This window comes from Moschus berezovskii, chromosome 11 (genome assembly GCF_049115385.1).
Source record: "Moschus berezovskii isolate FMDL1 chromosome 11, NW_MosBer_1.0, whole genome shotgun sequence".
In the NCBI taxonomy this organism is placed as follows: Eukaryota; Metazoa; Chordata; class Mammalia; order Artiodactyla; family Moschidae; genus Moschus; species Moschus berezovskii.
The window spans coordinates 24518613-24590701 of NC_142470.1; positions in this window are offsets into that span (position 1 = coordinate 24518613).

Sequence of the window (72089 nt, forward strand, 5' to 3'; positions counted from 1 at the left end):
AGATGGTCCATGTGGAAAAAATGTGACGGAAACTTCTCATTGGATACATGGCAAAACTAGAGTCCAGAGAAGGGGCACCCTCTGTCCAGGGTCACCCACAAATCAGTACTCCATCTCTCCCCATCTGTGTGTGTGAGTCCTTGGGCATCTCTGAACAGTGATGAGGCACTTCCTTCAGGTAACAGACAAGAAATGTGTTCTGGAGGGATGACCTTGAGGAAGAATGGTGAAGGGATGGGAATTTTCAAATGTGGGTCATTGCTCAACCCACCGAAACCAGCGTCCCACACCCAGACTAAGGAAGCCAAACGCAGACCAAGCTCATCACCATGTGAAACACTGGACCCTACCCAGGAGGGACCAGGAACTTCATAGAGTATGCAATATATGTGGGATTTCTTCCCATCTCCCCTGGCTCTTAGCCCACCCACCCCAGTTTGTCCCTGTCGCTGTTTATCTTGAGTTAAAAATACCATCACACCCCAAACACTTGGTCCTTGGGCCACGTGTGTTATGTTTATTCCTGATAGAGAGAGCATCCTGCCCTTCTCTGAGCCTGTCTGTGCCATTACTAATAAGGAAGGGAACTCACACATATCATTGTCTTCTGTAAATAGTCATTCAATTAAAGATCATCCACTGAGAGAAGAAGGCTCATTTCCAGCCTCAGGCCGTGAGCTTTCAGTTTCAGGAAGATGCAGATGAAATAGAGCCATCACCAGCCCCTAGGACAGTCTCAACAGGGGTGGCTGTCCTCTACAATTGCTGCTGGGGAGAAATATGCCCTGGAATCCAACATACCATTCCTAAATTGACAATTTCATTTCCCTCCCAGCCCACCCCCCTGCCCCAAGGATCTGCTGAAACCACGAGTTCCATCCGAGAAGGCAGCAGGATAATAGGTGAGTTCCATCCATCAGTCACCGATAATAGTCACAGACACTCGCAACGCCTTTTGTCTGCTGGTTTCCCTGAGGATGCAGGCTGGGGACCTGGGGTATTTACACTGCCTTTGTGTGTGTGTGCTTTTAAAAATCAGCCCTCTTGTTTACTTTCCGGCCTTTACCCAGGCTGTTTACAACCTTTGGAGGGGCCCAGCAACTAAGTCAACATGCATGAAGACCCAACATCAAAATGTCATAATACGAATGAGCAGGATTCAGAAAGGCCAGGGACACTGGCTGCTCTTTGGGTCCTGTTTAGTCTGAGGGTAATGAAGAGCTCACAGATGACCTGATTTCATTAAACTAGGTCAGATTCCGCTGAAAAGCGGCTATGATTCTCACCCAGTTATCCAGCGAGCCCTCCCTCCCTCTACCACCACCCCCACCTCGGGGCTCGAATGCTTTCTGGGAATTAACGCTGAGTTTTGTCAATACAGTAGCTAAATCTCCATGGAATAATTGGACCTTTCCCTTTGGGTTCTGTTTGTGCAGTCGCGAGGCTGGGCCTGGCGGGGGAGGGGTATGGAGGTCTGGGGAGCTTTAATGTTGCCTTTTGGAGGACGTTCCCTGCGGGATCCTGGACGTATGATTCAGCTGTAGCAGATTGCTCTCGAGCCAAACATTCTGAATTCCAGCATCTTATCTGAGGGCTGTATTGACGGAAGCAGCTGAACCGACTCAAAGAGGAGTTACCATGCACACAAGGCTTTCAATGTGTGCAGTCTCCCCAGGAACAGCCTCAGAAATCTCGCTGTGGGGAGCAGGAAGGGGACTCGCCCGAGGGTGAAGGTGGGTAGCAGGGATGTCTGCAGCCCTGTCCTCCTCCTCTGGACTCCGGAGGGAAACAGTGTGTCAGTGGTGAGCACTCTGGGCTGGCAGAATTCAACTCATCCACAGAGAAGAAGGCATTCCTAGGGATTAGAACGGAGCAGAGATGGACAGGCTGTCAGATGCGATCGCTTGTTAGACTCTATTAAGCATCCACTCTGTTTCAGGCCTCTGGCACTTCATCTACTGTTTCTCTGCGCTCACAGCATCTCAGTGGAAGAGGAGAGAGAAGAAAGCAGAGTTTAGACATCGTATGAGACTTATTTGGGGAACCGAAGCAAATCCGTGGCAGAATCAGGATTTGAACCTGGATCATTTTGTGCTCATGTGCTTTCCACAGCTCTCACTGCCCCCTCCCCTACTCCCCCCACACTCCTTGCCCCGTGAGCATTGCTGGGATCCTCCAGAGGGGATTCCTGTATGGAGGGTGAATCATGCATCCACGGAGGCTGGGCTAGATGCTTCCTTCAGGAAACTTTCTCCAGGAGAATCATGAGACTTGAAAAGTTCAGATAACTTGTTCCCAAAGAATCTGAGGGGAAGATTATTGGAGATAATTTCAGAATTTCAGAGCACCCTCTTTCACCTCCTGCTTGCCCAAGTCTCATCAGTTTGGCTCCATCTCTTTCAGGAAGTTTTCCCTGCCATCTCAGTCCTGCAGAGTCTCTTGTCAGGAGCATCCACCATACGGACCTGGCAAGTTTCTCCCTGGAGGACTGAGCTTACTGGGGCAGGGCACTCGGCTTCCTTGGCCGTGGGTCTGGTCTCCCTGAGGACTGGCCTGGATCCTGGACATCCAAGTCTTACCCAGCAACAGGTAAAGCTGTGAATGCTCAGTTGGTTTCTGATGACAAACTGGGTATCACTTCTCACTTCCATAGAGCAGGAGGAAGAAATGTCTCCTGAACAGACCTTGGCATTTGGAGACACAGGATGGTTTAATCTCTGTTTCCGTGAACCCTTGATGGTGTCACTTTCCTAGACCTCCGTATTTTCTTCTTTATAAAGGAGGTGATAACATACATCTTACAGAGTTATGGTCAGATTCATATGAGATCATGCATGGAAACAGGCTCAGTGGACTGTAAAGTGCTGGGTAGTTGTGAACAGTTCCCCTAGGGCTACAGAAACCAATTTGAGCTAACTTAAGCAAAATGGGGAAATTATTTTAAAGAGAGGGCTCAGGGATTTCTCTGGTGGTCTAGCGGTTAAAACTTCATCATCCTATGTAGGGGATGTGGTTGGGGAACTGAGATTCCACATGCCTTGTGGCCAAAAAACCAAAACATACAACAGAAGCAATATTGTGGCAAATTCAATAACAACTTTAAAAATGGTCCACATCAAACAAATATCCAAAGCGAAAAAAAAAGAGAGAGAGAAAGGGCAGGGGGTGGTGGTGGGTGGCCTCAGAGGTAGCACTCTTGAGCCTCAGGAAGAACGGGAATCCAGGATGCAAGACCTTGTGAAATCTAGGCAGGCTTTTTGGTCCTTTATATTTGCTCTTCTCTGTGTATCTGCTTCTCTCTCTTTCTCGGTTTGCTAGTCTCCACAGCATAGAAGAAAGCGCCCCAAATCTGAATTTACATGTCACAAGCTCCAGTCACAGCAGGAGAGCCCACCTTTCTTTGTTTTTCTCTCTCAATTTCAAATTCCTGAGTTAGGATATTTGTGCATGCGTGTGTGTGTGTATGTGTGCAGTTGCTCAGTCATGTCAGACTCTTTGCGACCCTATGGACTGAAGCCCGCCAGGCTCCTCTGTCCGTGGGATTTCCCTGGCAAGAATACTGAAGTGGGTTTCCATTCCCATCTCCAGGGCATCTTCCCAACCCAGGGATCAATCCTGCATCTCTTGCATCTTCTGCATTGGCAACTGGATTTTTGATCACTGCCCACCTGGGAAACCCATGAGATGGAACAAGGACTGGCCCAATCTGGTCAGGTTATTAGTCCTATTACTATCTATGGCCCAAGGGGTAGAGTTACCTTGTATAGGGAAGATATGGGGGGGGGGGTGCTTTGCCCTATGGTTATGTAGCGGGAGTTCTAGAGAAGAGGTGAGGAAGTTGGTAGTTCTGGGCTGGATAGGGATCTCCTAAGTATCCATTGTACTTGTTCTGATTGTCTAAAGCTGCATAAAAAAATGCCCCATGACTCAGAGGTTTATAACAATCATTTATTATGCTCTCTGATTCTCTAGGTAAAGAATTCTAGCAGAGTACAGAGGGGATGACTTGTTTTTGCTCTGCTATGTCTGGGGCCTTGGCTGCCTGACTCAAAGATTGGGGCTGGAATCATCTTGAAGGTTTGCTTGGTCGTGTAATGGGCAGTTGATGCTGGCTGTTGGCTGAAGGAGGGTGCTCAGTTTGTCTTCACATGGGCGTCCCCTTGTGGACTCTCCTTGTGGACTGCTTGGGCTCCCTCACAGCATGGTAGCTGGGTTGCAAGGGTGAGCATTCGAGTCAGGCTGAAGTTTCATCATCTTTTTGACTCGGTCTTGAGTCACACAGCACCACCACTTGCACACTTTGTATTTCATAACATTAGTTAGAAATGAGTCACTGAGCCCAATTTGTGGTCAAAGAGAAGGGAAATTAAACTCAACATTTTGCCAGGAGTAGAGGTAAGACTCTAGAAAAAACACATGGGGGCAGAAATACTGCTGTGTTCTTTTGGGGGCAAGAAATGTAATCTGCACCACATTCATAATCATTACCACCACGTTCTAACACAACTTTACAATGAATAAGCTGGGAGACCACCTGATGGCTTGTAGAATTAAACCAGAGGTCTCCCAGACCAATCTGGTTCATGGTGCTTCTAGGCCAAAAGAAATGCCTAACAGGCCACCTCATGCGAAGAGCTGACTCACTGGAAAAGACTCTGGTGCTAGGAGGGATTGGGGGTGGGAGGAGACGGGGACGACAGAGAATGAGATGGCTGGATGGCATCACCGACTCAATAGACATGAGTCTGAGTGAACTCCGGGAGTTGGTGATGGACAGGGAGGCCTGGTGTGCTGTGATTCATGGGGTCGCAAAGAGATGGACATGACTGAGCGACTGGACTGAACTGAACAGTTCTGTTTATTAAGTGGTTATATCCAACAACTTAATAATTATTTATCTCCCCACAATTTAGTTGCCTTTTGAATAATCCCCATCAAGTGAAAGACAAGTTCTATTTTAATTTGATTCTTAGCTAATAACAAACGGGATGTGTGGGGTACCACACAACTTCTCAGGTCTTGGACTCTGATTAGACACCATCACCTTTGCTTCCTGTTCCGTGTTAATCTTCTCACTGTTTTTTATCACTGAAGTGAAGAAGTGAAGTGAAAGTTGCTAAGATGTGTCAGACTCTTCGAGACCCCATGGACTGTACAGTCCATGGAATTCTCTAGGCAAGAATACTGGAGTGGGTAGCCTTTCCCTTCTCCCGGGGATCTTCCCAACCCAGAGATCGAACCCAGGTCTCCTGCATTGCAGGCGGACTCTTTACCAGCTGAGCCACAAGGGGTTGTTATCACTGAATCCACCCCAAACCCAACTTTGCAAGGATCTGGTGTCTTTGAAAGGAAGGGAGAATGACATGCTGCTGAAATACTGAACAACCTCAGACTCATGTTTTGTGTGTTGACAAACAGATGTCAGGAACTGCTCCGAAATGGAAATGCTTTTCCATTCTCCTAAGAATTTGTTGTGGGCCGCTGGGTACTTTGGTCCATGGTTTGGGAATCATGATCTTCAACACTGTAGATCCAGAATTAGAGCCTGATTAATATGCCAAAGGTATAGTTTCTTAGCAGATATTCAGCTTCCTGCAAGGGCAATCAGATTTTAAATTTTTGGGATACACTGATTCTGGGTAATTCTCGTTTAGTTGATTTGTCCAAACTGATGAATTTTAGGGAACCACTTTGGCTTGCTTTCATACGTAACAGGTGAGAAATAGTCTCTTTCACTTCTCTTAGGGGTGGTGAGCTATTAGTTGCATATTGCTTTTAAGACATTGACAGTTGCCCTGGAAAATATCATATGAAGAGATTGAGGGGATGGCATAGAACAGGAAGTGGGTGTATATCTATGTGATGAGACTCACCCAAGTGAGGCTGTGCTGGTGAAGGCTCAGCATCACTTTGTTCCAAGCTCAAAGTAGTGTTCTTTCCACCATCCTGTAGGACTGTCCAGGATAAGGTGAAATCTTACATGAACTGCAAAAAATTAAGGTGAACCCACCCCATTTTTAAACCAAAAGAGTTTCTGAGGCTCCTCAGGCCAAATGAACCTAAGACATTAACATATTCTCCAAGGCCACTTCTTATCTAGTTCAGAACTTTCTATATGACCCCGGTAAGGTCATTTTATAGCTCTTCATTTCTCCTTAGCAATGAGGTGGTAAGAAGTCATTTTTCTCTAAACTTACTTAATTAATTTCAAACGAAAGAGAAAATATGCATGCATTTAAAGGGTTCACCTTCCTGATCTAGAAATACGGCCCAATTTCTCCTCTCTCTTTCTTTGCCTCTTCCTCTCTCTCAGCTTCTTATAATTCTCAGCCAAGACAATAGGAGTCATGTGATATGACCAAGAAATTGGGCCAGTTAAAAATAGAAGGCGCACTCCACCAAGTTCATTAGGAACTTGAAGTTTCATTGTTGATGGCTGTTAATTTATCTCTGCCTGCCACACGGATGGGGGAGCCGAGCCACAGACAATCGCCAATTCTGCGATCCAAAGCCCCCAGCCCCCTCCCCCATCCTCTGGTTCTATTTCCTCCTCTGGCTGAGCATCATCGCTGACACCTGCTTACCTGGGCTCTGATAATCTCCCCTCCAGGTCCCCAGAAACTCTCTCCTCTGGGAGCAGTTGTAGCTGTGAAGAAGCTGGGTTGACTCCTCTGTTCCCTCAACATCAGCTCTTCTAAATGGAAAATGAGGGTCCCCTGTCTCGTAGATCTAACATTTCACTTTTACCCTGGCACCTGCTGAATTCTAAACACATCTTGGCCAGCCTTGTCAAACAGATAAATATTACAGGTCACAGTGAGACCCACTGGTTCATTATGGAATCAAGTCCTCTCCGCATTTGTCCCTCAACAAATGCACGAGCCCCCATTGTCTGCCCAGCAACGTATCTGCCCCGGCCTCCAGGGTTCACAGCGGAGGGTCCGAGGAAGGCCTGGCCAGGCTCAATGCTCTCAGACCTAGCCCCTCTGAGGGTGGGAAATGTTCTTCATGATACAATTTGCAAGTTGTTTCATCAGATCTGCTATTTTCACCCCTGTTTTCTTGGATGAGCAGATTGAAGCGCTGACAGGGGAAGTTGTAAGGCTAAAGCTGGAACCATCTCTTTTTAGGTCGGATGATTGTCTATTGTCTGGGTGCCCTTTCCTGAAGCAGGAGCAGGGCGTGCATTCTAAACCAGGGCTCTCCTCGTTGGAGAGAGTGCTAGAGTTTGCGGTGTGGGTGGGTAAATTTAGGCCTGGCCATTTTTCCCAGTGGGCTTCCCAGTTGGCACAGTGGTAAAGAATCCACCTACCAAGGCAGGAGATGCAGATTCGACCCCTGGGTTGGGAAGATCCCCTGGAGAAGGAAATGGCAACCCACTCCAGTATTCTTGCCTGAAAAATCCCATGGACAGAGGAGCCTGGCAGGCTACAGTCCATGGGGTCACGAAGAGACAGGCACGACTGAGTACACATGTACACGTTGTTCCTGGTGCTGAAATAGAAGCAGTGGTGTTGAAGGGTGCTGTCTGTGTATCTGCGTCTCTCTGAGTTGGGGTTTATTGGGAAGCAGACATAGCGAGGACCGATGAAGTTTCAAACCCTGGCCTTCCTACCAATGAAGTCGACTTGTGGAGCTCAGCCTGGCTGTAGTCTGGCCTCCTCACACCCCCGCCCTGAGCTTACACCTCGGGACCCAGCTGATGATGAGGTGGGCCGCTGAGCTGGGACATTTTGCCCTGTATTGTCTCCTCCCATCAAACCCACAGGAGAGCTGGAGCTCCAGTTCTGGGTGTGGCAGGCCAGCTGGCCTCAGCGTTCAAGGTCACCCTCGGGAAGACGGCAGATCACACCAGCTGGGCTGGCTGGGCCCGAGAAGGGCTGAAAGGAAATTGTCCTCCTTCTTCAGGGAGGTGAGGGCCCCAGAGTCTTCCCTGCTCATCCCATCCTGTTGGAGAGGGTTCATGGCTTCCCTTTTTGGACAGCAAGGAGGGGCAGCCTCTTTAGCTTCAGTTTGCCTGAAGCTGTGGGGTTGAGTGTGATGTGGCTCTTGACCCTGGCCTGGGCCAGGGGCACACGGGGTGTCCTAACGACTGTGTTGAACCCAGCAGTGAGACTGAGGTGAGCTGTGCAAGCAGCCCCAACCACGAGTGACTCTGAGAAGATTCTCCGGATGACGTTGAGGCTTCAGATGGCTGGGCTTTGGGCCCTAAGCCAGATGAGGTGGTTGTCTGGGGGCAGCTGGCCGCACCTGCTTTCCAAGTGAGTTTCAAGCTTCAACTAACCATACGGCTGAGTGTCAAGGGGGACCCACCCACTTCCTCACCTCCCCTCACCAGAGTTCTTTGGACAACTTCTCTGAGGGCAGCTGGGAAACAGCATTGAGCAGGAAGGCTGGGAGGTAGGTACTATCATCCCTTACTTGTGAAATTTTGAGATACTGATGTCCACCACCACCTCCGTCCTCTGCCCGGAAGTTGAGTGAGAGCCCTCACTGCTAGAATGTCTGGGAAGGAGTGTTCTGATGAATTGCATGCTTTGCCCGCTGGAGTTGAGAACAGGATGTAGAGGGCTGTCGCTGAGGAGAGGTTCTTAGAGCTCTTCTCTGGTCTCCAGAGAGAAAAGAGACTTCTTGGACATTCTTGGTGTTTGTCAACATGTCCCAAATGAATCTGGTGAAATAGCATTTCTTCCTCTCTTTTCTTTTTAATATTTATTATTTGGCTGTACCGGTCTTATTTGTAGCACACGAGATCTAGTTCTCTGACCAGGGATCGAACCTAGGTCCATTGCATTGGGAGCACAGAGTCTTAGCCACTGGACTACCAGTGAAGTCCCCGAAATGACATTAGCTATATAGTGAGAAAAAGCACTTTCTGAGCCATGTTTTCTGCCCGTATAAGGTGGTACCCTCAGTGTGGTCCTAGCCAAGTTATGGAATCTGTGGCACTTAACTCTGTGGTGGGATGGTGCTTCACCTGTCAGATGGGGACCTTTGCTTGTGTATGTCACAGGATGGTCCCCAGGGGTGAGTGAGCGATGTCCATTGGGCAACCTAAGTGTCATGCTCTCACTCCTACTGGGCAGCAGAGTGTGGTAGTCAGGATGTGGGTTCTGGAGTAGGATTTCCTGGGTTCCGACCCCAGCTCTGCAATTGACTAACTGTGTGACCTTGAGCAAGTTATTTCACCTCTCTGGGCCTCAAATGTTCTGTCCATAAAATGAAGAAAATAATTGTGCCATTTTATTGGGTTGATGTGAAGATAAAATGAGGCATTTAAGTGCTCAGTAAGCACTGGCTGCTCTAATGAACATTGCTATTGACAAACCTGATTACTGCTGTTATCCCATTTTCTGGAATCTCAGGGCCCTCGGTGATGAGGAAGACAGAGTCTAGAGAAGGTTAAGGTGATTACCACAAGCTTACCATCACTGGGGATGTCTGCAGAGATGTATTTCAAGTGCTAAGTCATATCCCACTCTCTGTGACCCCATGGACTGGAGCATACCAGACTTCTCTGTCCTTCATTATCTCCCGGAGTTTGCTCAAACTCATGTCCATTGAGTTGGTGATGTTATCCAACCATCTCATCCTCTGTCACTCCCTTCTCCTCCCACCTTCAATCTTTCCCAGCATCAAGGACTTTTCCAGCAAGTCAGCTCTTCTCATCAGGTGGCCACAGTATTGGAGCTTCAGCATCAGTCCTTCCAGTGAATATTCAGGGTCGATTTCCTTTAGGATTGACTAATTTGATCTTGCTGTTCAACAGACCCTCAAGAGTCTTCTCCAGCACTACAATTCAAAAACATCAATTCTTTCGTGCTCAGCTTTCTTTATAGTCCAACTCTCACATCCTAATGTACATGACTACTGGAAAAAAAAGCATAGCTTATAGTCAATTTATACGTGTTAGTTTCTGGTGTATAGCAAAGCAATGTTGTGTTAGTTTCTGGTGTATAGAAGAATGGTTTAGACACACACACACATGCATATATATATATATAATTTTTCCATTATGATTGATTACAGAAGTTTTTCCCCATTTTTGAAAAGCAGATCGAATGTAGCAAACTTTATTTCCATCTTTACTTCATCTTTCACAAATGTTGAGAAAAGGCCCAATATCCCCCTTACCATTACCCCTAACTAAAAAGAGATCAAGACCCCCACCTTGAAAAGCTCTGGAGCCCCATAGCCTCTGCCCTACATGCATCATCGTGTCCATTTCCACAACACAGTCAAGTCAGGTGTGGGTTTCAGTTTACCTGGGATCAGGTTGAAGGCTGAGTGCCCACCAATTATCTCTATAAAGGAAGGGCTGGGATGAGAGAATGGAAGCAGCCATCATGTCAAGCTTGTGTGATTACAGGTGAAAGGGGAGTTCAGGAGGGAGAATTATGGGAAGGGGAGGACAAAGTGGAGCCTGAGGGATTATGTGACCTGTGAGTCCTGCCGGAGGCCGAGGGATCCTGCTGGCCCTGATCCAATGACGGCAGGGGCTGTGCCTGGGGGGTAGAAAGAGCGGGGTGTTGGATGTCACTGAGACCTGGGCTGAAGCAAGGTGGTAGCTCAATCGGCTTTGAACATATAGCTTTTTAAGTCTCAATTTCTTTACTGTTGAACTGAGGCTTATAGAAGGTACCTTTTAGAAGGTACCTCTGAAGGTAATGCAGATTTAACAATTCAATGAAAATAAGATGTTGATCTAGGGTTGGCTACATAGCACACAGCAAGTGGTTAGCAGATTTTTTTCTTTTTCAATTGGAGTATAGTTGATTTACAATGTTGTGTTACTTTCTGGTGAACAGCAAAGTGATTCAGTTATACATATACCTATTATGTATGTAATAACATAGGTTTTTACAAGATACTGAATTTAGTTTCCTGTGCTAGACAGTATGTCCTGTTGCTTATCTATTTCATATATAGTAGCTTATTTCCGTTAATCCCAAACTCCTAATTTATTCCTCCCCTGCCTTTCCTGTTTGGTAACTATAAGATTTTATTTTATGTCTGAATCTGTTTCTGTTTTGTAAATGAGTTCATTTGTATCATTTTAAAAAAATTCCACATATGAATGATATAATATGCTATTTTTCTGACTTACTTTGCTTAGTATAGTGATCTCTAGGTCCATCCATGTTGCTGCAAATGGCATTATTTAATTCCTTTTTAAGGTTGAATAATATTCCACTCCACACTATGTATATATATGCATACATATGTCAGATCTTATTTACCCATTCCTCTGTTGATGGACATTTTGGTTGCTCGGCTATTGTAATAGTGCTACTGTGGACACTGAGGTGCGTGTATCTTTTTGAATTACAGCTTTTGTCTTTTCTGAATATATGCCCAGGAATGGGATTGGTAGATCATATGGTAACCCTATTTTAGTTTTTTAAGGAAATTTCATCCTACTCTCCATAGTGGCTGCACCAATTTACAGCTACACTAATAGCAGGGGAGAATTAATAGATGTTAATATGCCAAACAACAGGTTTGAGCATCTGCTAAGCAACTTCCATGATGGACTGATGTGCTTGACTCTTGTTTAGTCATTAGTTCACTCAACAAACATTCATTTGAGAACAGTATATGTCATGCTCTGAGATCGTCCTGAGAATGCAGAGAACATGGCAAGTGTCCTCAGGGAGCTCACACACCATACGCTCTCTGCGACTTTGTCTATAAGGTTCAAATATTGGAAAAAGTGGGAAGGGCCAACAGTAAGGAAGTGGTTAAGAGGATGGTGGTTTGTCCACACAAAGGAGAGTTATTCATACAGTTATAGACAAGTGTTTGTGAAGTCACAAAGAAGCAGAAAATGAAGTCGTAAGTATAGCTGATTTTCAATACTGGCAGTTGATAGGTTCATCATAAAGTCATGGAGCACACTGAATTAGTGAACAGGAACCATGGCTCCTAAGAGAAATACATAGGTTCCTGGGAGCCTCTGGGTACAATGTTTTCATCACTGATCAATTCATAACCTTGTTCTATGTTGTGCTTCTGTTTAAAGATGTTTTATTCATATATAGTTGGTTCTTTAATATGGAACTCATGGCAATAGTGCTAGAGCCCATGCCCAAAGAGAGCTTTTCTAACACATACTTTTTTCTGTAAAGGATGTCACAGCCTTTTCACGTGTAGGAACACTAGGCAGTGCTACAGCTGGGGACCATTTTAAACAGTGAAATCATCGACACAGAGCTCAAAAATGTGAAAACCATGGCACAAAATAGACAGGGTTTGTCCAGGATGTCAGTTGAAACAAGAAGGCAGGGCGTCATCACATTCACCCTGGCCTGGGGAGGTGAATGTAGGCAACATAATGTTTCCACTACTTTGTGCAAGTAAAGTGCCATGAGCATTCCTTTTAGAGTTTCAAATATATTTCAGTGAGGGCATCCAGTATTGCAAATAAGAAATCCACAGGTAATGTATGTGTACGTGGAGATGATGGAGAAGAAAATAAAAACAGTGATAGTAGGATTACGATCAGTGATTTCCCATTTTAAAATTTTCATCCATGTCATCAAGGTTTTTTTCTTCTTCTTCATCTTATAATAATTACACCTCCAGGAAAACAATATGAGCTTGTATGTGGCCTTCTACACACCCCTTCCTTCCTAACTTACTCCCACGGCTTGATCAGTGGGCTCAGAGGTGGTGGGAGTGATGCTTAGGGCTCAGTGGTATCCTAACCTGGGCTCCTCCATGATTATCAAGGTTTCTGGAATGGCACGAACAGGAGCCAGGAAGACTTAAAACTCTTTCTCAGTGTGGAGGCAATCACATCCTGACTCGGGACCCCTCCCTGGAGCACACAGCAGCGACCAGTTTTTCTCTGGTTGTCATTGAGTTCATTCTGTGTGGCAGTTCCCCAGACCTCAGTCCCATCAGAAGTTCCAATATCAATTTTCCTGTGTTTTCATGACTGGGAAAAATGAATTCATTAAAATGGTGAAACCTTTTTTTTAAGAAAAAAATCTTCCCCAAATTTGAGTTCTTTGGAGGAAAGTTTCAAAAAAAAGGTGTGTCTGTAATGGAAGTATGTAGAATTTTTGCTTGAAATCATGTAAAAGGCATCCTTTAGTTTCCTTTGAAAAAGAATTTGGCAAGAAGCCAGCTCACCCATTGGTGGAGCCTCGGATGTATGTGCCTTTGGATGATTCTAGGGGGCTATTTGAAGATCCAGAAACTTCTTCATCCACTCTGGCAGAGGCTAGGACAGAATTATTCTAATTCCAGCCTATGGAGACAGGAAATTCCAAGCCACAAAGGTTGCTAACATTTTTACCTGATTTGCCTCTGGATTTGGAGTTATGTGAATGGCTTGTTTGTCTAACTCAGCTCTGCTCAAATCAATCTTTCATGGATTCCCCTCAAGTAAAGATCACCTTGGGTCGAAGGTCACAGGTCATCATGGTTCTCAAATGCCTACCGACTTTGTGAGAGTTCCAAAGTAGACAATTACCCAGAAATTAGTGAGGAACAAATGCAAGTATTTCAAAAGACTAATTGGGAAAAAATGAGTGCCACATGAGACATGATGTGTCAAAAATTGTCATCGTGGCTGTTCCAGTGAATTCCCAGTTATTCTCCAACCCGACTTATAATACCACAGAATGTGATCGAAAGCCCCTGCTGTTGACACAGAGTTCCTTTGTGTTGTATCTGCAGCGTAATGTCCTGACCGTTTCGATATTCATCTCTTCTGGTCCTGTACTGCGCTTGTACACGTGACACCGTCTTAAACATATGTGAGTCCAGACACAGACGTGCATGTCCTGACAAAAAGATTTCCCTCGAGCAATTAATTTGGAAAAAATCTTAGAAGGACTTTCCAAAGGTATAGTTTTGCAGCTCATTCCTGAATTCTTAGGGTGTAAAGCTATTAATTTTGGTTTCATAAAAGGTCAAGAGTGTTCACAGAAGCAAGCCAGGAATAAATAGGGGCATTCAAATTATATGGAGAGGAAGAAGCTGAAAGGTGAACTAGGAATTGTTGGAATGACAGATTAAAGCAGTGTGGGCAATGTGAAAGGATCAGGCTGGTTAAATGCATGCATTTTTAAAGGGTAAGTGGTCATGCATACAACAATGCACAGCCTTGGCCTTCTGGACAGCCAGGGGATCGCTTCTAGATGAAAAGAAATTATTATTATTATTTTTTTTACATGGGCAATGAGAGGACCACTGCTTCTTCCAAGTGTGACCTGCGAACGTTAACATCAAGATGCCTTACATTTGGCTTCAAGCCATGCTTTAAAATCAATTTTTGGCAAATTTTAACATTTCTATTGTGAATTTTGGGGGAAAAGATAAAAAAGAAGTCCATCTGTTGATATTTATTTTTCTTGTCCTTTGTTAACCAAAGCTTCTATGGAATGTGTATTCACACTCAGTCACTCAGTTACATCTGACTCTTTTGTAACCCCATGAATTGTCTCCGGCCAGGCTCCTCTGTCCATGGAATTTTCCACGCAAGAATACTGGGGTGGGTTGCCATTTCCTTCTCCAGGGGATCTTCCTGACACAGGGATCGAACCCACGTCTCCTGCCTCTCCTGCATTGACAGATGGATTCTTACCACTATGCAACCCGGGAAGCCCTCTATGGAACGTTCCAATTTAAATGAACAACTTCTATCCATCTTGGTGCAACTTCTGCATTTCAGTCCCTTCTACTAGAGAAAAGGACATTTTAGAAGGGGCAAAACTTGGAAATCCCTGTCCAGTGACCTGTCCCTTCTCAAGTCTGCAGAGTGAGATGTCAAAGAGTATAGGCCTGACTCCAGGATCCTAAATAGAGTCACTCTAACTGGCTATTTATCCCCTTTGTGTTGAAAATGAGAGGATAGCTTCTGGAGCAGCTACTGTATGCTAGACACTGAGCTTGATGCCTTGAATGGCTTGTCAGTTTCCTATCGTCTTTATAATCATGTTGCAAAGTGGACAGTATAAACTTCCCCATTTAAATGAAGCTGCATAGAGATGTTAAGTAACTTGCCTGAAATCACCCAGCTAAATGGCTGAGCAGCGATTCAAGCCAGATGTGTCTTTGTGGCTTCTACATGGTCACACTTCCCAGAAGCTCTGAAATCACCCTCTAGGAGAGATGGCGTCCCTGTAGCCCACCAGAGGGGGTGGGGGATTTCAGCTCATTTGGCCAGGATGGGGAGGAGGTGGGATGGAGGAGCCAGCCAGATGCCACAGCCATCTCAGGTCAGATGAAGCCTGATCCTTTCTCAGCTTGATTTGACCTAGAACTGGGAAACAGATGGGTCCAAGCTGCCTGAGGGTCTGAGGGAGACTGAACAGACAAATGGGGCCAGGCTGTGATCGCTCCTGTTCTGAAGGCCTGGGGCTGGGGGCTGTGTTGGGAACACCAAAGCTCTAGTGTGGACCTTTTGAGTTATAAAACCTTAGAAAAGAATTCAACTCTTGGGGCTAGAGGGCTCATCCTTTTGGAGGTCAGCAGACCCGGGGAGACCAGGGGAAAATCCGGGGAGATAAGACAGACATCAACAGATGCCTTATAAACAATGTGGCTTCTTGCTGGGATAGCTGGGAAGATAAACAAAGGCAAGGAAAGGTGCCTAATGGACTTAAAGCTCATTCAGCAGCAAAGATTCATCCCTTTGCAGTGCTGAGCAGTGGGGTTGTTTGGAAGAGATACTGGATGTTTGCTAGATGTTTGCTAGAAATGCCCTACAAAGGGATGAACATGGGGCCGGCCTCACAGAGTCTTAGAATACATGTGTTGAATGAATGGTGACTTGGGCATTGATTCATTCATTACTACACTAACAAGGGTACAAGTAGTCCTGGTTGGCCCAGGACTGGGCTGTTTCCTGGGATGTGGGACTTCCGGGGGCTGTCTTGGGCACATCAGGGCTAGCTGGCCCCCTACCTCCTGAGAACCATGATAGACCAGGCCCTGGGACCCCACTCCGCATAGCAGGTGAAGTCAGACTCAGGCCCTGCTCTCAAGGAGTCCACATATGGTTGGGACAGATACTATAACGTTATGGTCAATGTCACTATGATAGGGCCATGGACAAGAGCAAGGCCATGGGGTGGGAAGCATCATGATGGCACTAGGAGGAGGGGCCAACACTGGAGGTGAGTCTGAAGGGGAGGAGCTCTCCAAATCTGTATAGGAAGCTGGAACAGGGCCTTGGGACTGGAGGGACCAAGGCCTGGAGGCTCTTAAACAATGTGTTTTGGTTTAGGAAACAGTGGTAGCCTGTGTGTGTGTGGGAGGGTGGGAGGTGGGGGGGTGGATGGGTGTGTTGGTGGTGTTGGTGGGGTATGTGGAGGAGAAAAGAGGGAACTCTGCGATTGGAGAGGTATTTGAGGGGCCGGGTGACAAGATGCAGGCAATGTTAAAAAAAATGAAATTTATACTAGAGGCAATGGGGGCCTATTGAAGGTGTTTTAAGCAGAGAGAGAGAATCCAATATTAAGAAGCATTCCATTCATTCCACAGCTGGTCCCTAAGCACCTACTATGTGTCAGGCATGGATGCTAGTGGAATGAATGAATGAATGCGTGATTCGCTCTCTGCCCCCAAGTGTCTTTCATTTTCCAACGGCAGCGAGGGGCCTTGGAATCCAGGGACCAGCTGACATGACGTTGAGGCCCGGGGCCTGTCAGAAAAGTTATCCTGCAGTGAACAAATCTAACGAGCAGGCTGCCAGCGCTGACTCCAAACTCCGCCCCCCTTATCTGTTTTTCTTTTTCCAAAGGACCTTGAGGACTACAGGCGATTCCACTACAAAACGGTTACACAATTTCCACCTCCCTCCCACCCCAGAGAAAGCAAGTTTCCACCTTAGGGAGATGAATAAGCCTTTTCTTTTCTGGAGAGCTGACCAATGGAGGCCCTGGCTGGGTACTGCAGGAGGGGCGGTGTGGGGAGCCGCCGGCAGCGGTCTGATTTGGGGTGACTGTTTATTTTCTCATTAAACAAAGCCTTCAGGGCAGGGGCTGTGGCCGCAGGAGACTCCGGAAAGCCCATTTGCAGGTAACAGGAGTCAGCCCGCAGCAGCGCCGGCAGGCTAAGGACCCTCTGATTGCTCTGCTGCCCAAGGCAGACATTTTTTCTGTGGCTGCATGTCCTCTAAATGGTGCCTTTGAGGAGGCTGCCCTGGTGACAGCAGGACCCTCCCTGCAGCACCCACTCGGACGCTGGGTTCTGAAAGCTGATTGTCCCTTCTCAAGTCCTGCCCTCCTGCGACATTCCTCGCGCTGACCATTGTCTGCAGAAAGAGGCTATTGTCTGAGGCTGACATATTTGCTGACGGAGGCACAGGAGACAAGCTGAGCTTTGGGGAGAAAGAAATCCACCGCAAACAACAGCAAACTGGAGCCTCGCCGGAGGGCAGGGCTTAGCCTGGGCTTGTTGAATTGCCCGACGGGCTGGTGTTCTTCCCAAGAGGAAATGCCCCCCATTATGGGAGGATCAGAGTTTTATCTCTGGGCTGGAATGACACCATTTGTGCCTTTGTGTCAACAGCACTGAGAGGCCTTGTCTAGGGTTATGTGGCCAGCGCTGGGAAGGGCTTGTTTGAAGAGAAAAAAAAAAAAAAAGAAAAAAACGCGGAACAATGTTTACCCAGAAGGCAGCTCCTGCCAAGACAGCGGCCGCCACCCTCCGCGCTGGGCTGTCAGCTGGCTCGCCAGGCCCCTCCGGCTGCCCCTTGGCCTTGAGTGCAGCCGGGTGGACAGGCAGCTGGTGGGGACAGGTATGCTGTGCCAGCTCTTAAAAACGTGGGTAAATAATGAAGTTCCCCTCCTCCTGCCCACGCCTCCCCTGGCCACCCCCGGCCTTGACTGCCCAGCCCTGCCCCCAGCATCCTCTAAATCCAGAGGTTAGTGCCTGGGAGAGCAGAGTCATTGCCCTCGGGTGCAGGCGCGATGCTGAGACTTAATTGAATGGATCTGGGCATTCAGCCTCAGAGATGCTTGCTACTCAAAGTGTGGTCCACAGACCAACAGACTGGAATCATTAGAAATGCAGAAATCTAAGTTCTTGCCCCAGACCTGCTGCATCTTTCAACAGGATCTCTTGAATGGATTGACACATGAAGTTTGCAAAGCATTGTTCTAAATTAGAGGTTCTCAAACATAGCTGCGCATTGGCATCACCTGGGGAGGATTTAAAGATTCCAATGACTAGACAGCATTTCAGGCCAAGGACAGCAGGATCTCTGGAGGGTGGAACAGAAGCTTCGGTCTTTTTCAAGACCTCCCAAGGGATTCCAACTGGTTTACAGGTTTGAGGCAGAGGAGCAAGAATGACACCTTTTCCCCCCACCCTAGAGAACTGACTCTGTATTTATAAAATGCGACTGTTTCTGAGCATCTTCCCCATCCAGGCATCACCGCTGTCCCTGAGACTCCGTCAGTGAGGATGGAACATGTTCACGACTGCCGTGCTTTTCTTCCCCAAAGAATTGCTATTCGTCCTTCAAAGCCCAAATGAAGACACTTGTCCTCTGTGATGCATTCTGGGATCTCCTGAAGCATGGAAGGATGCTTCTCCTCTAAACTTTCTCTGCCTTCTGCGTTTTTCCATCATCAGAGTTGGAGCCCTGAGGACAGGAACTGGGTCTTATTTATCACCATATGCCTGAAGACTGAGATACGGCCTCAGCATAAAGTAGGTGCTCAGTAAATGTTCTTGACTGAATAATACATGGGTGAATGCCTGAATAACTACAAGGATAAGTGAAGATGCATTGTGCTATGCTATGCTAGGTCACTTCAGTCGTGTCCAACTCTTTGTTACCCTATGGACCGTATTCTGCCAGGCTCCTCTGTCCATGTGGGATTCTCCAGGCAAGAATATTAGAATGAGTTACCATGCCTTCCTCCAGGGTATCTTCCCGACCCAGGGATCAAACCATGTCTCTTACATCTCCTGCATTGGCAGGCAGGTGCTTTACCACTAGCACCACCTGGGAAGCAAAGATACATTCCCTAATGCTCACTCCCCCGCTCGACTGTCCAGCCCCAGAACTCAAGCCTGGAGAGGAGAGAAGGAGTCTAAGGAGCCTCGGGACTTCTGGGCAGGTGGTACTGTCATATTGGTTGCCGTGGGTCTGTGGCAGCTTGGGCTGTGGGCTGGCTGGTCTTGGCTAAGGTCAGGGCCTTGGTTAGTTGAAGGTCTTCCTGGTCAGAGGCAGAAGAGGCTGCCCAATCTGCCCAGACTGAGGATTTATGAAGTCAAGAGTCTTGGACCGCGGGCAGAAGCTAGTTGATCAGCTAAATGGATACAAAAGAGGCCCAGGCAGGTGGTGGGAGCTGGTGTGCAGAGGCCAAGATCAGAGGACCCAGAGTCTGAATCCAGGGGCTGCAGGCAGAAATATGCAATGTGGAGGGGGTGTTCTGAGATGACACCTAGGAGAGGGGCCTAACTCTTGTGGCTGATTACTAAGCTCTCTTAAAAATCATGGCGGCATCATAAGGAAGAGGAGGGCTCAGAGATGGGAGTCTTTTCACAAACGGCACTGTGTGGTCCATTTGCTGGGCAGAAGGGAGGAGAAGCAAAATTGCTGACTGGCAGTTTGGCTGGACTCTCCCCAGGACCATCCTCGGGAGTTCTCTCTGGGAACCCAGTGAAGGTGCAATTCTAGGACCTCACCTGCAAACACTTTGGGATCCTGGGACATTTGGGAGAGAAGTTTCCATCTTCCAGTCTTTTCTCATTTTCTCATGAAGGCTTGAGGCCCATTATCTGTGTCGAGGAAATCAGTTCTTTTCTTTATCAATGTACCTCTCTATTCCCTGTGCACCGCACACAGACACCTCCCATGTTGGGAAATCAAGGAGATTTGCTTAAGTGAAAATCACCCAGAAGTCATCAGTTCTCATAAGAACGATCCCCAAAGGTTCCTTTCAGACAATAGCCACAAGAGCTAAGAAAAACAAAGCAAAACACGTTGGGCAAAGGGGCCATCAACTTCCAGGAGAGGAAGGAAGCCCTGGGGGGTCTGGGGGCATGTCCTAGTGTTCAGTTCTGTCCTTTCCAATCTCTCCATGGCTGGGGCCAGCTGCCAGGCCTTGGAGGAAGAGTCAGTGAATTCCATTGGGGACCTTTCATGGTCCCGAGGGTCAGATTTGAGGGGCCTGGTTCAGAGAGGTCCAGGGGCTGGAAAAAGGATAGAGCTGTTGTGGAGAAATTCTGTATAGACCTGGTCGAGCTGAGAAAGGGAGTCAAGGCTGAATCAGAAATAGGGCTGGGGAGAAGGCCTCCTTCGATAGGCGGAGGAGGCTCAAGACACCTTCTTATTGGCTCCCAGGTGGGAGGTGTGGGAATGTGGGGCTCAGCTCGGGAACATGGCAGGTACACACTCTGCTCCAAGGAGGCTCCCTGATAACCCAGAAGAAATGACCACCTTGAGGATTTACTCTGCTTATTTCCTTCCCCATGGTTACAAACAACTCTCCATGCTCCCTCACCTTCAGGCACAGCACCTTCTGCAGCTCTGGTCCACTCCTGCCTTCTGGGTGCCCAGTTCAGGACTTGGCCTGGCCTCATGTAGGGTTGGTGTTTCCTGAATGGAGTGTCTGGCCTCTTGGCAAGGATGCACTGTGCCAAGGTTTGGGTTAAAAGGCAGGAGAGAAGCCCAGAATGCTGTCCAGAGTAGTGGGTTTCTTCCATTTCCCACCTCAACATGGGCAGAAGAATCCCCTACAGAGCACTACAAGGAGCCATGAGAACCTGGATGTCAACTGTGTAATTCCAACACCAGTATGAGGGAGAGGCAGTATAGAGTAATGGTCAGGGCCTCAGCTCTGTCACCAGCCTGCCAGGAAGCGAGTCTGGCTCTGCTGCTCAGAGATGGATGACCCAGGCTGAGGACTTGATTTCTCTGGGCTTCACATTCTTTACCAACTGTGCTATCAGGGAAGCCTAAAGTGAAAGCGAAAGTCACTTAGTCATGTCCAACTCTGTATAGTCAATGGAATTCTCCAGGCCAGAATCCTGGAGTGGGCAGCCTTTCCCTTTTCCAGGGGATCTTCCCAACCCAGGGATTGAACCCAGGTCTCCCGCATTGCACATGGGTTCTTTACCAGCTGAACCACAAGGGAAGCCCAAGAATACTGGAGTTGGTAGCCTATCCCTTCTCCAGCGGCTCTTCTTGACCCAGGAGTCAAACCAGGGTCTCCTGCATTGCAAGTGGATTCTTTACCAACTGAGCTATCATTGTGGCTCAGCTGGTAAAGAATCTGCCTGCAATGCGGGAAACCTGGGTTCAATCCCTGGGTTGGGAAGATCCCCTGGAGAAGGGAAACACTACCCACTCCAGTATTCTGGCCTGGAGAATTCCACGGACTGTATAGTCCATGGGGTCGTAAAGATCTGGACACGATTGAGCCATTTCCACTTTCACTCACTTTCTACATCCATAAAATGGGCTGTTGTGAGGATCCCACAGATGGATTTACATAAAGCCCCTGGAACAGTGCCCAGAGGTTGAGGATGGGTGGAGGAAGTGGCGTGTTGTGCTCAGTCACTCTGTCGTGTCCAACTTTTTGCGACTTGATGGACTATAACTAGCCAGGCTACTCTGTCCATGGGATTTTTCAGGCAATAATACTGCATCTGTGCTCAAAAGTTGGGGGGAGGATTCTTTTCCTGATTTCAAATTTCCCACACTACAGACTGACTTCTGTATATAATCTTGGTTACATGGGGAACAAAGATGGGAATGGGGCTACACAGCCTCCAGAACTAGTTGATTTGAGGACCAATTGTCCCCTAAGCCTTGATCAGTACTCACCGTCTATCAAAGTAAGCTTAATTTCACTGCAAGAATCATCGCAGCCAGCTTTGTGCACACTCCCCAGAGCAGAGAGTGCCAGAAGGTGACTCAGAGGGGATGGAGATTCTATCATTAAAAAAAAAAATGTAAAGTAACCCTTCAGTCGTGCCCAACTCTTTGTGACCCTATGGACCTATAGCCTGCCATGCTCCTCTGTCTATGGGATTCTCCAGGCAAGAATACTGGAGTGGGTTGCTGTGCCCTTCTCCAGGGGATCTTCCTGACCCAGGAATCAAACATGGCTCTCCCTCATTGCAGGCAGATTCTTTACCATGTGAGCCACCAGAGAAGCCTAGAAATCTATCATAGGAGCCTGTTATTTTTCTTAAATTTATGGAGCATCTGTTACTGTGTCCCAGGCACTTGATAAACTGCTTTTAATTTTCGCAGCAATCCTGCAAGAGAGACCCTATCAACTCCATGTTACAGAGAAAAGCCATTTAGGGATGCCGAGTCACTGTCTGAAGCGCCTGGAGATGGGCAGTGACACTGAATTCAAGCTTGTTTTGTGATATGAAACCGAAGCCTATCTCATCCCACTGGGCCCTGGCTGAGTGTCACTCATTCACTCATCCACTCATCCACTCTGCCTTGGTGCCAGGGTACATTCTAGGTGTGAGGGAATTTAGAATAAGACACTTTCCTTTTTTAAAGAAACAAATTTGTTTATTTAGTTTTGGCTGTGCTGGGTCTCCCCTGCTATGGGGCTTTTCTCTCTTTGTGCCGAACGGGGTCTACTCTTTCGTTGTGGTGGGTGGGCTACTCATTGTGCTACCTCCTCTTTTTTCTGAGCACAGACTCTAGGTGTGCTGGCTTCAGTAGTTGCAGTTCTCAGGCTCTAGAGCACAGGCTCAATAACTGTGGCACACGGGCTTATTTGCTCTGCGGCATGTGGGATCTTCCTGAACCAGGGATCAAACCACTGTCTCCTTCATTGGCAGAGAGATTCTTTACCACTGAGCCACTAGGGAAACCCCAAGACATTTTCTTTTTTTCAAGAAACTCAGAGACTCAGAGCAATAACGGATGGTACAACAGACCTGGGCAAGATAAACTCAGAATTGTAAGAAATTGCTTTCCCTGGAATAAGTGTACGGGATGGGTGATTAAAGTAGGAAAGTGTGTGTCAGAGCTCCTGGCCCTGTGCAATGAAGAGGCGCTGAGCAGGTGGAGCGGGGGTCCTAGAGGGTACAAAGATGTTGCAGGGGAAGGAAAAGCACTTGCAAAGGCTAGCCAGTCACTGGGGGGTAGGTTGGGGATACAGAGCACGTGTCTGTGGCTGAGAAGGTCTCTGGGAGTAGGAAAAGTCTAGAGGGATGAGGCAGGAAATGAGGTAAGAGATCGGAAGTTGAGGCTGAGTGACTTGGACTCAGACTGCATCCCAGGGATCACCCAGGGCTTTTGTTCGGGCAGGATGAGGGTGAGGAGAGTGAGGTGTCCACCTTGGATGCCAAGTTTAAAGGAAAGCTGAAAAACTCAGTCACCACAGTCCTTTACCAGTTGCTGTTCAGTCACTCAGTCATTTTTGACTCTTGGCAACCCCATAGAGCGTGGCACACCAGACTTCCCTGTCCTTCACTGTCTCCCGGAGTTTGCTCAAACTCATGTCCATGGATGTGATGATGCATGCCATCCAACCATCTCATCCTCTGTCGTCCCCTTCTCCTCCCACCTTCAATTTTTCCCAGAATCAAGGTCTTTTCCAATGAGTCTGCTCTTCGCACCAGGTGGCCAAAGTATTGGAGCTTCAGCTTCAACATCAGTCCTTCCAATGAATATTCAGGACTGATTTCCTTTGGGATCATACCAGAGATCATGGCAAAAATACCCGTGCTGAGCAGCACGGCCGACTTGAAGATGATGCATCTCATTCACTTCATCCTAATTTCAGCCTTGCTTTTGTTAAAAACCCAGATTTCTGGTGTCCACCCTCCGGATCTACTGATTCAGTCTTTCCAGAGAAGGAGCTCTGTTGTTTACCAGTGTCCTGGGTGATTTTTATGGTTGTGCTTCTTTTCAGACTTGTCTATGATGGTAAAGGCACCTGGTAAAAATCTAGATTCTCGCAGCCGTTCTAGACCTTCTGCATCTTAATGAACAGGAGAGGGGCCTTTCCACCTCCAACAGACAGGTTGGAGGCTGATCAAGGAGCTTCAGGCCACTGAAGAAACAGCAAATAGCAATGAATGGCAGGATGAGTTTCATTTTAATTTAAATTTTTTTAAAATTAAAAAATTTTTAATAGCACATTTTGTTTTCTTTATTTTAAAAAACTGAAGCTACCATAACAACAAAGTAACCTGATGGATCCAGTGGCTCATTATTTCAATTAGGTTTATTTATTTTTTTCTTTTCCCAAGGAAACAGAATATTTTGTTCTTCAAAAAAGCCAGTTCACAGCTAATTGTTGCCATTTTACCCCTAGTTTTACCTGACATTGTCAGAGAGATTACTTAAAAGTACTGAAATTTCAGAGGCAGGGTGTGTTGTCTGCCCATGGATTTCGGATTTGGGGAGACAATCCCAACAATCCCAGGCCACAGGCCCTGTTTGGGCTGAGATTTTCTCTTCTACTGTTCTGTCTCCAGATGGGAAACTGTCCCAGTTGTTAAAAGCTGTATGCATATTACATCCCTGGAAACTCCGGAAGAAAGCCTGAACTCCTACCCAGACATCAAAGCCCTACACGACTGCCCCCTTGCACTCTCTCCAAGCTCTTCTCCCATTCAGGGCTCCTGCTCTGCAAGTATCTGTGGACCAGCCTTGCCACTGTCTCTGAGCAGACTAAACACTCTGAGCTTCTCCAGCAGGTCCTTCTGCTGAAACACCTTTCCTCCCTCCCGCTACCTGCCTCTTCTTGCTGCTCCATCCTTAAAACTCTGATGAGGCCTCTCCTCTCCTAGGAAGCCCCTGTGCCACTGAAATGCTGCAGCCACTCCTCCTCCATCCTCTGAAGTCTACCACTCCCTTTGGCACTTGTGCTTTTTTCTTGGTGTTTATCAAACCTTGGAGGCCTCCTCCTTCCATCTGCATGCTGGGAATGTTCTTCCTAAAGCTAATAGACTGATCCAAAAATGTGCTACAGAGTCTGAAAGCTTGGCTCCGGGTCTCAACTCCATCTCTTCTGAGCTTGGGTGACCTTGGACGAGTCTTTTGCCCTTTGATGTCTTGGGACAAAATATAGTTACCTTGGTAGGGGTTGTGAAGGGCAGAGGAGATGGTATAAATTACGGGGGTGGGGCATCGCAAGAGCAAGGTTATTGTTATTCATAATACAACACAGTGAGCGTTCATTGAGGGCTGGTGGGCATCTCCTAAGGCGTCCTGTGGACCTCAGTCCCCAGTGAGCGCCGAGCGACTGCCTGGTAGTGGACTTGCCTCCTCATCCAGCACCCCTGCTTCTTCAGCAGTTGGCTGTGGTCGTGATCCTGGCTAACTGCTGCTTCCAGGAGGAGGGGAAACCTAGGGTAGAAATGCTTGGAAGGGGCTCCTTTGTCACCTACTTTTTCTAACATTAGAAATTTCGTAAGAACTGAAAATGAACTGGGGAAAATTTCTTTTAAATTCTCTTACCTTCTGTCTTTAGCATTTAAAGGAAGGGCAGGAAACATGATTTTTGTGGAAGGGCGCAGAGGGGCTGCGTTTTCTAAGCTGCTGCTCGGGGTGAACAGATTTCGGGCAACCTGGTCCTCCACCCATAGTGCTGTGTTAAGAGGGACTGACAGCTCTTGTAGCCACACGGCCTGTAGGGACGTGGCAGGCACTGGAAGGCCATGGACAGAGGGTGGACACGGGGAGCCGGGCTCCCAGATACGATGCGAGACTCTCGTGTGTGTTCTGGTGCCAGCTGCTGGCGTGAGCTGAACAGATTCGGCTCGTGGTTTCATCTGGGCAAAGACAGAATCAGGAGGGGCTTGTTTCTTTGTGTTTGGAGCCTGCTGGTGAGCACGGATGGAAAACTCAATTATCAGTGAGGTTAGGGGCAGGGCGGGAGGTCAGGGCCTCCCTGCCCGCTCTTCCTCTGGGCGCTGAGAGAGCGGCTCTCCTTTCTGCGGCTCTGGGAGGAGGATGCATTGATCAGGGTCAGAGGTCATGTGTCATCAAAGGCGGGCCAGGAATAAAGGGAGCCCTTCCCCAGGATTCTAGAGTGGCCCCCCAAAACCCAAGACCATTCACTCCCTTGGTAAGCTCAGACTGCCTTATACGCAAGAGGACCAGAATTCTGATTATAAAATTGACAAGAAAACATTTCTTTATCCTGGGATGGCTTTCAAAGACTTAGGATTTGCAGGGGGAGGGGTTGGAAGCATTCTTTTTCTAGCCTCCTCAGCCAAGAATTCAGAACCCTCTGGGGGAGACACTACACATGTCTTCCTTTTTTGAGGAAAAAACAATTCATTAAAAAGTTCTTTGTATGAGTCTGGACACCTCAAAGATAGGACCTTAGCCACCCTTGTTTCACAATTATCTTTTCCCATGGGAATATTTCCTTTCTAGACAGAGAGGGAGAAAGAAAAAGCAATCCACACACAATAATTTGAAAGTTGGAAGTTAAATTTGAACAATCACATGGCCGACAGAATATGCAGAAAAACAGTAAAGGTAGAAAGAAAAAAAGAAAGTCCACCAAAGAGACAGACAGAAATGTAAAAAATAGATGGAAAGAAATTCACAGAGGGAGTTCATGCCTGAAATCAGAAGAAGTAAAGATTTCCATATAGACAGAACAGCTCTAGCAGATCACAGACAGCTGATTTAAAATATAACAAAATCCCCGAATGCAAGATTTGGGACTGGAGGGGACAAGAGAGTTTTCCAGCAGCTATACCTATATATTTTCAGCAACAGTTTCTTCTTCTTTACAGCGAAGCTTGGAAAATGAATGAAGGGCCCAACTGTGATCTGCCTATTTTTCCAGTTGTCAAAGCAAACTGGATGCAAAAAGGACAGTTGACAACATATGAAAGCAGGTTTGCATTTCAAGAGCAGGTCTGACTCCCAGCTGAAGCATTATTTTTAAAAAGCAGTTGAGTCTCCCTTGCACAGATGCTGTTGTATACATTGTGTAGATACATTATACAAATGTGGCTCAGTGATAAAGAATCGCCAATGCAGGAGACCCAAGTTCGGTCCCTGGGTAGGGAAGATGCCCTGGAGGAGGAGATGGCAACCCACTCCAATATTCTTGCCTGGAAAATCCCATGGAAAGAGGAGCCTGGCGGGCTATAGTCCATGGGGTCAAAGAGTTGGACATGACTTAAGGGACTAAACAACAACAACAATCAAGGTGTTAACAGGAATCTAGCCTGAGAGAGTTGGCCCATATTCCATAAATGAGCCCAAAATGTACTTCAAGGTTTCTGAAAAATTGAGCAGCAGGATAATGTGCATAAGGCACTGTGTTCCTGGACCTCTCTCAATTTCACTTAATGTCGGTTAACTTGAAGAACCTGGTGCAAATGCCGCCTCCTCTAGAAAGAAAGCCGTTTCCATTTGCCCTGTCCCCCCACGGCCCCTCTGCAGACGGCTCTGTCTAGGACTGCTCAGTGCCAGTCGCTCCTCGCCGGGTCTGGTCAGTTCTTGACGAGTCCCTTGCTCTTGTGTCATCACCCCATCAAGTTTGGAAGCTTCTGGCCAGAGATCACGGTGCAAATCTGGGGACTTGGGGCTTTGCTGGGTTATACCAATGGTAGGTCCTCTGTGAAGCACCTCCATTGACTGATTAGAAGAGATGGTGGCCCCATCAATAATTCCGAACGGAGTCCATTTCCTATTCCTGTTTATCTTGCAAGTCGGATAAAGAAGCCATTGGAATCATAGTATTTATTCATGGAAGGGCTAACACAATCAGTGCTGCTAGTCACTCAGTGTATTGTTTAGCTTAACTGGTTCTTGCCCACCGCACCCCACCCCCCTGGCATATTAAGGCTTTCTCAGTGAAGGAAGCGGGATATTGATGAATATTCACTTGCAAGCTCCTTATCCCTCGATAGACTGGTAACTACTTTTTTTTTTTTTTTAATGGAGTTTATTTTTAAAATATTTTATTTACTTTTATCTTTGGCTGCGTTGGGTCTTCATTTGGGGCTTTCTCTAGTTGCCGCAATCCAGGGCTACTCTCTAGCTGTGATGTGCTGGCTTCTCATTGTGGTAGCTTCTCTTGTACAGCACAGGCTCTAGGGTGTTTGGGCTTCAGTAATTGCTGCATGTGGCCTCTATAGTTGCAACTTGTGGGCTCCAGAGCTCAGGCTCAGTAGCTGTGGCTCACGGGCTTAGTTGCCCCAAGGCATGTGGGATCTTCCCAATCTGTGTCCCTTGTATTACAAGGTGGAATCTTAACCACTGGATCACCAGGGAACCCCTGGTAACTACAATTTAAGGCACACTGACAAAGAACGTCTAGTCTTCACGTTCTTTGTTTTATAGATGTGTACTTTGAGGATGAGAGAGAAGTAACTTGCCCAAGATTTCACAGCAAGAAATGGAGCTACAATTGATACCTGGCCTCCAGGTCTATGATAATAATAAAACAAGAGCAGTGGTGTTGCCCATAACTTCCACACACATTATCACACGGCATCCTGGGCTGGCCTGGGTGGAGCAGAAGGGGTAACTGGAACTGGGTCCAAACCTCGACTAGTTGCTTCCTTCCTGAGGCTGTATCCTTGTCTCTGAGATGAGGTTCAGGAGAACATCCAAACTCTTATGGTCACTCGAAGACTCTGGGAGATAAGGAACAAAGCATCTGGCAGCTCAGCCCCCAAGGCTCCACCCTCAATTCTAGTCTCCTCCTCTACTTGGCTTTCAGTCATTATTATTATTATTTATTTTTGGTTGCACTGGGTCTTTGTTGCTGCACACGGGCTTTCTCTAGTTGTAGGCTTCTTGTTGTGGTGGCTTCTTTTGTGGCAGAGCACAGGCTCTAGATGCGCGGGCTCAGTAGTTGCCCAGACTTAGTTGCTCCGTGGCATATGGAATCCTCCCGGACCAGGGATTGAACTGGTGTCCCCTGCTTTGGCAGGGTTCCTATCCGCTGTACCATCAGGGAAGTCTGAGTTACTATTTTTTAATTGAGATATAAACTTCCTTCCCCTTTTTAGTCCCTTTTCTACCATTTTCCTCTCCCCTTAATTTGTGGACAGCATACTCAGCACAAGTGCAGACACTGGGGTTCAGTGTTGGAATTTATGGGGTTCCGGTCCTCCAGGGCTCACACCAGCTGGGGCATGCAGACAAGAGAATTAATGACAGGAAAGTGTATCTCTGGTGGTTTTAACTGTCCCTTCACATCTAGGAGACATCTTCTCCAGCATCAGGCCTGTCTACTGCTTTATTTAGACCATTGCTCTTCTTGCAAAAGAGCATCCTTCAGCTGTTTGAGGGAGAGGTGTAAACACAGAGAAGAGAGAGGCACTCTGTCCGCTGACCTCCCCGGGGCTCGTGGTCTCCAAGGAGAACCAGAACAGGACGCAGACAACAGCCCCCGGTCTGCTCCTGGACAAGGATGCGCTGAGCATGAGAACATGGCGGCTGTCCAGAGAGAAGGCCGAGGGGTGATGGCATGTAGCTCCCTGCAGGGAGGAGAGGCAGGCAGAAGGATTGCTACTCCGTGTGAGTCACTTCACTGTCAAGTTGTCAGAAGGCAAGAGGATTCAACTGAGTTTGTCTGGAGCAAGAAGGTTCCAATAGGCTAGGGCCATCTGAAGCCTCAAGTTCCCCATGGGTCCTCAGAAGGCTGTTTGGTATTGGGCAGGCAGGGGTCCTCAATGGTGGGATAGTGGCTAAGAATCGGAGGCCCTCTGTCTACCCAACTTGTGGAAACTTTGAGGCCCTCTGTCTACCCAACTTGTGGAAACTTTGAGAGCTGGAGTGTGAGCCTGGCAACCCACCCCTGCCCCACAATAGATATAACTTATCAAGTGTCTCTAGACCCCCACCTCTCCCCTGAGCACAAAAGCCTGTTGTTTGGGAGCTCAGAGAATGGACACAGACCATCCTGTCTTCTCCGTGTCATTAACGTAATCTATTTGATCTTGAGGGTGGTTTTGTTTCAGTCTCTCAAGGCGTGTGGGGGAAGGGAGGGGTATTTCTTCTGACTGAAGAGTAGAGTGAAAGGGTTAAATGTGAAAATTAAGCCCAGGAGGAAATCCATCTTGGGTCCTCTTCTCCTTGTTGGAAAAGAGCTGATGCTTATTTTATAACTATGGGAGTTCACCTACTCTTTGGCATGAAAGTGTTTTGTTATTCTCATTGTTGACAATATCATACTTGTTTACTTTTATATATGGGGTTTCCCAGGTGGCTCAGTGATAAAGAATCAACCTGCCAATGCAGGAGCCACTGGAGACTTGGATTCTGTCCTTGGGTCGGGAAGATACCCTGGAGGAGGAAACTGCAACCCATTCCAATATTCGTGCCTGGGAAGTTCCATGGACAGAAGAGCCTGGTGGGCTGTGGTCCACAGGGTTGCAAAGAGTCGGACATGACTGAGCACACAGGCATGCACACATGCTTTTATATCTATACACCTTGCCTCATATTCAGAAGGATTTTGGCATACCAGTAAAATAGGTTTGTAACGAATAAAAGAATCAATGGCTAAGACTAAATAAAGATAGAAGGAATAAGATGGTAACAGAGAAAAGGTTAGAAGATAGAATTTGCCCTTTGAGAGCCTGAGCAGTAGCCAGATGTGGGCCAGGACTCAATTCTGAGCTTCCTAGTAGCCATAGTAATTAGGGAAAGACTCACAAACATGTTTCCTTGCATCGGCAAGAAACAAAGCTGCCTTGGGACTTCCTTTGATCCAGAGGCTAAGATTACACATTCCCAATGCAGGGAGCCTGGGTTTGATCCCTAGTCAGGGAACTAGATACCACATGCCACAAAAACAAGAACCTGAATGCTACAATGATGACTGAAGATCTTGAGAGCTGCAAATAAGACCTGGTACAGCCAAATAAATAAATACAAAAAAAAAAAAAAAGAGAGAGAGAGAGAAAGAAACAAAGCTGCCATTGAAAAAGAAGGCTTTGTATGATGTATTGAAAAATACCAATAAAATCTTCCCAAAAAGTGAGATATATATTGATACCTGGCCCTTTTGGGACTCAAATTCATAAATACTTACAGGGTAGCATTTGCCAAATTGTGTTCTATGAAACACTGATGGTGGGAGGCATTAAGACATCAACATGTGTTCCTCAAAAACTGTCACAGTGGCTGGAGAAGCATGGTTAATATTCACACTCATTCCAATCTTCAAAATTTGCAAGGCACCCACCCTCCTGAGAGCTCAGAGGAGTGTGCAGAAAAGAAAGCTGGCCACTTTAGCACAGACGATCATTTCCCAAGGGCTCTGCTTGGCGAGACCACCCATAGGTTCTGACCCCGGTTCCAGTCTTTCCCCAGGAGAGACCATACTGGGCCTTCGGAGCTTAGTGTTTGACAGAGACAAACCTGTGCAGCCAGCACCGACTGCTCATTCAGGTAACATCTCTGCCAGCAAACCTTGGTCTCTGTGTTACCAAAGACTCCCCCATGCCCCCGGGTGAGTGGACGTAGATGGAAAGTGGGGAGGAGTGGAAACGCTGCTGACCACCGGGGTCCCCGCACTCACAACACAGTGTGACGGATATGTGATGCGTGTCTGTGGGGTCTCCATGGGGACACAAGGCTGGCAGTTCTGGGTAGGCTTCTTGGAGGAAGTGACACTTCAACAGAGATGTAAAGAATTGGCAGAAGTTACATGAAGGGAATGGTCTGAGGTCCCATTTGGGGCCTGGCTGGCTGGAGCAAATGGTCCGAATTGGTTTTGGGTGGAACAAATGGTGGGGAGAGAGGAGGAAGAAGCTGGAGATAGCCGGCCCGGCTGGCCAGTTTTTTTTTTTTTTTGTCTAGGGACCCTCAGGGGGATGGCAGGACTTTCCAGATAGAAAGAGCCTCCAATGATGATGTCTTGCAACATGGGGGTGGGGGTGGGGGACACATATGGGCTGGAGACTAGAGCCAGGATTCTGAGCAACTCACTCAAGGCAGTCGCTGCAAGAAAAGGGCAGAGTGCTGGCCCTCGACCCTCAGTTCCAGTGAAGACTGGGGGGACATGACAGGCTCTCCCAGCTCCCTGGAGGTCTGGTGCTCCTCCGGGCTGGACGTCAGAACAAATTAAGGGCACTGGTCTCACAAGCCCCACCTGGCCAGCAGCATGGTCAAGCCAGGCTGGCAGGAGGGACTGTCCCCAGCAGCACACTGGACCTTGGCCACTGGCCTTGGAGCAAGAAAGGGTCTGTTGGCCTGGCTTTTCGTGAGCAGTACACAAGAGTACAAGAGACTATGGCAAACAAAGACCCAGGTCAGGGTCATGGTTCGAGGTTTTCTGTGCTCACCAACATGGAAAACAGAAGCTTCGTGCTCAATCAGAATCATGGCTGTTTTACAGAAACAGCCAGAGGCAGTGGGGGTGGGGATGTCCCACCACGTCTTGAGTTTCTGTTTTGCTAAGTGTGCTCACAAGGATGATCTCATTTGCTTTTCTAGCCCATTTCAGCTGCTATAATAAAAAGAGACGTGGAGAACTTGAACAACAGACATTCATTTTTCTCAGGTGTGGAGAAAAGGATGTAAGGATGGCAGATTTGGTGTCTGGAGAGAGTTTGGTTCCTTGTTCATAGACAGCTAGGCCAGTTGTCTTTTTGCTGTGTCCCTACATGGCAGGAAAAAGGAAGAGAGCTCTCTGGGGTGTCTTTTGCAAGGGCACTAATTCTATTCATGAGGGCTGCACCCTCATGACTTAATCACCCCAAAGGCACTATACCATCACACTGGGTGGGAGTGGGGGTTTTAGAATTTCAACATAAGGCTCTTGGGAGGACATAAATATTTGATCTATGTCAAACCTCACAATACCATGTGACACTGGGATTGCTTATTATCCCATTATTATATGCCATTACCTAGTCTGACTCTTTGCAACCCCATGGACTGTAGCCCACCAAGCTCCTCAGACCATGGAATTCTCCAGGCAAAAATAGTGGAGTGGCTAGCCATTCCCTTCTCCAGGGGATCTTACTGACCCAGGGATCAAACCCAGGTCTCCTGAATGCATTGCAGGTGGATTCTTTACCATTTGAGCCACCAGGGAAGCCCTATTTTCTGAGCAACCTTCCTGAATCTCCAAATCTGGGCCATTGCCCTCTGTTTTTGTTTCCAGGGCATCCCCCTCACAGCACTTATGCCACATTCAGATCATTTGCTTCATTTGTATTTTTCACTGAAGACAAAAACCCTCCATCAGCTCACACATGGATGTCTAGCACCCAGACCTGTGCTGGGCACACCACACAGCAGGGCTTAATCAATATTTGGTGAATGCATGAGTAAAAAGTTTTACTTTCCCATAGTAAAACAAACAACAACAGCAACAACAACAAACAGACGCTCTGGCCTCAGGAAAGCTTACTCCACCTCTGGGGCAGCTGGGCTGGTGGATCTAACTGTAGTAAACACACACATTGGATCCACTCACCTAGACTGACATGCATGGGGGTTTCTGGCACCTGGCCACCAGTCTAAACTTGTTGGGATCCTGGAGCAAACAGTTATTATGTTGAATTATGCAAAGAGTCAGTGGCTGGAATTCAGTGTAGATATTAGCCACGGCCTGATGATGCTTTGAGAAGGTGGGGGCATGGGTTGACTTTTTAAAAAACTAACTTATTTTGAAAACAATGATATATATTTGCTACTGAAATGTTGGAAACTCATTTGAAAAGACCCTGATGCTGGGAAAGATTGAGGACAGGAGGAGAAGGGAGCGACAGAGGATGAGATGGTTGGATGGCATCACCGACTCAATGGACATGTCTTGGCGCATACTCTCGGAGACAGTGAAGGACAACGGAAGCCTGGCATGCTGCAGTCCATGGGGTCAAATTGGACATGACTTAGTGGCACAACAACAAGAACAGAAATGTTATAAACACAAATAAGTAAAACGGATAAAATAAATGAGTCGAATGATTTTTCTATCTCTTAGAGGTATTGAGCACCAGTGTCTGAGCCTCACGGGGTATATTCTCTGTCTCCTCCCAGCACTGTGACTTCAGGGCAGGCTGGCTGCTTACACGGCAGCTCAGGATTCTGAAGTTCCAAGTCCCAAGGGACAGTCAGGTGGAAACTGTATTATCTCTTGTGAGCGTGCCTTGAAAGTCACTTGGCTTCATTTCCACCAGATTCCACTGCTGGGGGTAATTGCAAAACTCCACCTGGGTTTGAGTGGGGATAACGTGGACTCTACTGCTCCATGGAGGAAGTTTATCATCCCAGGGTAGAAGGAGTACATGGGATGGAGATGCACTCACGTGACCATCTTTAAAAAAATCACTCTTCAGAGTGATCTCAGTATCTACTGTTAAATGAGGCAACAGTTATTTCCATCAGAAGTCCTTACCGTCACACTAAAGTAAAAAAAAATTCTTGACCAAATGATACATAACCCTATCACATCATACAATGTGTCTCGGGTTTCTGAAATCTGAGCAGAAACCCTTTTCACTGGTTGCTCACAATATCCTCTTGGAGGTCATCACCCTCATGGAAACTGAAGTCTAGAAGGGAATATAAAAAGCATTTCTGCAGTGTCAGCCCCTGATGGATCTGGAATATCGAGATGGACCTAAATATTCTTCTTCCAACCCAGAGGTCTGGCCTCTCCTGCAGGTAACACCACTTGTGATCAAAGTCCTCTCCCAGAAAATTGTAACACTGACCCAGGAGGTAAGACTTCCTTTTTAATGTTTTAACTTTAGTGTGGCCTTCAGTCTTTAGAATGGTTTATACTGAGTAAATATTAACCCAGTGCTGGATGAGCAGGGTTTTATTAGCTGGAGGAATGTTTGGCAGAAGGGGCTAGAGGAAAGGGTGAGTTGTCCAGTCCAGCATTTGAAGATGGCACCCAGTTCTTGGCTGAGCAAATATCTGACAGCTCTTGAAACTTGCTGGGTAGTCTAGGGGGTGAAGGGGGTGGCGCCTACCTCTTGGTGAAAATATCGGAACCAGTCAATGATGTGGACCCTTGAAAGACCACTGAAGGCCCTTATACCCTTATATTTGGAGACTCTGCCCAATATGTTACATCTACATTTCATATCACAGGGTTTTTGTTTAGTCTTCTGCTGTAAAAATTCATATGAACTCCCACAATTTTGCTTCAAAATTATTTAACTATGGGTAGCATCATTAATTTACAGTAAGTTCAATTTTTTCTTAGCCTGTGTGGAAATTCATGCAAAGCCAGAAACTATAAACTATACATTGTTTTCTAATGTAATGAAAATTTCATGAGTGAATAATTTAACGATTAAAGAAGTGGCAGATGACATAATGTTACATTTTTAAAGATATTTAATTAAGCATCCACTTTGATTTTGCAGTTTTTGAATTGTGTTTGAGAGCATAAACTTTTTAAAAAAAAAATGCTTTCAGATATTTGGTAGGACCCTGAAAAGCGTAGAAGCCAGATCCTGCAGCTATGGGCCCTGACAGAGGAGATGATTCTGGTTGCAATGAGGCTAGTTCTTTCCCAGTGAGAAGAGCCCCCAGAGTCCCTATGGTGGTGTATTTCAAGTTGAAGCTAGCAAGAGAAATCATTTCTCACCACGAGTTCTCCTTGGGATCAAATGTGTGCACCCATGATGCTCTAGCAGATCAAGCTGGACCAGGAAGATATACAAAGAATTCTGGAGAATCTGAATTCTCCATGGTCAGTTCAGGTGGATCAGTTCTGACAGTCAGTTCACATGGATCAGGAATGACAGTGGGAAAGAGAATCTGATGGTAGAAAAACTCTTACAGCAAGAAAATGGACCATTGGAGGGATTTGCCTAAGTTCTATCATGGAATGGAGTGGAGGTAAAGAAAGAAACTTATTTTGCTAAAAAGCCAAGCCGCAGTGTGGTAGAATCTCTGTTTCATTTCATGTGGTCCTCCAACATCTTTTCAAGATATCCTTCCCATTTTACCAATTGGACCAATGGGGCTCCAAAAGGCCACTATTTGCTCAAAACGATGCAGGGACAGGAGCCTGGGGTCTGCCTAAATCCCAGGCTCTTTTTTGTCTTCCTGCCATGGTGATGGATAGAAGTGTTTGCAATTTTTGGAGGAAATGAGCAGCATGTTTTGAGGTTTGTGCTTGGAATACTGGCGGGATTAAGGGAATTACAGGAGCAATAGCTTTTTGGATTTTTCCATTTGCAGAAACCACAATCCTCTAACAAACACTCAGCATGAAAGACCTGGAAAGAAGTAAATCAAGGGCTTAGAAAGAAGCAATCCAGGCTTTGTCTAGAGTCATGGAGGCAAGAACCCAGTTGATCAAGTCAACAGTACTCATGGAGTATCAACCCCATACAGGAGGTCCCTGTATATACCTAATGTCCCTATACACATGCCCCTTCCCTTTTGAACCTCCTTCCCACCTCCTACCCCATCCTACTCCTCTAGGTCATCACAGAGCACTGGGCTGAGCTATGGCAGGTGGATTCTTTACCCCTGAGCCACCAGGGAAGCCCTATACCGTCCTTCTTAATGCTTATGGACCTTCACTGGGTTCTTCCTGCTTGTTGCCGCTTTCAACGATAAAGGTGGTTTCTCTTCAAAGATTCAAACTCTTCTACACTGACCAGGAGTCCCTTCTTTGAGGTACAAGATGCTTCATTAAGATCAACTTGGTTTTCAAAACAACTTTATAACTCTTTCTGTGAAAGCTTAATGGATCCTGCTGCCAACTTCCTGAAAAGAAAGTTTCTCTTTTTTTCATTAGAGCTGAGTTTTCACAAATAAATATTCTCTTTTAATCCATACCACCAACTAGGCCAGGATCCTTTGTAATTCCCAGAACCACAGTGTCCTAGGCTGTCAGCTCTGGAAGGGCCCTTGGGGATTATGAATTCTTACTCTCCTCTTCTAGAGAAGAGTTTGCAGCCTAGTGAGAAGGCAATGGCAAGCCACTCCAGTACTCTTGCCTAGAAAATTCCATGGATGGAGGAGACTGGTAGGCTGCAGTCCGTGGGGTCGCTAGGGGTCGGACACGACTGAGCGACTTTACTTTCACTTTTCACTTTCACACATTGGAGAAGGAAATGGCAACCCACTCCAGTGTTCTTGCCTGGAGAATCCCAGGGACGGCGGAGCCTGGTGGGCTTCTGTCTATGGGGTCACATAGAGTCGGACACGACTGAAGTGACTTAGCAGCAGCAGCAGCAGCAGCAAGAAGGAACTTGCTTGAGGGCGGAAAACAGCCAGTTTTGGAGTTCTGTCTAGTTCCTTCAACTCAGAGGAAATGACTTTTCTTCCAGCATATCTCCGGAGAAAGCCCGGTCCTTTCTGAATTCACTGGGCCTCCACGCTGGGCCCTGAAGGAGCATCCTTGTCTGATGCTTCCTAGTTCTGCCAGAATTAAGGGTGTTTCCTGGTGCACACTTGCCCGGGCCCTCTAGAAGGGACACACACATGGATGTATTCACAGTCCAGCTGCTGGTGAGAGCGGCCAGTGTCTGGCCTGGCCCTGGTGCTCCACAATGAGCTCAGAGGGACTTCCCTCCCTCCCCCAACCATATCCTCTCCGGGCTGCAGGAGAGGATGGGTGCCCTGGAGGTCGTGCCTGAGAACAGTGGCTGATTGATGGCCATGGGGGCGGTCCTGACTGGCCTGAGCAGGACCTTGATCTGGAACACGCAGGGGTTATTGGCTGCAATCACAGATTAGTCAAATTCCCAGCTGGCGTCTCCGAGCGGGGAGTTACCCGTGAAAAGGCCTGCGACTTCCTTCCTCCTTCGCTAAAACAGGCCTGGAGGATGAGGCCCTTGTACTGTAATTACTCGGAGGCAGGAAGCAAATAACTAAGACCTGTCTCTGAGTAGGGAAGGAAGGAAAACATCCAGGGCTCTGGGGAGCCTTCATCTTCTGTTCTGGAGGCCCTGGAATAATAAGATGTGCCGTCTACTCCGGGACCTTTAAGCCCAGTGCCTAGGTGTTACCGGCCTTAGTCTACAGATAAAGGGATGGCGCGGTATCCATGGCCACGGCCATGCCAGTAAGCTGGGTCACCAAAGTGGGATTGACGGACGCCTCCACCTGACTGCAGCCTCCCCAGGCCTCTCTGCTTCTCTCGTAAATTCAAGATGCCCAAGGATGCCCAGGCAAGGAGGCTGCAGTCCAGCGTGCTTTCCTCAACGGTCTGTGCACCTGGGGGAGGGGGCGAACTTCCCCCTCTGCCCAGAGGGAGGGGCTCCCTCTTCTTTGCACAAAGGCACGTATGCTGAGGTTCCAAAGACTGCATCTGCCCCTTCAGGGAAGCTGTCTCTACTTCCCCAGACAGACCAGCGGTGACCTGACATTAGCTGTTATTGCCGTCACATTTCTGGGCCTCGGTTTTTATCTTGAGAAGCGGGACTCCCACTGTCACCATCCCTGGAAGCTCCCTGAGAGCAGGGTGGTCTCCATGGGGCTGTGTGCGGAGGAAGGGTTGACCACCAGATGCTTGGGTCCTGGCAGGTGGTGAGGTGGCCCGCACCCTAGACTTTTCCCTCCCTGGGTCCCTAGTGCTTCCTCCTGGTCATTCCAATACCGAGGCTGGTGTCAGTGAGGGCAGGTTGCCCGGCCTGGACCGTGTGAGGGAGGGCACGGGGGACCGGATCTTCCCCACTTGGCTTCCAGAAAGAGCTCCATGCGCAGTGCCTCTGGTTTCAGCACAGGCCAGGAGGCAGCAATGCAACAGCCCATGGCCACTTTCCCCCTCGGAGTATGAGGTTGTCAAGAGAGGGTCTGCCCTGGCCCTGCCTTTGGCCTCCCCCTCACCTGCATGACTGGCAGCCCCTGGAGGCACCCTGCCTTTCGTACAGGGGCTTCCCTCTTAGAACTGTCTTCACTCCCTGTCTCAGCCCTGTGTGTGTATGTCATTGCTCAGTTGTGTCCAGCTCTTTGTGACTCTATGGACTGCAGCCCGTGAGTCTCCTCTGTCCATGAGATTTTCCTGGCAAGAACACTGGAGTGGGTTGCCATTTTTTTTTCTCCTCCAGGGAATCTCCCTGACTCAGGGATCAAACCTGCGTCTCCCATGTTTCCTGCATGGCAGACAGATTCTTTACCACTGAGCTACCAAGGAAGCCCTTGCTCAGCCCTGCAGACTCCTATTTGTTCTTCAGGACTCTCCTGCCTCGCTCGAGTGCTCTCACTTAGACCTCCAAGGGTGAGCAATACTCCACTGAGCTGAGCTCACAGCACCTAGCACAGGCCTGCGCACAGAAGGTTCTTTGCTTCTGTGTTTTGAACAAATGGGTAAGTGCCTGCCTGAGGGGTTCTCACAGGTTCTTTGTGACCTTGGCCTGCTCCCTTTCCCTGTGGGGCTGCAGCTTGCAGTGCCTGGCCAGGGAAGCCCTCCTTCCCTTCCTCACAGGCACAGGCCCATTAAGCCGCCATCTTCTCTCACCTCATTATCACCTTGGCCTGGGGTACCCAGGGAGGCCTGCGCCCCTGCGGGTCCAGGGCTGTCCCCTCTGCTTTCCCACTAGAAGTGTTGCCCTGGGAAGGTCAGATAGAGAAAACCCAGTGCCTAGGGGGGAGTGTCTTTCCTGTCGGTTTGAAAAAGGCCATCTCTCCTCAAACTCATTATACTCACTCCAGGGAGCAGCAGGAGCCCTGGGCCAAGGTACCTTCAGGTGGGCGGCTTTCCAGAGCCCCTGTGGCCTTTATCTCCATGGCTGGGAGATAAGACCCCAGGGCTTGGCTCTCGTGCTGAGCGATGGATGGGGGAGCAGGAGCCATAAAGCGGGGAGGGACTGACAGTTTAGGACGGGATCCTGGGAAGCCTAAGCTTTGAACTCTGCCCTCGGAGTGGAGGGGGCCTTTATGACCAGGCTGCTCCAGGGCTGGTGAGAGAGGAGGGCTCTTAGGGCAGGAATGAGGCCCCGGTCTGCAGAGCTCAGGGAGGTGGGACCAGTGGCGGAAACGGCTCCATCCCGATTTATGGACTTGTAAACGACACCATTAAGAGGAAACCCTCACCTTGGCTGGAAACAGCTGTGTGAGCCTGCAGTAAAGCTGGCAGCCGGCCAACCAACGCCTGGCGTCCCCTGGTGGGGGTAGGTGGTGGGGGTGGTATACAAGGCGGTGCCAGGAACCCCATCACCCCCTCCTCCCAGCTGTACTGCAGGACTTGAGTTGTGACCATTCATGAGATGGGGGCTGATTATGGAAATAATGACTAAATATTCTCTCCCAACTCCCCAAAAGGAGAAAAAAAATTGCAGAAATCTTTGAGTCATCACGTGCAAAGTCAGCCCCGAGAAATGGACACCAAGAGGAAGGGCAGGTCCACAAAATAAGTGTGGTGGTGGGGCTTAGAGTTGGCTGCTTATGGGGCCAAGAGATGAGCCCCTGAGCCTCTCAGCTGTCAGATCTGCTTTTACATAAAAGTAGACATAGTGATGCCCTTCTAAGGGTGGCCACAATGATTCAGTGAGAGAAAGGAGAATGACTTGACTTTTGATGTGTTCAAGAAGTGAGAGATCTTGGGCTTCCCCAGCAGTCCAGTGGCTGACTCTGAGCTCCCAGTGCAGGGGGCCAGGGTTTGATCCTTGGTCAGGGATCTAGATCTCGCATGCTGCAACTAAAAGAGCCTGTGTGCTACAACAAAGATCAAAGACCCCACGTGCCTCAGTGACAACCCCGTGCAGCCAAATAAACAGATAAAAATATTAAAAAAAAAAAAAAAAAGAAGTGAGCAATCGTTTTTTCTTCAGATGACAGCAAAACAAAATGGAAATGTGGAACCTGGGCTCTTTTTCTGTGTATGTTCCCATGGAATTAGCTAACATGGCAAACCCAAGACAAGACTCCCAGCTGCCTGAAAGCAGGGACAGCTCTGTCTGGCTCGGTTTTATTTGCTCAGCTGCTAATAAAAAATCTGGTCTGGAACATGGAGAATGCTTTCAGTAAAGGTTTGCTGAATGAATAAAATAGGGAGCAAAGGGAACAAGGAAAGGTGGGAGGGAAATAAAGTTATTTTTCCTCTGGACTCAGGCTAGGAGTGGGAACCCAGAGGAAAGAAGGGACATTTGCTGGTCCCCACTTTGATCCAATACATCATAAAGCTGTCTTCTCACAACAACCAGCAGGGCCCTAGGATAACTGCCCAGGTGCTGTCTTGTTAAAGAACAGGTAGATTTTCACGTTTTGTGGGCATGTTATTTACTCTGCTGCAAATAACTTCTGTGTCCCGTTTTCTCCTCTCAAATGGTGAGACTTAAATGAGATAATGTGAGTAAAGCTGTGAAGACAGTCATTGGGAAACAGTAAGTATTCGATACATGTTGAATATTATTAGACTTCAGGATGGAAGACCTGGCTCAGTGTTGTTAAATAACTTGGCCAATTCACAAAGCTACCAAGTGTCACAGCCTGGATTCCCACTTGGCTGTTAAAACTCCTGCCCTGAATTCTGCCAGGTTCAGGAGCTGATGAGACACCAGAAGGGGTGATGCGTGGACTACCTCCTCCCCCTCAACTAGGTGATCTAGGAATTTTTCATCAGATATAACTACCAAAGAATTCTTTTGCCATATAATTTGCATGCTGAGGTCCTAAAAACACTGGGGCCGTGAGAATCCTTATCTTGGCAGGAGGAATACCTTCATTCATTAAGCAGCCACCAGCAGGTAAATAAACAAACACAAACCGAAAGGAGACAAGATATCAGGCAAACATTTCCAGAGCCCTTGCTGGGCAGGCCTGAGCCAGGAGATGCGGGGACCCCCACGCTCCCTGACTCCACCACACGGCCCTTCACCTCCCACCTCCCCGGGGTCAGTGCTTGCTATTCACTGACTGTGGGAAGTGGACGGTCCTCAGTGCTGTGTGTTCCAGGAACATTAGTTTCGTCAGATGCATGACTCTGAGGGACTTTGAGTTCAGATACATTTAGGGCAAATTTTGTTACACACACAATGACTTTGTTCCTGCAGGATTTTCCCTGAGCTTTTATAGGCTCTCTGAACTGGAGACTCCACTGGGGCTGAGCCAGCCTCTGCGGTGCCCCAAGTGCAGATGACTAGGAAAGCCTTCTATTTTATTTTTTCAGGAACCACCTATTAATACGCATTAACCCTGGACAGAAGTCTGGGGAGGCTCCTTAGCAGGGAAAAGATGGGGACACAGGCTTTCTAGGAGGCCCTCCCGGCCCTCCCACAGGCCGTGGCCAAAGCATCCCTTTGGTATTGTCCAGAAGATGGCAAATCTCTTTCCCAAAACTCTTGGGGCTGCCTGGGATGCCATACTGCCTTCCATCTCTGGGCATCTCGTCTGTGTAACAGGGAAACAGGATGACATGCGACATTGCCCATCATCTGTAATTCTTCAGTGATCCCCAGTGAAAGGGATTCCTCAGCCCAGGAATTACCAGGGTGCCTCTGCGTCTGAGAGTCTAGTGTGATTTTTGCTGTGGCTTCAGTATTTTCAAATACTTTGGGGGTTTATCACATGCCTATGTAGCTCTTACCTCGTGTCATGTTTACAAACGTTGACTCATTTGATCCTCACCCCAGTGCCAGTATAGGAAGTCACCTATATACATCCCCTTTTTACAGATGAGGAACTGAAGCCCAGAAAGAACTGGAATCTGAGCAGCTCATCTCCGGCATCGGTCCACACTTTGCTGTCTCCTCTGAAAAACTGACCCAAGTGAAATGGGTTTCAAGCTCCCAAATGGCTTTCCATCTTCCCAGGAGGGATGGAATAAAGGCAGTAGAGAGGAAAGGAGGTGAACGTGTAGAAAAAGGAGAAATGTTGGAGGGAAATAGGGCAGGAGGATTTTGGGATCTTGGCTCTCTTTCTATTTGGGCCAAAAAAAAAAAAAAAAAAAAGAGGGTGTTTGGGCACTTTTGCTAGAATTGGCCCAGCCCCTGATTCACCTAAGATTCTGGTTTCTCTCTGCCTGGGGCACCGCCACTGCTCGTGACTTCCTGGCAATGCATCTAACAATTTCAGACACTTTTCATTCCATCTTGGGAAGTACCTGGCAGATGCTCACAGCCTGGACCTGCGAGTCCTGTTCTGGGTCCCAGATCAGCAGAGAAAACTCCAGAGAGACAGCTCACCTGTGCTTTGGCCATACCTGCCACATTCCATTCTTCAGGTCTTAAAAGCCTCCTATTCTTTTACAAATCACTGGTTCAGGCCTAAATTATCCAGATAATGGAGCCACCTGGCACGTCATTTTGTTGGCATAGACACCGTTTCTGTGTAATCTGAGAATATTCTATCTGCCGCGGAGTTTCTTCCAAAGGCATTATTTCTAACCTTCTTTAAGAAACAAATTTCCTGTTGCCATGGAGATCAGTTTTTCGGCTAATTTGCTCAGGCTCAGAAGCCAGGGCTGGAAGCCGATCTCTCCTGTTCCCTGACCGTCTACCCTGGAGAGTCCTGGGTTTTCTTCCTCCCAGAGGCTCCCAGACCCTAGCATCCTCTGAATGAGACAATTCAGGTGATGGTCACATTTGGTTTCAAATTTTAAAATCCTTGACATCATGTATACAGACACTGTTGTTTTGTCTTAATGCAGAAGCAAATAAAATAAAGATCCAGGGCGGCTAAGTTTTGTAAATACATGCCTTCTGGAATCTGTTTGCGAAGGATTAAAATGAGAGATTTCAGAACTAGAAAAGACTAGAACATTCAGACAGCAGAAAAGGTGCTTTTTGGGCATAAACCTGGCCCCCGCCGAGGAGGACCAGGGGAGGCAAAAGAACAGAACACACACTTTGCCTCTAGGGAGGTTGCAATCTGGTGAGAATTAAATTGCTTCAGAGCTCAGAGGGATCTCAGCAAGCATCTCCTGTAATACTCTAATTTTACAAATTGGGAAATTAATCTAAATTCTCAGAGCCAGTCCTCGGGAGATTTTTTTAAAACCAGAGTCTTAACTCGCAGTCATTTGGGACAAAGCCTCCTTAGAGCCAGACCCCACATTGCCCCCCTCCACCTGTCCCAGTGACATACTCTGCTCTCTGCGGATGCCGCGTCATTTCGCACCTCCGTGTCCTTGCATACCGAGGTCCCACTCCCTGTAGGCACTTTCACCCCACTGGACGTTTTTTGCTATCCTTCAAGACTCTCCACAAGTGATGCCTTTTCTGGAATTCTCTAGGCTGGGTCAGGCGCCTTCTAGAGCCTGTCACACTGCTGCAATTGCTTGTGTGTTTGACCTTCTTGTCTGGTGGGCAGTGAGCCCCTTGGGGATGGTGTTCAATTCCCCTTTGTGTTAGAGTGCCTCTGGAAAGACCTGGCACAGAAAAAGTGCTAATGAGTGACTGAAGACATCAAGGACCCCAACAGCAACATGTGAGAGCCTCCCATGCACCAGGCACTATGTCCATGTATTAGCTGTGTCTTAGTCGATCCTGGTGGCTGTAATAACTACCACAGACCGGGTGGCTTATAAACAGCAGAAACGAATCGTTCACAGTTCTAGAGATTGAAAGTTGGAAATCAGGGTGCCAGCATGGTCAGGTGAGGTCTCTTTTACAGGTTACAGACAGTTGATTTACCTTACATGGTAAAAGGGGTAAGGGAACTCTGGGGAAGGGGTAGGGCATCTCTTTTAAAAGGGCACGTATCCCCTTCATGAAGGCTCCATCCACCCTTATTGGCTTAAGTACCGCTCAAAGGCCCCAACTACAAATACCATTGACTTTGGGGGTTAGGATTTCAACATGTGAATGTTGGGGGAGACATAGACATTCAGACTCTGGCAGATTCACTTAATACTCTCCCTGATCCTAGGAGCATGGACATCACCAGATGGTCAACACCGAAATCAGATTGATTCTATTCTTTGCAGCCAAAGATGGAAAAGCTCTATATAGTTAGCAAAAACAAGACCAGGAGCTGACTGTGGCTCAGATCATGAACTCCTTATTGCCAAATTCAGACTTAAATTGAAGAAAGTAGGGAAAACCACTAGACCATTCAGATATGACCTCAATCAAATCCCTTATGATTATACAGTGGAAGTGAGAAATAGATTTAAGGGACTAGATCTGATAGATAGAGTGCCTAATGAACTCTGGACGGAGGTTCTTGACATTATACAGGAGACAGGGACCAAGACCATCCCCATGGAAAAGAAATGCAAAAAAGCAAAATGGCTGTCTGAGGAGGCTTTACAAATAGCCGTGAAAAGAAGAGAAGTGAAAAGCAAAGGAGAAAAGGAAAGATATAAGCATCTGAATGCAGAGTTCCAAAGAATAGCAAGGAGAGATAAGAAAGCCTTCCTCAGCGATCAATGCAAAAAAAACAACAGATTAGGAAAGACAAGAGATCTCTTCAAGAAAATTAGAGATACCAAGGGAACATTTCATGCAAAGATGGGCTCGATAAAGGACAGAAATGGTGTGGATCTAACAGAAGCAGAAGATATTAAGAAGAGGTGGCAAAAATACACAGAACTGTACAAAAAAGATCTTCACGACCAAGATAATCACGATGGTGTGATTGCTTACCTAGAGCCAGACATCTTGGAATGTGAAGTCAAATGGGCCTTAGAAAGCATCACTACGAACAAAGCTAGTGGAGGTGATGGAATTCCAGTGGAGCTATTTCAAATCCTGAAAGATGATGCTGTGAAACTGCTGCATTCAGTATGCCAGCGAATTTGGAAAACTCAGCAATGGCCACAGGACTGGAAAAGGTGTCTTCATTCCAATCCCAAAGAAAGGTAATGCCAAAGAATGTTCAAACTACCGCACGGTTGCACTCACCTCACACGCTAGTAAAGTCATGCTCAAAATTCTCCAAGCCAGTCTTCAGCAATATGTGAACCGTGAACTTCCAGATGTTGAAGCAGGTTTTAGAAAAGGCAGAGGCACCAGAGATCAAATTGCCAACATCCGCTGGATCATGGAGAAAGCAAGAGAGTTCCAGAAAAGCATCTATTTCTGCTTCATTGACTATGCCAAAGCCTTTGACTGTGTGGATCACAATAAACTGTGGAACATTCTGAAAGAGATGGGAATACCAGACCACCTGACCTGCCTCTTGAGAAACCTGTATGCAGGTCAGGAAGCAACAGTTAGAACTGGACATGGAACAACAGACTGGTTCCAAATAGGAAAAGGGGTGCGTCAAGGTTGTATATTGTCACCCTGCTTATTTAACTTCTATGCAGAATACATCATGAGGAACGCTGGGCTGGAAGAAGCACAAGCTGGAATCAAGATTGCCGGGAGAAATATCAATAACCCCAGATATGCAAATGACACCACCCTTATGGCAGAAAGCCTCTTGATGAAAGTGAAAGAGGAAGTGAAAAGGTTGGCTTGAAGCTCAACATTCAGAAAACAAAGATCATGGCATCTGGTCCCATCACTTCATGGGAAATAGATGGGGAAACAGTGGAAACAGTGTCAGACTTTATTTTTTTGGGCTACAAAATCACTACGGATGCTGATTGCAGCCATGAAATTAAAAGACGCTTGCTCCTTGGAAGGAAAGTTATGACCAACCTAGATAGCATATTAAAGAGCAGAGACATTACTTTGCCAACCAAGCTCCGTCTAGTCAAGGCTATGGTTTTTCCAGTGGTCATGTATGGATGTGAGAGTTGGACTGTGAAGAAAGCTGATCGCCGAAGAATTGATGCTTTTGCACTGTGGTGTTGGAGAAGACTCTTGAGAGTCCCTTGGACTGCAAGGAGATCCAACCAGTCCATTCTGAAGGAGATCGATCCTGGGTGTTCTTTGGAAGGACTGATGCTAAAGCTGAAACTACAATACTTTGGCACCTCATGCGAAGAGTTGACTCACTGGAAAAGACTCTGATGCTGGGAAGGATTGGGGGCAGGAAGAGAAGGGGATGACAGAGAATGAGATGGCTGGATGGCATCACCGACTCGATGGACGTGAGTTTGAGTGAACTCTGGGAGTTGGTGATGGACAGGGAGGCCTGGCGTGCTATGATTCATGGGGTCACAAAGAGTCGGTCACGACTGAGCGACTGAACTGAACTGAACTGATCATAGGAGGTGGTATGATTATTACTGTTTTCTGTGAAGGAAACTGAAATACTGTGGAATGACTCTCTTAAGCCGCCCAGCTGGAGAGAGCTGAAGTGTGGCTCCAAGTCCTGGTACTATGCCTTCAGATCTACTTTTAGCAGCTACCCTGGATGCCTTTCTGATCAACATACAGCCCTCTGCCCTAGGTATAAATCTCATTTTTCGGTTGAGGAAACGGGCACTTAATGATTGATAAAAGGACTAGCCCAAGGTCACACCAGCTGGGATGTCTGGCTTGGAAGAGATGGTCTTGTTGCTTCATTATACTCCATCTAAATTGATGTGTGAAACAACATGGCAGTGACTATAAATGTTTTAGGGACAGATTTAGAAAATTTTCTTATTTTCCTTTACAATCTCTGCTGTAAGTAAATACTTCAGTTCAGAGTTAGTTCTCACTCTACAGCACAGAAAACCCCAAGGCTTTTCTATTCTTTGTGTGTCTGAGACATGTGTCTGAGACCTGGAACTAGAGTGAGTTGGGTGGCGGGGTGGGAGTGGAGGGAGGTGAGCCCTCTCCATCATATGGGACCATCCCTGAGATCAAGAACACATGGGTTTTATCTTGATTCTGTTCAGTCATTTCAGTTCAGTCACTCAGTCGTGTCTGACTCTTTGTGACCCCACGGACTGCAGCACGTCAGGCTACCCTGTCCATTGCTATCTCCTGGAGTTTGCTCAAACTCATGTCCATTGAGCCGGTGATGCCATCCAACCATCTCATCCTTTGTCATTCCCGTCTCCTCCTGCCTTCAATCTTTCCCAGCATCAGGGTCTTTGCCAATGAGTCAGTTCTTCACATCAGGTGGCCAAAGTATTGGAGTTTCAGTTTCAGCATCAGTTCTTCCAATGATTATTCAGGACTGATTTTCTTTAGGATTGACTGGTTTGATCTCCTTGCAGTCCAAGGGACTCTCAAGAGTCTTCTCCAACACCATAGTTCAAAAGCATCAATTCTTTAGTGCTCAGCTTTCTTTAAAGTCCAACTCTCACATCCATACGTGACTACTGGAAAAACCATAGCCTTGACTAGATGGACCTTCGACTAGATGGACAAAAGTCTCTGCTTTTTAATATGCTGTCTAGGTTGGTCATAGCTTTTCTTCAAGGGAACAAGCATCTTTTAATTTCATGGCTGTAGTCACTATCTGCAGTGATTTTGGAGCCCAAGAAAATACTGTTTCTGTTGGTTCTGTTCAGTTCAGTTCAGTTCAGTCACTCAGTCATGACCGACTCTTTACAACCCCATGAATCACAGCACGCCAGGCCTCCCTGTCCATCACCAACTCCTGGAGTTCACTCAAACTCACGTCCATCGAGTCGGTGATGCCATCCAGCCATCTCATTCTCTGTCGTCCCCTTCTCCTCCTGCCCCCAATCCTTCCCAGCATCAAAGTCTTTTCCAGTGAGTCAACTTCGCATGAGGTGGCCAAAGTATTGTAGTTTCAGCTTTAGCATCAGTCCTTCCAAAGAACACCCAGGATCGATCTCATTCAGAATGGACTGGTTGGATCTCCTTATAGTCCAAGGGACTCTCAAGAGTCTTCTCCAACACCACAGTGCAAAAGCATCAATTCTTCGGCGATCAGCTTTCTTCACAGTCCAACTCTCACATCCATACATGACCACTGGAAAAACCATAGCCTTGACTAGACGGAGCTTGGTTGGCAAAGTAATGTCTCTGCTTTTTAATATGCTATCTAGGTTGGTCATAACTTTCCTTCCAAGGAGCAAGCGTCTTTTAATTTCATGGCTGCAATCAGCATCCGTAGTGATTTTGTAGCCCAAAAAAATAAAGTCTGACACTGTTTCTACTGTTTCCCCATCTATTTCCCATGAAGTGATGAGACCAGATGCCATGATCTTTGTTTTCTGAATGTTGAGCTTCAAGCCAACCTTTTCACTCTCCTCTTTTACTTTCATCAAGAGGCTTTTGAGTTCCTCTTCACTTTCCACCATAAGGGTGGTGTCATCTGCATATCTGAGGTTATTGATATTTCTCCCAGCAATCTTGATTCCAGCTTGTGCTTCTTCCAGCCCAGTGTTCCTCATGTTGGTTCTGTTACTACTATTCAAATAATACCTGAATGAGGTCCTATCACTTGGACTTCAATCAATAGAATAAATTGATTGGTTTATTAATTAGTTAATCCTCTCCACTTGGGAGATAAAGATGCTGGCACCTGTCTATATAAGCGTCCCTAGGAAGACCCAGGTGGTGCTAGTGGTAAAGAATCTGCTTGCCAATGCAGTAGATGCAAGAGATGTGGATTCATTCCCTGGGTCAGGAAGATTCCCTGGAGTAGGTAATGGCAACCCACTCCAGTATTCTTGCCTGGAGAATCTCAAGGACAGAAGAGCCTGGTGGGCTACAGTCCATGGGGCTCACAAAGAACTGGACACAACTGAACATACATAGCATAGCATCTATAGGGAGACCCAGCTACCTGCAATGTATCCCTGGTATGTGATGTTCATTTTAATTGCTAGGAGATTGGGAAATCTTTCTAGCTTAGAAGAGGGGTGCTGGCTGGAGGAACTGTTAGGGTGATCGTGCTGTGGGTGCCACCTTCTCCTGGGGGCTCCATTTGTCCAGGTCAGGCTGGTCACCAGGCATTGCAATAATGGCTTCAGAAGAGAGCTGACCTGAATCAGGAACCACTTTCACTTTGTGTATGTACAGTGGAAACACGAGGGAAATATCAACATTCTGGTGACCTCAGCACTACACTGACCAGCCAGTCTTCCTGGGCAGCCCTTGTTTTGCCCTAATGGTCATGTTTGGTCCTGCTTGTTTCAGCCTTCAGCTTTTAATGCCCTTCTCACTGGGCTCCTGGGGACCCATCACTGTATGGCTTCGAATCATCACATAACCGCTGGCACTGCCTGCAGTGGGCTACAGATGGAGTATTATTGGCAAAGTAGTGTCAGTCCACACTGTGGCATCATACCCAGCGGATGGGTTTGCTGGTGCTGGTCTCGACCCAGCCAAATCAGGAGACCCCAAATGGTCCAGATGATAGGTTATCAGAGCATTGCCGCAGACCACACAGACAGCTGCCCAGAATCTCGCTGCTGTCCGCCTTGCTACCTAATCAGTCACTGTGACCTCCCCCAGCTGTTCTGACATTCCGTTCTCAAGGTCTGAGGAATGCTCCGTGGTCAAACTAGATGTTACATTGTCCATCCAGCAGATTCCTAGTAAGGGAAATGGAAACACAGACATGGTGTGGTAGCCTCCATTTCAAGGATGAACAGAGCGGAGTCACATTTGCAGTGAGACTTGGTGTTTGCAAAGGAGGCAGGGACGGGGCCGTGTGAGGAGGATGTTGTTCATTGTTTAATCACCAAATCGTGTCCTACTCTGTGATCTCATGGACTGCAGCACACAGGCTTCCCTGTCCTTCACCATCTCCCAGTGTTTGTTCAAACTCATGTCCTTTGAGTCCGTGATGCCATCCAACCATCTCATCTTCTGTGGGCCCCTTCTCCTCTTGCCTTCAATCTTTCCCAGTGTCAGGGTCTTTTCCAATGAGTCAGCTCTTCTCATCATCAGGTGGCCAAAGTATTGGAGCTTCAGTTTCAGCATCAGTCCTTCAGGGTTGATTTAGGATGCAGCATCACAAAGCCAAAGAACCAAGAAAAGCACTATCTAGAGGTAGCTGCCTGGGGTCAAGAACCTTGGAAGAGAGCCTTCTTTCGTCTCTTCAGGTAGGCATCCTCATTCCCAATTAACAGATGAAGAAACTGAGGTTCAGGGAGATTGCCACCTTGCGATGAGTGACAGAATGAACTAAGTCTGTTTCCCAAGCCAGGCTTTTTTCTGCTCTACACTCTCACCAGAATCAGCCCCTAAACAAGGTTCATGTTCTGCATCGTTCATTATACATGGAAAGAGCTTCTGAGGCCTGTTGAGGTTGATTTGCATAATTCATTTTTAGAACATTAATTAGCCGGGATGTGTAATAGTTCTTGTGCCAATTTGTGTTTCAATTTCAAATGCAAATACAAATTAACAAATGTTATTCCTGTGGCACCTTAAGGATGAAACATTTGCTGCTCATCGTGAGTATTAATCTTTACATTTCTGAAACTATGGCTGATAGAAGCAATAATAGTTTCTAATTTGCAGGATTGAGAAAAAAAACCTAGTCTGTTGGGGGGATGGGGTGGGTAAGAAGTCATTCTTTTTCAGTAAAAGAAAACTACAGTTAGGCAGCCATCCATCCATCCATTTTTCCACCCATGCATTCAATAGTAATGAGTACCAACTGAGTGTCAGAGACTTTGTGGAAGGAGACAGAGATTATACAAGGGTGCACACACCTGATGGGAGAGAGATTAAGGTAAATAAACAAGTACACTATACTGTGATAGGGTTTAGAAGGTGTGCAGGTGTACAAGCACAGTCGTGTCTGACTCTTTGCAACCCCATGGACTGTAGCCCGCCATTCTCCTCTATCCATGGAATTATCCAGGCAAGAACACTGGAGTGAGTTGCCATTTCCTTCTCCACGGGTTTAGATTAGACCCAAGCTTTTCAGAACAAATGCTTCTGAGGAATTGGAACACTGAGCAAGCTGAGTCTTGATGTGGAAGTTGGAGAAAGCCAGGTATAGGTGGATTTGTGGTGGCCAGAGTGAGGGTACCAGTAGATTTAGGGAATGCCAAGCCATTTGGCCCAGCTGGAACTTAGGGGTATTTGGGGTGTGGTATCAGAAGTAAAATGAGCAGACTTGTCTGTAGGCTACGTTGCTTGGAATTCACCCTGCAGAACTTTGAAAGCCACTGTCTGAAGGAGCTAGTCAGACTGACACGTGGGAGAACTTACTCTGGAGCCTGCCTGGAGGATGTTTGTGGGAAGAAGGCTTTAGACTCGGAGTTAAGAGATGGTACGAATAACCCTTCAGGAGGGAAGCGACATTGATTGGAGTGACAGAGGAATTAGAGAGGAAGAGACACATAAAGAGGTATTTTAGGAATCTAGTTATTGGGGAGTTACAAATTCTTCCTTCTGGGCTGTTCCACTCTCTGAAAAAGGAAAGGGTTGATGAGATTAACTTCATTCCATTATTAATTTACTCAGCATACAGTTATTTCATACTTACTTTGGTCAGTTTGTATGCCATGTGCTGGAATCCAAAGATGTTAAAGGACATATTCCCTGCTTCTAGGAAGTGTAGAGTAGAATGGAAGGGTCAGAGATCACTCTTGTTATCTATCATGTGTGAGGAACTACCCCCCGAATTTAGCATTTTCCCAGGGGGCACTAGTGTTAAAGAACCTGGGTTGGGAAGATCCCCCGGAGGAGGGCATGGCAACCCACTCCAGTACTCTTGCCTGAAAAATCCCGTGGACAGAGGAGCCTGGTGGGCTACAGTCCATGGGGTCACAAAGAGGCCGACATGACTGAGTGACTAAACTTTCACTTTGGGTCCCTCATGAGATTGTAATAAGATTGTGTCCAGCAGTAGGCTCTGCTGGGAACTTTACTGGTATGAACTATCCGAGATGGCTTCTTTCTCCTGCACACCTCAGTGGTCTAGCCTTAAGTGGCCTCTCTCTCCGTGTAGCATCTCATCCTCAAGAACCTCTCAACATGGCCGTTTTCTTCAGGAGAGCAATTAGGCTTCTTCGATGGTGGCTGACTTCCAAGAGCATAAAAGCAGAATCTTGCAGGGTCGTTTTGGAATATTTTGTAGCCTAAAGTAATCCACAGAGTCAATCTACATTCTTTGTGGCCGGGCCTGTAAGTGTTCTAATGTAGGAGAGAGTGGTCCATTAGGGCCCATTTTTGGAGACAAACTGTGACAGACGTACATTGATAGTCTTTACAAAATAAAATACCTTAAAAAAAAGTTCTTATTGGAGTAGAGTTGCTTTATAACGTGTTATTTTCTGCTCTACAGCGAAGTGAATCAAACATATGTTTATATACATGCCCTCCTTTTTGGATTTCCTTCTCATTCAGGTTGTCACAGAGCATTGGGCAGAGCTCCCTGTGCTATACAGAAGCTTCTTACCAGTTATCTATTTTATATATAGTAGTGTATATATGTCACTGCTGACCCTTTGTGTAGTTGTTAATGCAGCAGCCTTCTAATAGGTTCTTATCTACACTACTTCTTCTTCACAACAGCCCTTCAAGCAGACATTACCGTCCTTCCAAGGAAACTGAGATTCTATAAGTAAAGTGTGGCCACGGGGTTAACAAATGGTCTAAACCAGCTCTGAATATCGATCCTTTGACCAGAAAGCTCATACTTTCTTTACTCAGAAGGTTAATTTCACAATGCTATAAAAGACCCTTAGAAGCTCAGGGATAGTACCTAGCCCTGTTCAGTGGCAAGTGGGTGTATTTCATGGCTGTGGCGATACTTCATTTCTAAGCTTCCTCCCAGATCTAACACAGACTTAATACTTCCAAGTAAGTCACTGACTGCCTACGGTAAATGAAATTCCATTGAGTGCTAACTTTCCGAAGGAAAGGCAAAAATACCTTGGTACTCTGGGACTCAGGCTAGAACAACAAGACTGGCCCCAAATTGTCTTCATACTTAAATAGTGTGAATCTGGAAACTTCATACTTAAATAGTGTGAATCACAACACACCACACATGGAATGTGGCTCTGTGAACCTCCACACTTCGATATGGAGGTATGAAATGCCAGCAGCCTCTTGGTACAGGAAGATTGTTAGTTAAGTGAGTGGTGTCAAGTTCAGTACTGGCTAAGATTACTATCTTATATTGCCATGGAAAATATCCAGAGTCTGAGAAAATAAAAACAAAAAGTAAATGTTTAACATCATGTGGAGGATGGTGTGCCAGGGAGATAGTTGAGAAAATATATGCTTTTACCCAGATAATAGTTTCTGAAGCATCTGCATGGTCAAGGCCAACCTTCCCTGTGAAAGTTTAATTTGAATGATGTAATTCTCCACAGAGAGCGATTGTCCACCCTCTAAGGGCATATATCAGAATTTATCTTTCTTTTTTTGCTGTGCCATGTGGCTTATAGGATCTTAGTTCCCTAACCAGAGTTAGAACCAATGCCCCCCCCTGTAGTGGAAGCATGGAGTCCTAACCACTGACCGCCAGGGAATTCTCTATATCAGAATTTGTAACCTTTGAATAATCTTTAGAAAGTCAGACAGGAATGTATCTTAATAGACTGTAGCAGTTACAATCTACAGCTTGACTTTTGACAAGCTAAGGTCATGTATGGATGTGAGAGTTGGACTGTGAAGAAAGCCGATCGCCGAAGAATCGATGCTTTTGAACTGTGGTGTTGGAGAAGACTCTTGAGAGTCCCTTATACTGCAAGGAGATCCAACCAGTCCATTCTAAAGGAGATCAATCCTGGGTGTTCATTGGAGGGACTGATGCTAAAGCTGAAGCTGCAATACTTTGGCCACCTCATGCGACGAGTTGACTCACTGGAAAAGACTCTGATACTGGGAAAGGTTGGGGGCGGGAAGAGAAGGGGACGACAGAGAATGAGATGGCTGGATGGCATCACCGACTCTGTGGACATGAGTTTGAGTGAACTCCGGGAGTTGGTGATGGACAGGGAGGCCTGGCGTGCTGTGATTCATGGGATCGCGGAGAGTCGGACACGACTGAGCGACTGAACTGAACTGAACTGAAGGTCATATTCCTAAGGAATATTTGTTAGGAGGGAACTCTACCAAATGAACATCAGAGAATCTTTCCTGAGGGGACCCAGTAAACTTCAACTTGAACCTGCAAATACTCAGCTTCCCTTCATTTGGAGAATATGGTGGGAAGGGGTCAGAATTCTAATCATAGCTTCTCTGGGACTCAGTTTATATAACTGTAACTAAGGAGGTTAGATTGTTCAGTCGCTCAGTCCGAATCTTTGCAACCCCATGGACTGCATCATGCCAGGCTTCCCTATCCTCCATCATCTCCCAGAGTTTGCTCAAACTCATGTCCACTGAGTCAGTGATGCCATCCAACCATCTCATCCTCTGTCATCCCCTCCTCCTCCTGCCTTCAATCTTTCTCAGCATCAGGGTCTTTTCTAATGAGTCAGTTCTGCACATCAGGTGGCCAAAGTATTGGCGCTTAAGCAGATTCAGTGACTTATTTATGGCTCAGTCTGCCCTTTACACAATATCTTTGAGTCTTTTCTTGTGAAAATCTGAGTCTATCACTTTATAATTATTTTGTGTATTATCTCTTGATAGTCATTTTGTTTTATAAGGTTTGCTCACAGATGGAAGGACAGGGTGCTTATACCAAAAAAAAAAAAAAATAAAAGTCCCAAGAGTGTTCGCTGAATATAGATTCTCACATTTATCTAAAGCCATCTAAATTTACTTGTTCTAACATTCAGAATTTCACTCTTTCCCAATCAATGTCATATACCTGGCAAGGCTTTGAATTCCATTTATATTGTAATTCTGCAAATTGTAGGATTAAATTTTGGGTCTGATTTTCATCTGTGTCTTATATCCTTACCCTGAGTATGTAAGAAATTGGAGATTCTTTTAAGGCTGACATAGAAGCTCTTTGGTTTTCAGGTTATGTCTTGAGCTAAGTATTTAAATATGATCTTGTCATTATCACAAAAACTCTTGAATAGAGTCAGAAACAGCATCTTCCCACCCATTTAACTTTTCTAATCTTTCTTTTCCTCCTTCCGGCCTCCCATCCTTCCCCTCCCCTCTCTCCTTCCCTTTCTTCCACTAACTTCACTACTTTTTAATTAAAAATTATTTTTTTCAGTTTTATTGTAATGTAACTGACACACAACACTAAGTTGATCATGACTTGATGTACGTATGTTGCCAAATGTCATAATTGTTATTTCCAGCGCCACCAACAGCTTCATCTCTGAGCACTTCATCACAGACAACTGAGGTAACAACTTGAATAACTGTTTTATCCCTACGCAGCTATTCATCATGTTCTACTCAACCCCGATAACCAAACTTGGGTTGCCGATTTTGAGAGCTAGCTGCCCAGAGCCCATGACAATTCACGCTGAGCTGCTGGAGTGACTGCTGACCCTAATGCAGAAGCCAGGAGCCTGCTGCTATTGGACCTTGGAGACCACCATCACGTGCTTCTGTTCTGCGTCAGAACAGAACTGACTTCTCCAGGGTCAGAACCCTCAGGTGCCACACCGCCGAGACCTCTGTCTTGCTGCTGGCCCATCCCCCACCACCTGTAATGACCAATTTGCTGTCCATTTGCTCAGTCGTATCTGGCTCTTTGAGACCCCATGAACAAACTCATGTTGAGCTGGTGATGCCATCCAACCACCTCGTCCTCTGTCGTCCCCTTATCCTCTTGATGGAGCTGTGTTATCTGACCAGAAACTCTGTACCCCATCAGCTCTCTGATGCTTCTCTTGCTGCCACTAGAAGCAAAAGTAAGAAAACCATAATGGTTTCTCTCTTCGTCCTGCCTTTCAATCTCCTGGCAGTGCCTCCCATTGGCAGGACTAAATCTGTAGCCATCTGGCAAGGGAATCTGGGCTTGCATAGAGTTTCCTGGCTTCCAACCTCCTGTGATTCAGAACAGAGCAAAAAAAAAAAATGGGGGCTGGAACTGTTAGCAATAAGTAAAATGGTTGATGCACATGTTACACATGAGATAAGTCACTAGGCACAATATAAAATTGAAAAAAAAAAAAAGAAATCTCTACGGTAACAATGGCCCCAGTGATTTCCTCCCTACATCCAAGTAATGTAACTTCCCAGCTCTTCTCATTAAGAAATGGGGCCTATTTCCCCACCTCTTGAATCTAGGCCTGCCTTGTGATTTGTTTTAGCCAATAAAATATAGCAGAAGTGATAGTATGACAGTTCTGAGCCCAGGCCTCAAAAGGGCCTATGTATTTCTGTGTGCTGTCGCTGAATCTTGCTTCCTCCATGAGCAAATGCCCCAGGTTAACCTGTTGGAGATTAAGAGGTGATATGGAGGAGAGACAAATTATAACAACTCAGGCCCCTCTAGATCAGTTAACTAACCTGGCGCTAACCATGGATGCATGAGTGAACTCAGCCAAGAACAACTAACTCTAGCTAGCATCCCAAGAAATTCATATATTTGTGATTTTGAGTCACCAAGTTTAGAGTGGTTTTTTATGTAGCTATAGCTAGCTGATATAGCTCTTGTTCCCAAGGGTACAAAATCTAGCAGAGGGAGGAAGCATGCATGCAGACCCACAGAATGGAGACACAAAGGACAGGCCTCATTGAATTGTATGGACGGTCACATACAAAACGTCTGGAAGGAGGATGAAGATTCTGTGGACCAAGTTCTCATGGCATCGTCCAGTAAGAGGTGAAACTTGAGCTGGGCCTTGAAAAATAAGCAATATTTCAGTTGATCCTGACTCAGCAACATTTAGAAAAATGGTGATGCCAATCAATGATTTAATACAAAGAAGTCTGTTATATTGAGTGCAAACTTAATAGAATAACAACTGGCTTCTCTTCTACCTACATAAATACTCTTTATTTGGCTTCTAACACAGTCCTGTCAGAGTATTTAAACATATTAACATACATGTATATATTTTAAGTGAGTCTTTCCAGGTGGTGCAGTGGTAAAGAATTCACCTGCCAGTGCAGGAGACACGAGAGACACAGGTTGAGAAGATCCCCTGGAGAAGGCAATGACAGCCCACTCCAATATGCTTGCCTGGAAAATTCTATGGACAGGTGAGCTACAGTCCATGGAGTCACAAAGATTCGGACATGTCTGAGAGGCTGAGCACTTGTATTTTAAAACAAGTTAAATGACTATATTTTGCTAACTGGAACAACAATCTATAATTATTAATAAAAATTTGGAAATTATAGAATAGAAAAAAAATTCATCTAATGTACAATCCAACCCACAGACACAGACACTATTACTTTTTTTAAAAAATATATTTCTTTCCAGTCTTTAAAAATCCATATTTACATAGTTAATGTTAAATGGGACATATAATTTTGTGTTGTTCTTTCTACTTTCTCTTTTAACATAAATATTTTCTCACTTATAAACTTTCTCAGACTTCCCTGGTGGAACAATTGATAAGAATCCACCTGCCAATGAGTATCATCATACATTTTTGGTATTTCAATAAATACAAGTTAATAACCCATTGCTACTTTAAATCACATTTCCTTGAGTCTGAGATAGAGTGAATATTTTCCATGCACTTCTTGGCACTTTGTTTCCCTTTTGGTGAACATGGATTCAGTCCCTGGTCCGGGAAGTTTCCATTTGCTGGGGAGCAATGAAGCCCCTGCAACTACTGAAGACGTCATGCGCCCTAGAGCCTGTGTTGTGAAACAAGAAAAGCCATCACAATGAGACGCTTATGCACCGCAATGAAAAGTAGACTCTGCTCACCAGATGCCACAAAGAGAAAGCCCATGCACAGCAATGAAGACCCAGCACAACCAAAAATAATAACAAAAATTTTAAAACTACTCTTAAAAAAAGACTGTCTCAAACTATAATTTTTAATGGCTTTATATTTCATCTTCTGAAGGTACCATTATTTATTTATCGCTTCCATGTCATTGGATATTTATGTTGTTTCTTATTTTGTTCTCTTTTAAGTTACTTGACAAGTACCAACTTTCTATATTATTTCTTTAAGATAGCTTGTAAGAGGTGAGATGAAGCTTTACATTTTTGAAGAGTTTGGGTATATGTTGTCAAATTTCTTCTTTTGCCAGAATGAGTGTTCTAAGTTTTTCTCTCTCATAAATGAATGATACAACTCATTCCATTGCATCATTTTGCACTATCGTCATACTTTTTTGCTATTTCAATAAATACAAATTAATAACCCATTACTACTTTAAATAACATTTCCTTGAGTTTGAGATAGATTGAAGATTTTCTGTGAGCTTATTGGCTCTTTGTTTCCCTTTTGGTGAAATGACTGTTCATGGTCTAGAGAATTGATATTGACATCAAAGTCCTCTTGTGGTTGACCAGCTGCTCCTCGCCTCCCATGGGATACAGGCTGTGTGGTAGGAAAGCTGTCATCTCCTATAAGAATACCTATAGGATGGGCTGCCGCACACGACCATGGCTGCAGCTGTCACCTGGGTGGCGTTGCCAGGGCTCTTCTCTACGTGGTCATTCCCTACACGATGACATGGAATCTCAAAACCGAAGCTCCATTTTATAGGGTCACCTCTAGGGTCCTGTCCTCTTGTCCCCTCGGGGTTGTTTGCTCTAAATAATAGAAGCGTTTTCAAGCTTTCAATTTCTTAGTAGTATCAGAACCTGCTGTGATCAAGAGGGAAGAGAGCACCATAAGGCTGTGTTGCTTGGGTGGTTTTCACGGCCACCATAGGCCGCTTGGCTTGAACTCTCCCCTTTCATCTCTGGCTTCATGGTGTGAAATGCTGAAGACTCTGATGGAGAGCTTTCAAGCCTCATTACCCATCCGGAGTGCCATACGATTCCTCAGTGAGCCACCTGTTATTGTCAAAAGAAAACCAGGATTTGTGTGTGTTTACTGGAGGCAAGACATCTATTTTGGGTTGATGGAGAGCTTGGTAAGGTGAGTGATGGCGATAACTTGGAGATCAGCTTGTTGCTGTTTTCTACCCTGTGGCATTCGGGACACCATTTATTATAGCATTTATCACCCAACAGGATAATTGCCCATTGACTCAAATGCTCTGCCACCAGAGTTGAAGCTCTGCATGAGGGTGGGAAGTAACTAACTCCTGTATTTCCAGCCCTTGCCCCCCACCCCCAAGGGGCTGTCGCAGAGTGGTTTCTCAGTAAATATTTATTGAATTGAAAGAATGTCATCATTTGGATTCTGAGGACAAGAAAAACCTTATAAAACTTTGCATGAGTAAGATATGTGCCAGCAGAGTTCTTAGAAGCAGCTGTTGATGAGATAGCTTTGATCCTGTGGTTGCTCTAGACTCTGCCTGCTGTTCTTTCATTTTTTGCACCCCTTAGCCGGAAGGCTGCTGCTACAAACAGGTACCGTGGCCCCTGGCAGTGCGAAAAGGAGACCCGGGTTAACTGATTCTTGCACAACCCTTAAAATCAACATTCCTCCACCCGGTGTGGTGTTATGCTTTAAATTATTTTGCTCAGAAAGATACAGTGAAGCCCAAACCGCCATTCCTTTTGAGTAGTGGCTGAATTTGGAAGCAAAGTCCTTGCTGATGTCATTAGCTGAGTCAAGGTCACTCAGGAGTAGGTGGGTGCTAAGGTGCTTAGTTGCTCAGACGTGTCAGACTCCTCTGTGACCCCATGGGCTGTAGCCCACTACATTCTTCTGTCTATGGAATTCTCCAGGCAAGAATATTGGAGCGGGTAGTCATTCCCTTCTCCAGGGGATCTTGCTGACCCAGGGACTGAAGCTGGATCTCCTGCATCGCAGGCAGATTCTTTACCATTTTATCCACCAGGGAATACGACCCTCATCCACATACTATGCCCTTATCAGAAGAGGGAGATTTAAACACTGAGACACAGGGAAGATGGCCATGGGAAGAGGAGGGAGTGATTGGAGTTTTGCTGCCATAAATGGAGGAATGTCCTGGGGCCTACCAGAAGCTGGGGCCAGGAAAAGATCTTTCAAGATCTTCGGAGTGAGTGCTTTTGAACTTCCTGTCTTCAGAACTGTGAGATGAGAAACTCTTGTTTTTTTCAGGCCCCAAGTTTGTGGTCCTTGGCTAAACAGCCCTAGAAACTAACACATAAGCTTTGGAATAGCTGAGCCTCCAGAGGCAGTGGACAGGGGCAGCCCACGTAAGTGCACACCCCACCATTCTTCTCCAGCACTGACCTAGTTTCTGAGAAATGATCGATGAACCTGGGGTGTGTCTCCTGCGTTTGCTGGCATCCACTGTGGAGTTGCATTTAATTTCCCTTGTGTAGGTCAGACAGAGAGCTTGCTTTTCAGCCAGAGCATTATTTTTATCATCCAACTAAGGACTGCCCCGATGCACTTTTGCATGGGGCACTGGGAGGAGGTGATATTCTTGGCCTCCTTGGAGACACAGAGGTCCTAGCCGTTGTGCCTTTGGGCAGAAACACAACTGGCTGTCTTTCCACATTGGGTGTTTAGACAGCAGACTGGAGATCACACCTAGGGTCTGATATCAGAGGCAGCATCCAAAAAAGAAAGCGAGCTGGAATTTGAAATCCTGGCTGCTGGATTCCCTTCTGTTTCTTTCCATGAGATCCTGGGCAGGTCCTCTGTTTCTCCGGAGCTCAGGCTCTCCACGGACACAATTGGTCATAACCTGTGTATTCTTGGGCTTCCTTGGTGGCTCAGACGGTGAAGAATCTGCCTGCAATGCAGGAGATCTAGGTTCAATCCTTGGGTTGGGAAGATCCCCTGGTGAAGGGAATGGCAACTGACTCCAGCAGGCTGGCCTGGAGAATTCCACGGACAGAGGAGCCTCCTGGGCTACAGTTCATGGGGTCCCAGAGAGTTGGACACGACTGAAGCGACTTAGCACACATGCATGTGCACTCTTAGTGTTTTAACGACTGGGTCCCAAAAGACTGTAGCCCCTCCAGTGGGCCCAGAAAGGGTAGGAGTTCCTGGGCCCAGGTATAGACACCTGCAAGAAGGTAGAAATGAAGGATCTGGTCTCACCAGGAGCCGACCTGAGGATAATAATAATAATTGAAAAAGGAAACAGGCTCCTAATTTCTTAGTGAAATCCCTCTGCGTAAAGGATGTACTCAATGACCAGAAGACCGGGCTTGAATGTAATCATGTAGTGAGGCCTTGTAATGAGTCCCTCACCCTCTCAGCCTCGTTTTCCTCACCAGGAAAATGCAGGTCACTGTAAACTGCCTGCAGGGGCTGCAGTGAACTCAGATGAGAAGCGGGTTTGACTCTGCCTGGCAACCCCGAAGCCTTCAGAGTCCGGGGACGGGCGGCTCCTTCATGTTTTCTTCCCTCCTGTGTCCTCGTCCCCCATCAGCGGGGCCTCTAATGGCTTTGGCATCTCTGCGGTCCATTTCCTGGAGCGTGTAAATTATTTAGTGGATGAACACATCTGCCAGCAAGAGGAGGGCTGGCCTCGGAGTGTGCCCACTGGGGAGGCTGTGAAGTGGCCTGGCCCGGGCAGCTGCCCACTCCCCACTCCCTGGAGGCTGCCCTCAGCCTGTGGAGTCCTCGGTGATGGGGACTTTGTCTGGGGTTCTGTCCCCAGGCTTCCTCTTCGGGTCTGGCCATTGTGCTCCCTCCCTTGGAAGGAAGTTAGACCTCTAAATGGCCATGAATAATCGATGAGCTCTTAGAGGAGGGTTCTGGTGAGAAAGACTCGGCCCCATTAGTGACCTTGCTTTAACTCCTCGGACAACCCCCTATCCCCCCACCCCTGCCCTGCACACAGCCTCTGCCTGAGCCAGGCTTGGCGAGCAAGCTTCTCTGAGTGTTGACGGGAGGGGTAGAAGAACTTGAGAGCAGGGCAGTGAGCAGCTCCCCCTACGAGGGAGAGGCTGGAGTGGCCTGTCTACTCGCCTGGGGACAGTAAGGGACAGTTACCCAGCCTGGGATGTTTGCAAATATCCGAGTGAATTATTCTTGACGTTGGGGGTGCAGGCAGGTGCGTGGTGCACGCAACGAGTCCTTTCATGTGTCTGGGGGACTTCACACATGCACAGCATGGAGAACTACCAGCCATCTTGGTTGACCCCCGGGGGTCCCCTGGACTGCCCACTGCCCAGGTTGTGAATGCAGCTGGTTGCCCGTCCAGTGGAAGCACCTCCTCCTTTCCAGTCCTCTCCCCGCCTCCGCCCTCATCCTTCGTATGCAGCAAATGCCTTCAGATATCCTGAGATGAGCTCAGGTCAAGGTGCTCTGGATCTTGCTTTCCCTGACATCTGTCACGCTGGTTCTTGTGACGTCATTTCCAGTCTCCCCTTGAGGGCAGCAATCACCGTGTCCTCCATGACATCCCACATGCTCAGCTGGTGCAGCGTGGATCTCAGCAAATGTTTATCTTGGGTGATTCACTCAACTTTTCACACCACTATCCATCCTCATGGGAGGACAAACCAGTTTCTACTTCCTAAAATACAGCTGGGTTGTACACGAGCAAAGGATTTCCCTTTATCCAGTAATTATTGAGGGTTTTAGATGTCCTGATATTTTTTCTGGCCTCCTAAGCCTGAGGGCTTATGGACCAGTGATGACTTGTGTGGTCTTACCTCTGAGGTGGAGATAGTACAAAGGTCCTTGTCAAGTCCCTTACCAGCGGGGTGTTTCTGGCATTTTTAGAGGAGCAGGAAACCAGAGGTTCTAGGCATAGCTTTTACCAGTTGGGGGCAGGATTAAATCCTGGCTAAAGGAGATTGAAGAAGTTGGTCAGACTGACATAGTTTACCAAGGATTTGGGGAAGCAATTTAAGGATTTAAAGAATCTTGAGGGCAGAGTAGGGGATAGGACTGAGATGGGAGAGAGGAAGAAGTCACCACTTAATAAAACACCTACCACGCTCCAGAGATGGCCTGAGCCCTGGGTTTATTAATTATTTGTTTCTTATGTGGCCCCAAGTATTGAGTAACTCTAATAGGGCTTCCCTGGTGGCTCAGAGGTTAAAGCATCTGCCTCCAATGCGGGAGACCCGGGTTCGATCCCTGGGTCGGGAAGATCCCCTGGAGAAGGAAATGGTAACCCACTCCAGTATTCTTGCCTGGAGAATCCCATGGACGGAGAAGCCTGGTAGGCTACAGTCCACGGGGTCGCAAAGATTCGGACAGGACTGAGCGACTGAACGGAACGGAACGGAATGGGAATATGAAACAGAGGCTCAGAATGATCGCATCCCTTGCTTGAGTTCACATGGTTTGTAAGTAAGGCTGAGGTAGGGGTTATATTACAGCAGGTGATGCGTGCTAAGGATGTGTGATCTCCTGAAAGGTCTACAACCTCCCTGGTGGACAGAGCAGACATCGTGGGCCCCTTCACAGAGATGGGGAGAGGGATGCTCAAAGAGGTGAAGTGACTTACTCAAGATCACTGTCTGGGGAACTGGGAGAGATGTGGAATGCCTGGATGGCTAGAAAGGGAGGGGCAATGTGGGGCCAGGACTGCTGGAATTGCTCCTCTCCCTTGATGTGCCAGGCCTGAGAACAGCTTAGGGGGGACGGGGGAACCTCTACTAAAATGCTAATGCTCCAAAGAACCAATTGTTATCAAGGTAATGTCTCTTATGGGAGCAACATTTTCTAACTTCAAAAGCACTTTTGCATCTACTATTTCCTTTAATCTTCCAAACAGCCCTCAAGTAAGTACTACCATGCCCATTTTGCAGACGAAGAGACTGAGTCTCCACCATTTAGTAGAACCTACTCAAGATGATGCTATTAAGAGACTGAGGAGCTAAGATTCCCATCCACCCAGGTTCTGGCCATTTACATTCAAGGCCAACCCTTGGTCTTCCAAGTCAGCAACCATCATTGCCCTTTGAAAACCAACTGGTATTGTGCATTCTTTCCTGGGTAGAGGGGCTGCCCTATTATTTTGTAAGCCTGGTTGAGAAAAGAGAGCTCTTTCCTGACAAATGCAGAGACTCACTTGGGGTCCTACAAAGGACACATCGATTCCCGGGGTGGTCACAAGGAGCTCGTGGGACTTGGTTGGCTGCCCTTTGTCTCGATAAGGGCTATCTGGATATGTCTAGCTAGCTTCCTGCATCATGCCAGGGCAGCCAGCTACAGTGACAAAAACACATTCAAGCCACGGCCCTCACACAGTCTGTAAGCCTCTTCAACCCAGAGTAGATTTGTTTCTAAAGTATCTTTTTCAGTTTCCTTTCTGCTACAAGATCTAATAGGAATAAATTCTGAACGTAAGTGACTAATAGATTCTTTCATTCTTTTTGAGATTTGCTAGTAAGAATCTGCATTTGGTATGCGACAGAAGGCGTGTCATCGAGGATTGTAAACACAAAGGCAGAACCCATGAACACGTCTAGCTGTAGATTCCTGGGCAAAGATATTCCCTTCCTAATTTCTTCCATTTTGTGGAAAGAGGGAAAGGTACTTGCAGACATGGGCACTGTTCTGAGTGAAATACAGAATTTCATGTATTTATTGATCATTCCTTTCTTAAAAGCTGAAGTATAGTTGCTTTACAATGTTGTGTTAGTTTCTGCTTGTACAGCAAAGTGAATCAGCTATAGTTATCCTCTTTTTTTTTGATTTCCTTCCCATTTGGGTCACCACAGAGGATGGAACAGAGTTCCCTGCACTATACAATTGGCTTTCATTGGGTATCTCTTTTATATATAGCAGTGTGTATATGTCAGTAAAAAATGTCATTTAACCCTCACAACAACTGACATCCCTTGGGCTCAGAGCTTTTGCCCAAAGTCCCATGGGGAGCGACAGAGGCAAGTTGGGAAGGAAGCACTGGGGTCCGTCTCATTTCACAGTCTTGTTCTCATGGGGCCTCCACCGCATTCTCTCCGGTTGATGCTGGGTTTAGGCACCATACGTGCCTGTATCTTGCCTCTTTGTCAGGACTTCGTCAACTGCCACTTGCAAATTGGTTTCATGTCTCCCCAGCCCACCCACCACCTGGTCTCCAGAAAGTGCTTCCCAAACCACAGTGTGACCCTCCCAGCCTCCTGCAGGAGCCCTGTTCTGCTTCTAATTGACCAGGAACACGCTTCTGAGTGGGGGGTGCTTGAAGCTTCTCTTGTGGCCCCTGCTGGCCTTTCCATTTTATAACTTATAATCAACAATTATACGAAAGGGAGAGAGCAGCTGTTATTTTCTAACTACCTATGAAATGTTCTGCATATACTTTTGCATCTAATTCTCAAGACAAAGTAGAATACAGGGTACCCTTTGTATAGATAGGCATTTGAGGCTCAGTGAAGTTAAGTAATCGCTCAAAGGTTGGCTCAGTGGTAAAGAATCCGCCTGCCAAGCAGTTGCCGTGAGTTCAGTCCCTGGGTTGAGAAGATCCCCTGAAGAAGAATACTCCAGTATTCTTGCTTGGGGAATCCCATGGGCTTTTATGTAATCCTGTAAGCCTGGTGGGTTACAGTCCCAGGGGGTTGCAAAGAGTCGGATACAATTTAGCAACTAAACAACAATACAGCTAATACTCAGCTAATTAGATGCAAGAGATTGGATTAAATCTTCCCATTCCCTCGAGAAGAAGACCCAATGCATGCCTTCTTCTGAGATGGGGGTCTAGTTTATAAGGTGAGGGGAGACAGAGGGATGAGAAAGAATCTGGGGAGCCCTGGAATCTGGGAGGGAGAGAGCACTGTTTGCAGGGACAGCTCAAGTCTGGGAGGCAAAGGCTCTGGTGAGAGACTACACCTCCCCCTCTCCCCCAACACACACACACACACACACAGGCTTCCCTGGTGGCTCAGCTGGTAAACAATCCACCTGCAATGTGGGACACCTGGGTTTGATCCCTGGGTTGGGAAGATCCCCTGGAGAAGGGAATAGCTACTCACTCCAGTCTTCTGGCCTGGAGAATTCCATGGACTGTATGGTCTATGGGGTTGCAAAGAGTCAGACACAACTCAGAGACTTTCACTTTCACTCCCCCGCCCACCCCCCTCACACACACACACACACACACACACACACACACACACACACACACTTCAGTGTTACCTAGATCTGGTCTTGTCCTTCCAGGGCTACCTGAGAGGAGTCTCATCTCTGAAAGAGGTGGGCAGGAGTAGGTGGACTGTTTTCAGAATGTTTTCGGCAGCCTCAGTTTTTTGAGGCCTCGTGAAGGAGCGGGGGTGCTTTGCATCCCTGCATATGAGGACCGCTATCTGACCTGGAAGGAGGTTGTTTGCACGAGGAGAGTAGGCCTCGGAGATGGGGAAGGGCTGGAGTGTGGGGCCTGGGGACCTAAGCATCCAAGAGTCCTTAACTGGCTTAGCCTCAGTTTCTATGTCTGCAAAATGGGGCCAACCACTCCTGGTCCCGTGGCCCTTATGCTTCTGCTGTGAGGCTCTAATAGCATGAGATGGTGAGTGTGCCTGGGGAGGAGAGCCAGGCACTCAGAGGCAGGCACACTGGCAGGAAGGGTGCAGGGTACCTGTGAGGAAGCAGCTGGACAAGCATGCCCTGGCAGAGGGGGGCTCGGAGGATCTGAGGCCCATAGTGTCCCGTGACAGCATCCTGTGGATCAGTTCTCCCATCTGTAAAATGGAATTATGATGACTGCTCTGACTACCTCATGGGCTTGTACAGGGTTAAAGAGAAAACCAGATATGGACACTGGCTACAAACATGCCGGACTGATGGTGGCCATGCAGTATCAGAGGAACCTTGGATCTATTCTTGGTTCCACTATTAACCGACGGGGTGACTCAGGGCCTTATTGATCTCAGCCATAAAATGATAATGGTAATAGCCACCACTTATAAATATCATGGCCACACATTCTGCCTATACACAGCGACTGCATGTATGTATGGGTATATATTCATTTAATCCTCCCAACAACTCAATTAATTCAGAGCTATCACATTTCCATCTTAGAAATAAGGAAACCAAGGCATGAAAATGTTGCTTACTTCACACACACTAGCCAAGGGTGGATCTGGGATTCAGACTGGGCAGTCTGGCTGCCCATAGCACTGTGTCACCTAGCTCTTAAGGTGTGGGGGTTGAAAGGTGATAAAGGGTGCAAGACCCCAAGCGCAGTTGGGGATCATAGATTTGATTGCTTTTATGCCACTGCTGATGAATTTTTCTGTGAAGATAGAGTGCATTTTATAAAAGCGTGGACTACCCCCTGCGAGGCAGGGGTAGTGGCCTGAGTTACAAAATCATGTTCTGTCTTCTCTTAAACCATCTTTCATGCCAAAGTATTTCTTTACCACTTTAGGGAAATTGTGCTGCTTTTGAAATGGATAGATCACCAAGTTTATTGTCTATGGCAACCTGGCGTGTCCCAAGTGGTGTTTAAAGACCCAGAGAAAAGGAGAGAATGTGACAAGACACAGTAGTGACCACATTGCTTCAGGATGCTGTGTGCATGTGGTCTGTCATCAACTCACGTGTATGCGGGTGTGTAAAAGTGTAACAGGATTCGGTGTTCTGTTCCTCCCTTGATGGCTTACTCTAATCATCCGTGATGGGGAAAGGTTGTTTAGATGGTAACTTATCACAGTGATTCAATGAGACAGGGTCCATATTGGCAAGAAAATTAATTCTGGATGCTTCACTTGCAAAGATTTGAAAGACGGGAGTCAGTTTTCAGGGCAGATGAAAGCCAGGTGAAAATGGGGGAGACAAGTGAGAGGCCGAGAGCACTCTTAGGAACTGGCTCCACCTAAGTGTGATGTCTTCTTGAATTTTGTACCCTACATGCTTTCTGACCTCCCTCTAGTCCCTGGGTTTCAGCACCACTGGTTATTAGAGACACCGTCTCCTCCCAACACTGAAGATCTTTGAGGCTTTGATTTCAAAGAATTCTGGGAGGGTGTACTCTACCAGGGAAGACAGAGGGGATGAGAAGCAAGGGTTGTCTCTGTGGGGACTGTGAGGTGACTCAGTGGACAGGACACTGTCTACGAGACTCTGGTCTCGGTATGTCTAGATTGGCCAATAATTCTTCCTGGTGATGTTATACTTGCATTCACTCTCATGATCTAGTTGCTAAGTAATATCTAGCTCTTCAGACCCCATGGACTGTAGCCTGCCAGGCTCCTCTGTCCATGGGATTCTCCAGGCAAGAATACTGGAGTGGGTTGCCATTTCCTTCTCCAGGGTATCTTCCCTGACCCAGGAATTCAACCCAGTTCAGGATATCATGGAAGGGTCTCTAACTAAAGAGAAATAAAATAAAATGAAATTAAATACGCAAGCCACACTTGACCCTGGCAGTCTCCTGCAAAGGCAGCCTGGGCTGTGTGCAGATCAGTCACCTCTGCAGGGTTGGGGTCTTTAAGCCTTGCTCAGGGAAGCGTCACTTAGTGATTCCATGAGATGCTTAGTGGGAAGCAGATGAAAGAGGAAAAGAAGGTAAAACTTTGAGGTCCTGATGGAAACCTATTCCTTCCATTTTATCAAGTTTTATCCATTTAAATTCAGAACAGTTAATTTAATTTTTCCTGTGCTAAGAAAATTGCTGTCTTAAGAGATGTGTGCTAGTTAGTTGCTTAGTTGTGTCTGACTCTTTGCAACCCCGTAGACTGTAGCCCACCAGGCCCCTCTGTCCATGGGATTCTCCAGGCAAGAACACTGGAGTGGGTTGCCATTTCCTTCTACAAAAGGAACTATAGAAAGAAAGAAAGAAAGAAAGTGAAGTTACTCAGTCATGTCCAACTCTTTGCGACCCCATGGACTGTAGCCTACCAGGCCCCTCCATCCGTGGAATTTTCAGGCAAGAGTACTGGTGTGGGTTGCTATTTCTTCTCCAATCTTAAGAGATACCTTCCTGATTTCTTCTGAGGACGCCTCTTGGCCTACAGGTAGTCCATTTGCTCTTCATTCCTATGTCCTATTGAGGACAAATGACATTTTCCCCAAGCCATCAGGGACCAGGTTGTCACAGTCAGACATTGTCCTAAATGTCTCTGGAATAAACATTGAAAACTTGTATTGAGATAGCTTGGTACAGGGGACAAAGCTCATTCCCCAGTACTAGAAGGTTCCTTCCTTCCTCCTGGACACTGTCTCAGTGCCTGCCCAGGGGCTCTTTCCACTCCAAATATGGCCTGAGAAAGCAGGCCCTGGCGGACTTTGAGCTTCATGGAAAGCAATTCCCTCTGCTTTGCATTCAAGGCTCATTCTGTGCTGGAGTGTCCTGTGTGAGGCCCACCTCTTCTTAGGATGACATGGGGGTGTCCATCTCTTTCAGCAGAGACCCTTTCTATCTATTAGGAAATGACCTTAGAGACCCCTGCAGGGTAATCCTCAGAATACAACCCAGCCAAGTCCACTTTCAAATAGGAGGTTCCCCGTTTTACTAGTTAACCATCACCAGGGTGACCATAAATCTCGCTTGCCTGGGACAGTCCTATTTTATGCCTGTTGCCCCGGTGTAATTATTAATAGCTCTCCTTTCATTCCCAGGGTGTCCAATTTGGGGTGATCAATTACATGGTCACCCTAATTACCGTGATCACGATCAGAGACTTCTGGATCCTCAGTGCTCAGCTAATAGGAGGCCCTCCTGCCATGCTCACTGCAGCTGATCTCCTCTTCCAGGCAACTAACTGTCAGAATGTTTAGATGTGTGACACAGCCATGTGCACTGCTAGTCTTCCCCCGCATGTTGTTCACTTGTTAAGCACTTCCCACCTACCTACAATGAAACAGAGAATATGAAAGACAGGGGAAAGAGGAGGAGCCAAAGCAGATAGACAAATCATATACAGAGATTTATGATGTTTCCTAACGATGAAGGGGCTTCTCTGGTGGCTCAGACGGTAAAGAATCTGCCTGCCAATGCAGGAGACATGGATTTGATTCCTGGGTTGGGACGATCCCTCAGAGAAAGGAATGGCTACCCACTCCAGTATTCTTGCCTGGAGAATTCCATGGACAGAAGACTGTGAACCTAGTAGAGCTGGGCTTGGGTGGAGGGGGAAAATGATGGGAAAATGTGTGTCCAGTGTTTCACAGGGTGGGCAGACCGTCGTGTAATAAGATGATGTTTGAACAAAGGTCTCTGTGAAAGGGCTTCCTAGGCGGCTTAGTGGTGAAGTATCCACCTGCCAAAGCAGAAGACTTGAATTCCACCCCTGGGTCAGGAAGCTCCTCAAGAGTAAGAAATAGCAATCCATTCCAGTATTTTTGCCTGAAAAGTTCAAGGCAAGAGAAGGCTGGCAGGCAACAATCCATGGGGTTGCAGAGTCAGATACGACTACAAAACTGGGCATGCATGTACTTTGTGAAATATAGAGAGCAACGCCAGTGAGAAGAAAGCCTTCCAAGCCAAAGGAATCACATGTGTAAGAGCCCTAAGAAAGAAGGAACATCAAGGACGCCTACCTGGTTGATGTCAGTGCCAGCCAATGTGCCCACGGATTAGGAATACCGAGAGCCATCTTTCTCTGTCTTTCCCAAGCCTGGTCTGCACAGGTGCTCACATCTTGATGGCCTTGGTGGATGTTGATTGGCTGGGTTACACGTTAATCTGGCTTTCTTGGTCACAGTGGCTCTGGATCAAAACTTCCTAGGACAGCCTGGCTCTAACCTTATCAGTGGGACTAGGGTGCCAAACTTTCGCTGTGAGCTTACTGGGGTTCCTAGATGATCTGAAGAGCTACCTTTACAGACAGCCATTGATGTGCCAACCTTCCGCAGGGCTGTATGGCATCTTTCAGGAGTTCAGCTCACTCCACAGAGCTTAACCAAGTTAGATCTTGGGATGATGACCTTTTCCCTTGATACCGTTCAGTATAATTTCATAAAGCCATTTCAGAATGTATATTCAGAAGTCAAGGAAAGAAATCCCATATTACCTGCTTGCCCCAGGTTATCAAAATTATATTGCATTCTTCAGTTTATTTAAGTAGATATTCTCTGGAAAATATAGATTTTGCCACTGACTGTGTTTCCTTTTTTGTACTTGCAGCCAGGAAGCTCATTGCCAGCCCCAGGGGGCATCAGCAGTAACTGGGCAAGAATGATCAGCACACATGCCTATGAATTAACCCACTTCAGGCATCAGTTTATCATTCCACTCTTCCTTTCTCCTGTATTCATTTTTCATCACTCCGGGAGTTGGTGATGGACAGGGAGGCCTGGCGTGCTGTGATTCATGGGGTCACGGAGAGTCGGACACGACTGAGCGACTGAACTGAACTGAACTGAAACCAATAAGAATCTTTTCGAAGTGACCTGGGTCTTAAATTGGGCTTCCCTGGGGGCTCAGATGGTAAAGAATCTGCCTGCAGTGCAGCAGACCTGGGTTCGATTCCTGGGTCGGGAAGATCCCCTGGAGAAGGGAATGGCTTAATCCCTAAGCAAATCTGTTCTAAGACACCATCATGTATAAACACATTTTAATTACCTACCATGTGAAAAGGAGCATGGAAGCAACCTAAATGTCCATCAACAGGAATAGACAAAGATATAGTACATATTTGCCATGAAATATTACTCAGCCAAAAAACAGAACAAAATAATGCCATTTGTAGCAACATGGATGGACCTAGAGATTAT